At 41.9% G+C, this 66,874-nt stretch overlaps 1 protein-coding gene across 4 annotated transcripts; it reads left to right on the forward strand.

The window, feature by feature from the left end:
• Positions 1–32,863: 32,863 nt before the first annotated feature.
• Positions 32,864–60,253, forward strand: RGMB (repulsive guidance molecule BMP co-receptor b). 4 transcript variants are annotated; one of them, XM_005284059.4, is made up of 6 exons: positions 32,864–33,022; positions 33,447–33,485; positions 34,400–34,491; positions 38,081–38,295; positions 43,299–43,807; positions 56,959–60,253. In XM_005284059.4, exons 3-6 carry the CDS (start codon positions 34,487–34,489, stop codon positions 57,625–57,627), a joined length of 1,398 nt encoding a protein of 465 aa, XP_005284116.2. In that variant the 5' UTR covers positions 32,864–33,022; positions 33,447–33,485; positions 34,400–34,486; the 3' UTR covers positions 57,628–60,253. The 4 variants fall into 4 exon arrangements, with proteins under 4 accessions (XP_005284116.2, XP_008171388.2, XP_023965554.2 ...); XM_008173166.4 differs by lacking the exon at positions 32,864–33,022 and having other exon boundaries at positions 33,056–33,485; XM_024109786.3 differs by lacking the exon at positions 32,864–33,022 and having other exon boundaries at positions 33,056–33,485; positions 34,431–34,491.
• The last annotated feature ends 6,621 nt before the right edge of the window (positions 60,254–66,874 follow it).

A 66,874-nucleotide genomic window follows, 5' to 3' on the forward strand; every position in this document is an offset into this window, starting at 1 on the left:
CACAGTATGGTTTAGTGTCATGATATTATAAGAAAAAAACCTCAGCCTTACTAATTAATCTCTTGGATCTAGAATTCTTAGAAAATTACACTCAGTGATGGACTAATGAAAAAGTTTGTCCTTGCAACATTTTGGTTTTGAGACAGGTTGAAGTTTGCAAATCACTGTAATGGGTTAAAGTACAATTGAAAAGTGATATTTGCTGCCATCACACATTTGATAAAGAGCTCAAAAGACTGCCATGAGAATTCAGAAGTGTATTGTTTTTCCTCTGATGTTTTCAGATTAGGATTTTTTTAAAAATTTGAAACAGTTGTCTCTGCAGCAAGAAATACAATGCAAGCTATACTTCCTTTTCTATCAATCACTGCACCTCCAGGTGCATCTGATTTGAATCAAATTTATTGAGTAGGTTCTCAATAAATTTGATTCAAATCAGATTTCTCAATGATCAAAATAGCAATTTTTGGCTTTCTGGACAATAAAAGTGTCATCAGAAGCCTGTTGGAGTCAGTTGGAGTCTTTCCATTGATTGCAGTGGATTTTGAATCAGGCCCTAGTCTATATAAAATGAGGAATTACCTCTGCCCCACTCACAGCCTGGCACAACCAGCTAAGTACATTATAGAGAGGGAAATTATTTACATTTCTCTGAAGTATCAGGTGTTGACCATTATCAGAGGCAGATTTGACGGATTAGTTGTTGAATGCATTGTGTCAAATCCTATATTTCTAAGAAGAAGATCTTAAACTGTCTCAGATATTGATGGAATTATGGTGACTAATCTCCTTTCCCCTAAATGTTAACAAGATTTACATGCATACATTTTCAAGAGAAGATGGCTTTCATATTAGGGACTGTGATGGAGCATGTATCCCACACAAGCTCTGAAAGGAAATGAGGGCTTGAGAAGCCAGTTATGTTACTTGGCTGCACCTGAAGGGAGAAGCAAATGGAATTGAATATGAATCCCAGCTGGGGAGGGAAGGAAGGAGGGAGGTGGGTGGTTACTCTAAAGGAAGATCAGAGCAGAAGGGGGTTATTTAGGTAAAAACATGGCTAGAATGGTAATAGAGAGAGATTAGTACCACACCTAGAAAGAAAGAAATTCATAGATGGAATACAAAGTGGGTTCAGAAGAGATAGGAATGTGATTGACCATATTGTAAGGATAGAGACAGAAGCACACACACACAAAAATCATGAGAACCAAAGAATTCATGATAGTAACATTTCTGGACATAGAAAAAGTCTACAGTGTGTTATGCAGAGAGGCGCTACTTCATAAAATGGCCTTGTGGCAGGGCAGGGGTAAAGTCCCCTTTAAAGCCCTGCCAAAATGCTGACTACAGCCTGATCTCTGGCCAGGAGACCAGGTGTAGAGATGCAGGTACTCAGCAGGGAGCCCAGCGGCAAGCCCTAACGAGTGCTTGAGAACATGCTGAGCTAAGTAGTGACAGCTGGGCTGGAGCAGGAGAGGGCTATAAAAGCCCTAGGCAAACCTCACTGGGGAGGCTAGACTGGGAGGAGACAGGAAGGCAGGATCACTGTCTCTTTACCAAAGAGGGAAGCCTCAAAGGCAGGAGACCCTGGGAAGGGTCTGTGGGGCACTAGCTGTTGGGAGATTGGGGAACTGCATGAACACTGTAAATAAAGACACTTGGGTGATCTAGCAAAAGAAGGCGTAGAAGTCTCTTTATTATGCCAGCCTAAACACAGGGTGCAGGCACAAAAGTGGGCGAGCCTGCACCGACCCTGTGACAGGCCTCCATGGGTATTATAGGAAAAATGTACAGACGGATAAGAGAGTTCATAAGCTAAAGAACTATAAAAGTCTGAAGAGGGAAAGTTTTTTCCAGCATATATTCAATTGCAAATGGAACTGCACAGGGGAGTGTAATTAGCCCATCGCTCTTTAATATCATGATAAATGACTTCCCTACAGAAATGAGTACAGGAATAGGATTTCTGATGACTGTGCCATATGGACCAAAAGCCGAAACCTTGAAAGCACCACCAAAAGAATCAATGATGCACTTAAGGGCAGAATGGGGAAACAGGTGGAGCTTTAAATTCTCCATAGACAAAAGTAAGGGAATGATCTGCACATGGAGGAAAATCCAGAAAGTTGTAAAGTTATGTCTATATAACCAATAGATAAATATAGTAGAAAAAATACAAATTCTTACAAGTAATATTTGATTGCAAGATCACTTGAAACTATTAAAGTTAATGGCAAAGGTAAAATTAACTTACTTAAAAGTATTTCTGGAACATCCTGGGGAGTGGATAAGAAAATGGTGGTAATGCTAAACAGAGTACCAATTACACCAATTAGTGAGTATGTGTGCCAGGCCTTTAGCTTAGCAGTGATCACAAATCTGAGAAAACTAAACTATATCCAAGCACAGGCATTATGTATTACATATGATGCCTTCATTCGTATGTCTCTGTGTGTACTACAGATAACAGCTAGTGAAAGACCTATGACTCTTAATGAAGCTCCTAAATGCAACCTTTTGGGCCAAAGTACTAGGTAATAGCAAAAAGGACAACATGAAGCTAGTATATAATGATTGTTGGGAATTAAGTGGAAGCTGGATAGGACAAAAAAATCAAAATTCCCCATGTATGTTGGGTTCAGAGGTGGCTAAAGGATTTTAATTAAAAGAAAGGCTTGAAAGAGACCAAAATCTATAGCTATGGGAAAATATCACTGGAAACCATCCCCCCCGATATAGACATGGAATTATATAATGAAATAAATAAAAGGAGAAGACTGATAAATCTACAAGATATCACAAATCATTATATTTGTGAGAAGTGGGGAGACTATTGCCATATATGTACAGATGGCTCCAAAGAGGAAGGAACAGGAAGAGTGGGAACAGATTTCTAGGTGCCCTGGTTCAGACTCAAGAAAGCCATAACGCTACTAACTTTGTATCCATCTTTACAGCTAAGCTAACAATGATTATGCTATTGCTAAATTGAGCTTTGGTGTGGGGCCAGTTGCCGTGGCCATCCTCTCTGACTCCTTATCAGGGCTGCGGGGAATTTACAGTGGTAAGTCTGATAACAGAAATGAAATTCCTAATGAAATATTACTGCTAGCAACTGAACAGGTGCAATTGGATATAACCATAGTAATAGCATGGATTCTGGCCCATGTAGGGATAGCAGGCAACAAACTGGTGCACAAACAGGCAAAAAGTGCTATTAATCATGAACAAGTTGACCTAGGAATTTCCTTAGGTATTTAAATTCTAGTTTGCTTAATCAAAAATGAGCTCAGGAAGGAATGGCAAGAACTGTGGGGAAATGAAACAAAGAGGAAAAAATCTGAGAAGTATGCCCTACAGTTGATCATGTCAATATAATCCACGGCCCTGAGAGGAAGAGTGAAGTGGCTGTATTTAGAATTCTAATAGGACATTGTGGATTAAATAGCAATTTATTTCTAATTAACATGAACAAAGATGGATTATCTGTGTAACATATAAATTCCAGGAAATGATAGCTCATATCCTTTGAGATTGTAAAGACTCTATCAGCGAAAAGAGGTGTTTACATAGAAAATGTAGAGGCCTTAATGTAACAAATTTTCCTTGTAACATCTATCAAGAATACAAGGACAATGGGGCCCAATAAAAAGAGCTCTTTGGCAATTCTTTAAGAATACTAGGAAAGGTGAAAGACTCTAAGTCACGAACAAGATATAAAGTGATCATAAACTCAGGAAGCGATTGTGCTATGCTACAAAACCAAAGAAGAAGAAGGGGGCTACAGATAGAGACTGAAGAAATCTATATTCACTCTCTGGAACTAGAGGGGTTATGGGAAAAAAGCTCCGGGGGAAAGTTGGCCCTGGGATCCTCTCCTAATTAAGGAAGCCTGACAAGAGTCCAGGAGAGATGAGGCAGCCACTGGGAGTGGAGCGGGTTCTGGTGGTAAGCTCTGATAAATGGACAGGATCTGGAACATCGGGGGGAAAGAGCCCTGGGAGGTGCTCACTTGAGGAACAGAGCAGCAGAGAAGGATGAAAGGTCAAGCCTAAGTAGGGCAGAAATTGGTTTGAGTTTAGACTTTTAGCTTTGGATTTTTGTTAGGGACTCCAATGGAAAGCCCTGAGCATCCTGGCCCAGAGAGAAGGGTAAGCCTAAAGAGGCTGCTGGGGAGAGGGCATAAGAAGGGTCACAGTAGGAAGAAGTCCAGGGAAGCAGCAGCAAATCGAAGGACCTAACCTTGGCTGCTGGTTGTAGGGTCCCTATGCTGGAACCTGGTGTAGTGGGAGGGCCTGGGTTCCCCTTCCAAACATCAAAGAAGAGGCTAAAAGGCCTCTAAGAAGGAGTTATGCCAGCTGGAACACCTGAGGCAAGGGTGTGCAAGGACCATGAGGTCCAGAGTTGGGGCTGGACACCTGATATAAGGACATTGGACTTTTATCTGTGGAACTCTATTACCCTAGAAGAGGTGGATTTAAATCATGACCTGGCTGGAGGGCCAAGTCACAGATCGAGGCAAGCCATCAGGGGACAAGAGTGGCCATTGGCAAGGGACACCAGATGAGGAGAGAGCCGCTACACCATACCTGGCCACAAAGAGGTGTTTGAGCAGGGACCTGTCTATATACTATTTCTTGGAAACAAGGAAAAGTAAGAACTACTATATGTATCATTTTCCTTCATTTACTAATGAAAATGTTCTCATATTTAGTTCTAGTTGGTTTGAGATGTGATGAGCCATATGGCAAAAGACATATTGTGTATGCCAGTCAATAATTAGGTCAGAGGCTTTTTCATCGGTACAATATAGACTAAAGATGATTGTAACAACACAGCAATTGAGATAGTAAGCTAATATTCTCATATTTCTTCTACTGACCTGCCTTAGAATAATTGATGAGCATCTTGATTTATATTTGATTTCAATCTGAGCAATGCATTTTGAATCTCCCATTTTTAAAAGAATCTCTTCTTTCTCAGACAATGAGTTGCTAAAAAAAGTTTTTGAAGCAATTCTTCAGTACCCAAGGACCATTCCATTATGAATACTTACTTATTAAAAGCACAGTTTCACATTTGTAGAAGTTCTAACCTTTTAGCTATATCCACTCTGTATTGTAGGCAACAAAGAATGGCCTTTGTTTTTTTTTTTTCCCCCCAAGGATTGACCGGTGATGATCCTGCTGGTAATAGAAAATAAGCAGGATTTCACTGTGTCTGTTGTTGCTATGCAGCAGGCTACAGGCTTGTCACTGGTATGGCACTTCAATGTTTGTCTAACGAATATTCATAAGCAATTATGTCTTTGATATAATTCATTTATATTCACATCCTCTTGCAGATACAGCCAGAAAAGGCAGAGCATGCCCAGAATTTCCTGAATGAATATCATAGCTAGTGATTGGCAATATATTTTATTGTGGTTGAATTTCCACCATACACGCATACTGCTAGTATGATGGGAAAGCATAAGTAAGATGTCAATGGGAGCAAGGCTGAGAGTCAGAAGCAACTTGCATTCTAATCCCAGCTCTGATACTAACTCCCTCAGTAGCATTGGAAAAATCTATTAACTCTAAATTGGAAGACCACTCTTGTCTTCGGAAAGCCATGCAGTAGATAAGGTCGTAGCTGAGTCAGGAATAGAAATTCATCCTTAACTGTGGAAATGTTTGCCTTTGTCATTCTGCACTAATGTGTAATTCTAACTTTACATTAAACCACTGATATTATTAAATGGAGATGTTTGTACTTAATCATGTGCTAGTTGTACTAAGAAACACAAAGTTTCTTTTTTTTCCCATTCAAGAAAGTTGACACAAACAGCTGAGAACAGCAGGTCAGTCTCCTAAATGCAGTAAATCAAGTGTTCGCCAATATACTGATAAATCACTTATGACAGCTCTGGGTTTTGCTGAGCAGAACAGGGTGGAAGTATTAGGCTGATGGAGCAAACATAATCCAGTACCATGTGTAATCCCATCATCTCTGAGAAACTCAGTACAGACAACCAGATTCCTGCATTGTAATGGATAGTTATGGCATTGGAGAAGGCAACAGTCTGCTACCTCCAATGTATATTTTTTTCATAAGTTTGTTCTCATTATTTTTAGTAGTTCAAACTTGAAAATAAACTATATCAAAAGTTTTGGTCAATTATCTACACCAAACAAGACACTAGGGGCAGAAGTGCTGGAACTAGGGGTGCTGCCACACCCCCTGCCTTGAAGTGGGGTTTCCATCATATACAGGGTTTGGTTCAATGGCTCTCAGCACCTCCACTATAAAAATTGTTCCAGAACCACTGTTGGGGGCGGGGGGGTCGAGTAATATCTGAGATATGTATTTCATGACCTTAAGCAGCAGTTTGAAAACTTTTTCATACTTCATAAAATATTTTCCTCATGTATCAACTTCCCTTACAGACTCTCACATTAGGACATTTAAGGGAACATGGTGAATATAATCTCACTAATGCAATGGATGCAGTTGTTTGAAACATCCTCGACACCCGCCCTCCCCCATTCCCTACCCACACATTTTGTAACCACCATCATGCATTAGGGTGACATAAACTGGCCCTTTCATACTGATGGCAATTCTTGTAGAGTGAATCACTTTTCAGTATTAATAAGGGGAGTCCTTAGTACCCTGCTCCTTGAGTCCTCTCACTCACTTCATTGGGAAAACCCAGTAAAAGGGTAGCAGAAACAGCTCCTAAGAAAAAGGAGAGCTGCTATGCCCGCTTCAGCGAAATGGATAAATGATATTTATGGAGTAAACTGGTGAAAATATAAACTGAAGTCTGATCCTTTCTTATGGGTGGCACCCATATGTGGAACTTTCTAACAAAGTGGAGTTAATAAAGGTGAGAAGCACCACAGTTTTATTTATTATTAGTAGTCTCTAGTAGCACTCATAACATATTAGGAACTGTACAAACATAAATGAAGGCAAGAGCTGCCTTATAACAGAGAAATGCTTGAGGTGTTAATGCACTCTTTTTTAAGAGCACCAAAAGGCAAGGACCAGGATATGTTGTCAGGACTACAGAGTGCTGCCTCATGAAGAAAGCCAAATATTTTCTCTACTGTGTCATAACAATTTACTTTTATTCTAAATCATATTAAAGCTTGTTTTTGATTTTTGTGACACACAAGACAGTTTTGACAGTGTATGTAACACTTCCAGTAAATACTACTATAAAACAAGACACAGCAACAGGTTGATAAACAATGATCCTTTTTTCAATATAATATTTTTCTGTTTGGCTTTCCTGGCACAGGAGACAAGTCACTGGATTGTAGAGGAAAGGCAGCTGGATTAATGTTTCTTGCCACTCTGGAAGTTCATGAAGTTTTTCCCATGGACCCAAACATTCTCACAAATATCTCTATAGGATGAATCAAATATAGAATAAGCATTAAGGGTGTAATTTACCCCAGTGTGGCCCACACAAGCACTTAATCCTGATTTCAGAGCATAAATGGGGTTTAAATGATACATAGGGCTCTCTGCACTAACATGAGTCTTACCCTAAAAAAGTATGAGGTAGCTTCCCAGTCACTACTTGCAGTGAGTGATGCTCTCTGCTTTATGTCACACACAATCACTGCAAAAATGTAATCCATCAGATTTATTCCATTTGTGATTTAAATGAAATTTATAGAAATCCCAAATCAAGCAAGAGTCTCGGTATTTACTTTTCTTGTTATCTCTGATATTTGTTCTTTTCCACTAATATGATCATGTTATCAATAGTACTTTAACCTTTTAAATAGGAGTTTATTTTCAAAAGTTTTGGTCAATTACACATTACAAACAAAACATTGGTGGGAGGGTGGGTAGAGAGAGAGCTCAAAATGATGAGCGGATAGAATGATGAGCGGGCAGACTTCCAGGCATATCCATATATAAAGACAGAGTCAGAAAATTGCTAAGTTGATCTAATGGAAGGCAGCAAAGATAACACTCATGTCTGAACTGTCTGACAAGCTTGTCTGATCCAAGCAACATGAAGTATGTTTGCTAGTGCTTTTTCTTGGGGGGCAGGAGGGAGACCCATCAAAGTACACTAGTCTATATCAAATGAAAAGTTATTTTTAACCTTTTCACTAAGAGTTGCAATAGCAGTTGTCAAAGTCTCCCCCCAACCCCTGTCAAAATCTCTTACACTCACACAAACACAGAGAGAGAGAGAGAGAGAGAGCGAGTTCTGCCTCCACATCTTGGTAATAAAATAATTTTAATCCTACTTCATCGTTGTGTCAAGGTATAGGAAGGGCACACTGTAGTACTTTTCTGGCATGAAAGTATTATCCATCCATATTCATTATTTAGGCATTTTCAGTATAAATAGAAAATTGCGCCACATACACACTTCCCCCAAACAATTTTCAGTGGAGTAAATATATCTCTGAGGACAAAGTCAACAATGAAGAAGTCAATTCATTTGGAACAATGAGAGAAAGTAAACATATTGTAGCAAAATGCTAACTTCTATGCAAACTAATTTTACATATAAAGAGGCATGTGAAATTTGACAGTTTCACAATGTGGACAAAAGTTTTTACTTTTCACATGATACCAGCTGTTGATTTGAAAGAGCTTTTTTCTTTCTTTCTTTCTTTTTCCCCGTCAGGAGAACGAGAATTTACACAAATGTCTATTAGGTGAGCAACATGAGAAACAAGCAAGCTAGTCCAATACAGTATTTTTACCTAAATTTGAGATGGGCAGATGGGCTATGTATTCCTTCTGGAAGCATCTCAATGACAGATGGAGTCTTGGGAAAATTTGCCTTTGGAAATTCAACAAATTCCCTGACATGACAGAAGTGATCTTACCTTGCAGATAGTCTTCTTAATTCTATTCCTCCAGGGATGAGTTAAGCATAACCTCTGTTCCAGAAAGTTCTGAAATTTTCCAGATCACACAACATCCATGTGCTATCAAATCCCCATTAAACCAAATTATTCAAAATGGAAAATCCTCAAAGAGCCAGTTGTAAGTGTTTGCCAAAGGTAATTTCACGGGAAAATATAAAAGAAGATATTTTTCAGCATGCACACTCAACAAAAGTACAATAGGGCTTCAAATGTAAATATGACCTATTCAAAGAGGAGCATTTCAGTTTCCTCAATAATTTTCACTACACTGTTTTACTGAGCAGCGATGTTAATTGATCAGCTTAGACCATTTCAAAGTGTTATTTACTGACTGTTTTACGGAGAAAAAATTTTTTTCTTTCAAGTCAGGCTATGTTGCACAGAGATGTACAGTACTTTACAATTCCAGTGATCTCAGTTTTAAAATAAACAAAAAAAATTTCATTTGCATATTGTGCATTCATGTTGTACACATAAAAGAAGCTTCAGTATGTGGCAATAGCTCCTGTCAAACATTTAAAATCCTAAATATTATTCTGAAACTCTTTCATAATGAAAGCAGAACTTGTTCTGTTGCACATGTACATTTCTTGCAGATTAACTATTGAATAGCTGATATGTGCTACCATTAGTGAAACTTGATAAATCACAGTAAAAGAGAAAGAATGAATATAAAATACCATTAAATGCTATAAATTTACTAGCCAGAGACCAAATCTGGCTTGAAGTTACATGAGTGTAAATTCAGAGAGTGAAATTCTGGCTCCAGTTAAGTCCATGGCAAAATTCCCATTGACTTCAGTGGGATCAGGATTTCAGCCAAGATTTACTCCATTGACTTTATGGGAGTTACTGTGAGCTTACACAGATGTAACTGAAGAAAAAAATTGACCTTAAAGCGGGTTATTAGTCATATTGGTTGAGTAAGGTGAGGGCTTTCAGCAATTGAACCATATACATTGGTTTACCTCTTTAGCCCAGGGATTTCCTGACATCATCAACATTATTAGAGCAAGGTGAAAAACAGAATTTTATTTATTTTTGTTTTTCATTGAAATTCAATATTTTTATTTTGACATTTTTTTCAGCCAGTTCTGTTATTTATTTGTGTTACAGCAGTGCCTGGAAGTTGCCAATCAAGATTGGGATTCCACTATCCTGTTATACAAGTATACAAAAAGACAATCTGCCCAATTTTTTATTCAGTAGTTCTGACCTAAGGATGTGGTGGAGCCATTTTTTGTAGGACAGTGCTCACTGTTTGGCAGCTGTGAACCATGAGGAGTAAAACGCTTAAATGAGGTAGATTCCTAGATCTGTAGGAGTTAATATGAAGTAGTGATCAAAAAAATGAGGTGTGATCAACTAACCTATAGTAACACAAGCAGTAGCTACTATCCACAACAGTATAGCATTTGACTGCATGGCTATAGGTTAAGATAATAAGTATTACCTGGCCTGCTAAATTTTCCATTATATTGTCTTTGCCAGACAATTATGCTGTAGCACATTTAGACCCTGATTCAGCAAGTTACTTAAGCCTGTGCCTAACCAAGTATGTGAGTAGTCCCAGTGGCTTCCAGGAACCTACTCACCCTCCTTTAACCATGTATGTGCTTAAATACTCTCCTGAACTGGGTGCCTTATATATTAAAGCCCCTAGCCTGGGGGAGGGATAGCTCAGTGGTTTGAGCATTGGCCTGCTAAACCCAGGGTTGTAAGTTCAATCCTTGAGGGGGCCACTTGGGGATCTGGGGCAAATTAAGTACTTGGTCCTGCTAGTGAAGGCAGGGGGCTGGACTCGATGACTTTTCAAGGTCCCTTCCAGTTCTAGGAGATGGGATATCTCCGTTAATGACTTATGCGTGTGCTTTGATTTTGATACATGTTGATTTCAATGGGACTACTCACAAGTGCATAAAGTTAAGCTTGTGCCTATGGGCCCATGACTACATTCCTTATTCCAGAAAATCTCCCATTGACTTCAGTGGGAATTTTGTCATGGTAGGGACTGCAGACTTGGGCCCATCATGGAGGATGTAAATCAATACATGTTTTTATTGACAGTTAGGTGACCATTAAAATGAAAGAAATGGGATATGGAGAGGCTCTGAAGGCCTCACATACCCTAGTGCAGCATGGATCACTGTTCTAGGAGAGCTCCCTGCATGCTGTTACATATGGGACATTGGCTGAAGGTCAAGGGTTGGCAGAGAGTTAGAGTCACGATTACATGGCTCCACTGGGTGTGGCCTCCAAGGAGCAGAAGTGCAGTGACCTTAGAAATTATTGCAACCTCAGGACTGCAGTGAACTGTGGAGGGCTCCAGAAACGCTCCACTACTAGGGAAAGGAGATTGTTTTATCTCCCCCCCCCCCGTCCGAGAGGAGAATCTTGCCTGTGCACTGCTTTCCAAAATGCTTGTGTGAGGTTTCCCTACAGGGGAAGAGGAAGAGGGAGGGAATTGAAAAGCTTCTCCTCATTATTAGATGGATGAATATCACATAGACTTCAGGCATATGTGCATTCAAGCTGCGCAGATAGGAGGAAAGATTGTTGAATGGTTAGGGAACTAGCCTTGGACTTGGGAGACCTGGGTTTAATTCCTTGTTCTGCCACAGACTTCCTGAACATGACATTGGGAAAGTCACTTTAGTCTCTCTGTTCTTAAGTTTCCCAAATGGGGATGATAGGAGTGTTGTGAGGCAAAATATACTAAACCTATTGTGAGATGCTCAGATACAACAGTGAAGAGGAACCTAAGATAGACAGGTGTAAGTGAAGATGGAATTTTGGCTTCCTGATATCAAAAGGAAGGCTAAGCTGACTGCTTAAAAGTAAACCTGGGTTGGGATCAGTGGCATTACACCAAAACTGAATTTGCCCTCAGATTCCATCACAAACTGGTGTGCTCGCTCTCTGTTTGCTCCCCTGTGGTCTTTAAATGGTCAGCCAGACTTGATCTTTTTAACACTTTTTTTTTTTAAAGGACATTTTTAAAATATTTTTTAGTGTTGCAATTTTCAGTGTCTCCCAAATAGCTGAGCTAGATCGCTGTTTGATTTAGTTGCAAACTGACATTTAGGTCTGAAAAAAATAGGACACTCCAGTGACTTGAAATATCTCTCTGCTATGCTTAGTGATTACTGGAGTTCTTCAGATGCTTGTAAGTGCTTGACTCTGAAAAGCATAGGAGTTCTGGGGATGTACCATAGGTCAAGTTAAATGTACTGAGCTACTGCTTCAACTTTTTATCAGTTCTTTAGTTAAGTGATGAGGATCCTCTGGGCTTGACCATGGCAGAATGATCTAAAATTATGTGAGAGAGAGGATAATTTAAAATCCAAGGAGTTTCTCATTCCCAAAAATGTGGTTACAGTTACAGCGCCGCAGTATTTAAAAAGTCTGGGAACGATTAGAACTCAGATGGAATTTTATTTTCTTTACTTAAAACTGTTTTATCCCTACATCTATAATAATGATAAACAAACAGCGTTTGCTGTCTACTGTTTGCACTGTAGATACTGGAAGAATAAACATTACAATAGTAACACGCACCAATGCAGTTTATTAATAAACCAATGAGGAGACTAACACTTAAGGCCACAGGAAAAAATGTAAAGGAATGAGCAAATACAGATTCTGGGTTTTTTTTTTTTAAAGGAAGTACTGTGTAACTATCTGTTCATGTTTGGAACTAATACTGAATTATGCATGAATACCATATGCTATCTTAGCTATCCAACTTTATTTAGGTGTAGGACCTACAGTAAGTGTCATATTTGGTTTTTCTTTGTTAATATTATCTCAATTTTAAAATTAAAACACTGAAAGATAAGCTCATTGAGCTTAAATGACACAGCAAAATGACACAGCTCTACTGAAGTCAAGGCAGCTATGTTGATTTACACTACTGAGGGCCTGCCTGGACCACTTTTTCTTATTTTAATATAAATGAATACCTGTGGGGCTATCTTTAATAAATTGTAGTGTTGTGACATCAGTGATGCACACGTGAGGCACACCAAACCAAGCGGAGTTCTTCCAGCAGCCACACCTATAAAGGGAAGGCAATTTTAGGCCAGACCCTCAGCTCATGTAAATTATTATACCACTGAGGATGTGGCTCTTTAAGAAATAACTCCTAGCAGTGAGTATTAACTTATTACAAACCATCCAGTTCTTTTATGAGTTAATGTATATTACACCAGAAGACAAACTGCTTTCCTCTTCATTAGTCAGCCACAGTTGCCCATCGTTCCGAGATCTGCGCAAGATGACTCTGTTTTCTCTTCCAAGCACAGGAGGAAAACACTTGCATCAGATTCTCTGTAGAACTTGGAGAGCTGCATTTCCAACACAGCATTCCCATTCCTGAGTGGGTTTGGCAGTGACAGAATGTACGCAGGGTTGAGTCAGGGCCTCCTTCACTAGTGTAGGCCAAAAATTTGTAGGGGAGTGGATGAGACCAAATGTGACCCTAGCACTGTGAATCTGCAGGCCAAGGGGCAAAGATAGTCACTGGTTCTGGACTGCCCTTTGACCTTGCTCCTTCTTCCACTCCACCATGGCAATGCACTTAGCACACTGCTGGAACTCCTCAAAGGTTGACTCCAATGGGAACAGAGTTAGGCTCATTCTGAATGAATGGTCTTGAAAATCCCACCTGAAGAGATTAGCTAATTCTGCTGCAAGCACCATTGACAAATCCCTTTTAGGACTGCAGATGTGAGGCCACAGAGGAAGGGGATCATTCCAAGGAAAGTGGCTCTTACTCACCTCCTCCCCCAACCTAGCCACTACTTCATTTCCTCTGGTCGGTGAGCCATGTGAATATTTGCTGAGAGGCTTCCATAAAAGCAGAAGTGTGAGGCTCCCACCGGGGTTATGTAAGATTTGCAGATTCATTATTTAAGGTTTAAATGCAAGGGACCGCAAGGATGATTAAGGTCTCATTTAAAAATTCCCTGTGTGCCAACCCCTGTCTCCTTTGCCTGTCTTGTCTATTTAGATTGAAGATCTTTGGGGCAGCATCTGTCTCTTAGTATGGGTTTGTAAAATGCTTAGCACAGTGGGGCTCCAATCTTGATTGGGGCCTCTCATCACGCCTGTAACAGAAACTAATAATGATTGTCATATCCTTGCACATATTCATGTGTGACCCTTTTGCCAACATGAGCTGCAAGTGGCCAAAGGAAGGGAGCATATAGTTCACTCTTAGAAAAATAAGAATGCGTCAGAACATTAGGGATCCTGAACCCTGACTGGCTGCTGGGGGAGTAATGACTTCTAACACACTAGAAAGCAGACTAGGAAAAAAACGTAGTGCCCAGCGCACAGAGACAAATAAAACTGCTCTGGGTCAGTGGTAAAATGCATGAGGAAGGGGCAACTGGTATGCTGTGTGCGTGACAGCTGCACATACCTCATCAGATGCACCTGGCATCCCAGTTTCCAGTCACAGCAGCATCACAGCTGAAGGAATTTGAAACTGAGAAGATTCCAAGCAGCCGCTGCTGCTCTGAGATCATAGTGTAGAGGCTTGTCAATTTCCAGCCAGTTCAGCAATTGTGCTGTGATCGGGTACATCTGGTTTATGTGTGGGATGACACAAGTGGGAAAGGGAGGCCACAGAGACAGAGGAGTAGTTCAGAGGAAAAGAGAGAGAGAACTGCTGAAAGGAAGAGAGTAGGAAATAGACAGAGAAATCAAAGGACACTTGAGAAAGAAAGGCAAAAGGAGTCTGCAAGGAATGGAGAAAAGAAAAGAGAGAGGATAACAGAAAATGGGGTGAAATGGACACAATGAGAGAGAGACAGACAGGGACAGAAATGGAAGAAACGGTAAAGAAATGCAAAGCAAAAATTGAATGGAGACCATAACAAAAGAGAGGGGAAATATTTGGGAAAACAAGAATAAAATAGGGCCACTTCAATACTTTTTGAAATTTTGAAGAAAATAAAAATAAAAAATGAAATAATTCCCACAGAATTTTGATACTGTTTTTTTTCCAACCAGCTTTACTGCTTACATAATGTTTACAACAACAATGTGTCAAGTCTTATGAGTCTGTTTTCTTACCTACATATAGAACCACACCTGGTTACTTACCTGGAACTTTACCTATTAACCATAAAAAAAAAAAAAAAAACACAACCACAAAAACCCAAACGCCCTGATGTTGACATGAAAATAATGAGGCACGGGCACCATAACATGGTTAAATGCAGAAGCTACAACTTAATTTAAAACTTTAGCTGGTGTAGCCATCCCAAACTATCCAGCAGGGTTGTTCCAGTGCAGTTCTCAGTGTTCACTAATAGCCTCAGTGGACTACAAACCTGAGGAGGGATATGAAAGTCATGCCCCCTCTACACCCTCAGGACTGGCCAAGGAACCCTGACTGGAAGCCAGATTCCTACCCAACTCCCCTCTTTCATGCCAGAGGTAGGAGAGTTAAGGGATGCTACAAGTTGCATGAGATGCAGAGATGTTCCCCACCCTCATCATGCAGGGTCATGCCCAGGGCCAGTTTCCAGGCAGCCCATTGGGTTCAGGGACCTCAGTCAGACACTTTCTAATGCCCTAACCACAATGGAACCCACCACATTTGTGACCATTGTAATCCTCTAAAATCAGACCTCCTTGATTCCAGTTGGGAGGTGAAAAAAATCCAGGTGGGGGAAGGGTAAAGAGAAGACTAGCCCCTGTACACAGAAAGGAAAGAGGGCATATTGAACACTGCATCAATTGTTCCCCATCAAGATCACTTTCCACCAGCCCTGTCCAAAAGGGTAGTTCCACTACCTGCAGTGTGACCAAAGCCCCACCCGTTTAGCATAATAAAGCATTATTTTTAGGAAAAAAAATTGTATTTTACAGTTAAATTGTGCCTTTTTGCATTCTCCCCATCATTGTGTACTTATGAACAGTAAATTAAGCCTTGTAGTAAAGAAATGAGGCCACTGTATTTTGCTAAACTTTTTTTGGTTTTCATGTTGTAAAGAAACACTAGCAGATGAAGAGTCCAGTTTTATTTCTCTCTCTGAAGACGGCTAGTTTTCATGAGCCGTATGAGAGCAGAAATAATTAATGTACCTTTTATTCCTGACTTAAAAAAAAAAATCAAGTAAGAATTCAAGCTTCACACCCAATTAGTATAGCAGCTGGTGTTTTGCTCTGTAGGACACAGACAGGTGTATGTGTGAAAGTTTGGGGCTAGAGGTGTGTGACGCTGGCAGATACCAGCCGAGCACTGACAAATTCATTGCTGAAAACCAGTCTGTTTCACCTGTGTGTTAATATGGTTATAACAATGAAATGCTTGTAAGTTTGCATTAAGCTCCCTTATAGTATCTTTATCACATGCTATAAGGTAATTTTTAAGTTTTTGCTTTATGACTGTAAAAAATGTTTGCTCTGAAATTGTGAACCAGACAGGAGGGATGGACTTCTAATCATCAAGAAGGCCCATCAAAACTAAATAGGCCCATCAAAACTAAATGGGCAATGGTAGGCCATCACAATACTTGTTAATTTCCCCTTCACATCCAGAGGAGGCTATGTGCAAAAAGGCTTGTACAGTCAGCTTGAATTCTGGAAGAAGGAAATAAAAACAGCTGACAAGAAAATTTTTCTTCTCTCACTTTTGCTATTTGGACTCCCATGAGGCTGGAGCAGGGCTGCCCGGGGGGAGGGAGGGGTGCAAGTGGGGCAATTTGCCCCAGGCCCCACAGGGGCCCTGCGAGCCCTGGCCAAGAATCCCTTTCCTCACCCAATGGCGGTCCGGGTCTTCGATGGCACTTCGGCGGCAGGGGGGCCCTTCAGTCGCTCCGGGTCTTCAGCGGCATTTCAACAGCAAGTCCTTTAGTGCTGCTGAAGACACGACACGACTGAAGGACCCACCGAAGACAACTCAGAGTGCTGCCCGGTGAGTACAAGCACTCCCCCACTTTGCCCCAGACCCCTGAATCCTCTGGGCGGCCCTGGGCGGGAGCTATGAAACAGAAGCAGAGATCCCCAGGGTTTTCCTGAGTTAGCCCTAAAAGCCATTCAGAGCTGAGATTATTACAACTCTATTATCCCTAGAACCATAGACTGCAAGTCATTTGTGTGTATACGTTTTCTTGCTTTAACCTTGTAATAACTCATTTAGTTTTCCTAGTTAATAAATCTTTAGTTAGTTTATTACAGGATTGGCTACAGCATTGTCTCTGGTGAGAGATCTAAGGTACATATTGACCTAAGATAAGTCCCTTGGGACTGGAAGCAACCTGAATCTGTTTGTGATCTGTGATGTATAGCAACAAGCTATCACTAAGTCCAGCTTGCCTGGGTGGCAAGATAGACTGGAATGCCCAAGAGGACTGTCTGTGACTCCATGGTAAGACTGTTACAGTGCTTTAGGAGTTCACACTTATTACTGGGTTGGAGAAATCTAATTATAGAACATACAGTCAGTTTGGGGTCTCTGCCCTTCTTCTTGACAGTCTGCCCTGAGGTTGCCACTCACGGTGGTGAACCACTTCAGACAGCTTGACAGGGTGCATCTAGCACATCTGTGTGTGCACTGAATAGCATCAGAGAACATACATTATTTGCTCATAAATTACCAATGGAAGTTTTTCTTGATAAGTGTTTATCAAAAGTAGGGCTCAGATGTTAAAGACCATCTCTGCAAAAACCTCACAAGTTTGGCAACATATGTGACATATTCATGGTCAGTCTACTTAAGGGTAACAGTTTTAGGGAAAGCATCTTAATTTGCTTGAAAAGTGAGGCCAATTTGAGGCTTAAAGGTGGCCTGTAAAAGGAAAAAAATGGGTTTGTGCCACCTTTTGTGCTTCTTTATGTGATATAAATTGTAATGGGTTTTTTGTGTGTGTGTTTATTTTTTACATTAGAAACTCAGGGTTTGGCTAGCCTGGGAGACCGTCTCATGCTGAAATGCTGACATCACAAGAATCAAGAGATTGAAAGTTGACTGTTTAAAACTCATTGGTTTTTGTGTGGTAACTTCAGCGACTAATGAACATTTTGGAGAAAAGATATTTTCACTAAAGACACAGCACCCTCACACCTGCAATTAAGATGCAATTAATCAAAACACATACCTGAGATATCCAGCAAAATCAAAGATCAGACTTCACATTCCTGATATTACCAAGGCATTAAGCAAGAAGGAAAAAAGCAAACAAATAACACAACTTCTCAGGCCTTCTCTGTACTTTACAAAGAGGGTGTGGGGAGAACAAAGATTTTAATCCTTTTCTGGTCACTATTTAGGCCTCAGTCCAGCAAGATACTTAAGCAACTTTAAACATTAGTAGTCCCACTGACCACAATGGTACTGCTCACATGCTTAACTGTACACATGTGCTTAAGTGCTTTATTGGATCTGAGCCAGAGTGTTCAGCACCTTGCAGGGCTGAGGGTTTAGACCAGTATCCACTGATTCTATCTCAAAATTCAAAATGGTGCTGATCACCCCCAGACACTTATTTTACTGTTTGCTTGTCATCCATAGGCTCAACACGCACAGTGAATCAATCTAACTAGAATACTTAATTTAAAATAACCATAGAAGTCAAAATTCTCTGTAGATCCCATGGGATTTATGCAGATCTCATGTGATCCATTGACTGCAGGAGCTGAAACTCCTACTTTTCCCCCAGGAGAAGCAAACCCTTACTCAAAGGGAAAACACGAAGGAGACAAATCAAGACTGGGTGCCTTCCTGAAAGAAGATACACTTTAGTCAAACACAAGTTACTGGGGGTCAGACTCACTACAGAGTAACTGGGTGAAATTTAATGGTCTGTATTATGCAGGAGCTCAGACTGTTTGGTCTAATGGTCCCCTTAAAATATCTGCAAAACACCAGAAAGGGAACTTCATGGCATAGTCACATAGGGGATGATGTGATTCAGAGTGACTGTGAAGAAAGCATCTGAGTTTGGAGAGGGCACCCAGTTCTCGGCAGCCTAGCTTTCAGAGTGGGAGGTTAATCTCTCCAGGGGAGATTTTCAACGGCAGTGGCAGTTATTATTTGTATTACCATAGCACCTAGGAGCCCTAGTTGTGGACCAGGATCCCATTGTGTTAGGGGTTGTATAAATCCACAACAAAAAAGACAATTCCTGCCCCAAAGAGCTTATAGTCTAAGTATAAGATGAGAATGGATGTTGGCAGATTGGGGAGTACAAGTAAAAACTGAGACAACATTGTATAAATAGATAAAACAGAAACAAGGTGGTGGAAAGGCTATATAACACACCAGTAGAGTGAATAGTGGGAAACGCCATGGTAGTGCCATTTTTTTTTAATTTATTTAGGGCGGATTTACTTAGATGATCAGCTACATAGGAAGGGATGTGGGGCAGGAGAGGAGTGGGTAAGAGGAGCAGGTGTGGCAAGAAGCTGGTGTGAAGAGCTTGAGGGAGAAGGGGGGTTGCAGCAAACAGCCAGTCCTCACAGGGCAGAGAAAGTCAAGAGAACATTCTAGTTTTGACTGGAGTTTCTAAAGGTGCCTAACTCCCATTGAAAGTTAATGGAAGTTAGACACTTACCTGCTATGTGTGCCTTAGAAAATTTCTCTCTCTCTCAAAGACAAAGAATTGACTTTAGCTATAAAAACATTTTTTTTAAATAAAATCATCCTTCAGAAATAATGAAAATATGGCTTTATATGACAGGTGAACCACGCTCAAAAACAATAACCTAAGGTTCAAAACACCCCCAAAACAGCTAGAAAATCTTGAGGTTCACCCATCTCCTGCAGCCTGGAACTCTTAGATGGAAAAGTTCACCCATCCGTGCTCCTGAAAAATGTTTCTACAACAATGCTGATTAGCATGTCAGTCCTTCATATGCCATTCACTTGCTCTACATAGCTGCTGTAATATTACACAACTTTCTTCCATCATAGCCTGAAAAGGAAGTTAATAAAGTAGATTTATTAATAACTGTTTGTTTTAGAATAATAGGCTAGGAACTATATTTTCTTTTTTTTTTTTAATTTTTAAATGAATGTTTCTTGGCAGCACAGCAGTGCAAAGCAATCAAAGGTAAAGTGTCTGCTAAAGCTCAGGTATGCACACTAGCACTGAGCACAGTGTGTCGCTATATGAAACAATAATTCATAATGTTATGGTATAATCAAAAGCCTTTTTATGTATCTCATAACAATTATGGCATAATTCAGCTAAAAAATAGACCGGAAATTCTGTGACACTAAATTACAATATAGAGATAAAAATGGAACACTCATCAAGCTAATAACAGGAGGATGATTGGAAGCTCCAAGCATTTTATCAGCTGCCTGCTGTTCTTGGAACAAAGGCCAATAATAAAAGGAACGTGACTGCAACACAGAAGCCGTCTTTCCCCTTGCATTCTAAGTGTAAGATTGCTTAGGCTTTTAATTTACCTGATCAAAAACAATTTTTTTGTTTCATTTTCCGCTGAAAATGTTTTTACTTTCATATTTTTAAAAAAACATAAGTGTTTTCAAAAATGTTATATAGAAGGCAATCTTAAACACCATTCTCTTAATTTCCTAGCATCTACATTTAGCTAGTCTTGGAACAGAGCATTCAGATAATAGTGATGGGTGTGGTATAAGAACTTAGATATACAGATTATTTGACTAAACTAAGATTTTTATAAATAGTTGGATTTAAAAATATAAAGAAGAATTGCAGTTTTGTTGTTTTTAAGTATCATTGTCATCCTTTTCCTCATGCAAATAGCCCAGAAATTATCACTGATGACTCAGTTTACAAGTTTGGTACTGATTTTTCTTAAAAATCACAGATTATTTGGTGTTCCATTCAGCCATGTATGACTGGCCTTTGAGGCTTGTGAAAATCCTGACCACACAGGTTCCTTGATTTCTGGAAGCACCATAGATCAGTTTGTGGGTGGGGCAGGGAGGGGAATGGCTGTGCTGCTCAGACTGCTTGTGATGGCCCTGGGGCTGACACATATTCCTTCCTAATCAGTTGCCTGCAGCTCAGCCACTCTGCTGGGCAGTCAGCACAACCTCTGCTCACAGGAGGGACAGTTCAGTAGCATGAGAAGGAAATACTAGGAACACAGCTATGTGACTGAATGCAAAGGGTTCCTGCATTCTAAATCCAGTGCTGACACTGATTCCCTCTGTGCCCTTGATCAAATCAATGAACCTTTCTGCTTCAGATTCTCCAGCCGCAATTAAGAAGTTAGTTTCCTAATACCTTTTGAGGATCTGGGCCTAACTCCCATTTAAATGAATGAGAGTTAAGCATCTGAATACCTTTGAGTATCTGGGACTTAATGTTGATAAAGTAATGTATGTGCTAAATTTTACTAGAATGCCACACAAAATCCTCCAGTGGAGGGAGTGAGGAGCGAGCTGTGGAGAACAGAATGGGGACTAAAGCCATCCAAGTCCCACTTTATTTAGATAATTAACCCTAGCAAAATATTTTTAAAATTTGGCTGGCACCTATGCACAGGCCCCAGTTCTGCAGCAAAAGGCTGTGTGAATACAAGGACAAACTTGAAGATGTAAGACACTCAGCTATATTTGGAATATGTCCCAAAGAATACTTCTCATCCACAGCCTGGTCCTCTGCCTAATGATGTGATGATCATTGTGAGCAGAAGTCACTCACAGAAGCTGGCTCTACCAACAGACCTATATAAGTATCATGATACCTTTTGAGGATCTGGGCCTAACTCCCATTTAAATGAATGAGAGTTAAGCATCTGAATACCTTTGAGTATCTGGGACTTAATGTTGATAAAGTAATGTATGTGCTAAATTTTACTAGAATGCCACACAAAATCCTCCAGTGGAACAAACCCAGTTCTTTCAGCCTTCCTTCATAGGTCATGTTCTCAAGACCTTTAAGCAACAAGAATGATTAAAGGTCTTGAGAACATGACCTATGAAGGAAGGCTGAAAGAACTGGGTTTGTTTAGTTTGGAGAAGAGAAGACTGAGAGGGGACATGATAGCAGTTTACAGGTATCTAAAAGGGTGTCATGAGGAGGAGGGAGAGAACTTGTTCACCTTAGCCTCTAAGGATAGAACCAGAAACAATGGGTTTAAACTGCAGCAAGGGAGGTCTAGGTTGGACATTAGGAAAAAGTTCCTAACTGTCAGGGTGGTTAAACACTGGAATAAATTGCCTAGGGAGGTTGTGGAATCTCCGTCTCTGGAGATATTTAAGAGTAGGTTAGATAAATGTCTATCAGGGATGGTCTAGACAGTATTTGGTCCTGCCATGCGGGCAGGGGACTGGACTCGATGACCTCTCGAGGTCCCTTCCAGTCCTATAATCTATGATTCTATGACACAACACACCCACTAACAAGATAACACAATGTACCTCCAGTCCAAGTTTTAGCTTTCATTTACTCAGTATGAAATTTGTTTATAAGGTAAATTGCTCACAAACCATATTAATGTAATGTTGTATTTAAAACTTTTACCTATGAAATAATTAACATTGCTGTAATTACTATTCACTGCAGCACAAAACAATGGAAAGGAAAAAAAAACCTCACAATCCTTACACTGCCCTTTTGTATAATGGAAAAGTAAGATTGACAATATTAACATTTATAAACAATGTCACATTAGTTTGCACATTTGTCAGACACTCATTTACTGTTCAAATTATCAAATAGGACACGTAGTGTTGCTGTTTGTCAACACAATACAATGATAAAATGTTTAAAAATGTATGCAAAGTTACAGATCAGTTATTGGTCAGTCAGAGGTAGATTTACAATGAAACACACAGTTCCCTGGCACGGGGCCCCCCAACTGCTGCAGGGTCAGAAGCTATGGGGGAGAGCAGGGAGGGAGCCATTTAAGAGCCATGCTGGAGGCACAGCGTGCAGTGCGCTCTCCCAGCCGGTGAGCCAGGCTCCTGCTGCTGGTTGGTGCTGGCAGCCAGGTGAGGCAGGCTGGTGAGGGCCTGGCTGGGGGCGCGCTCCCCTGGTGGGGCGTTTGTCCGCGCCTGTCCTGCTGCCCTGCTCCTCTAGACGCCAGGCAGCACAGGTGCAATCCCTGGTGTGTACTGCTGCTGGCGGACCTTGGATAAAGGCCAGGGGGGCTCAGCTCTCACGTGCTGCTGCTGCCACAGCTCCCTTTGGCAGCGAACAGGAGCAGTGGCGGCGGGGAAGGGACATGTCCACCAGCCAAGAAGGTAAGGGAACCCAGCGGCTGCGACTGGGAGTGCCCCAGCCCCGAGCCCCCCGTCACTGCCCCCTACACACACACCAGCCCCTCCCCTCGCTCCTGCACCCCCCCCCACACACACACAACCCCACCCACACCTCCGCTCTGAGCACCAAACGGGAGCTCCTATACCACCCCCTCATCCCCACCTGCACCCCTCACACCAAACAGAAGTTGCCCCAGGTAAGTGCTCCACACCCCAACTCTCTGCTCCAGCCCTGAGCCCCCTTCCACATCCTAACTCCTGGCCAGACCCTGGACCCCAATGTTTTTTTACTTTTTTTTTTTTTTTTATATAAAGCGCTCTTATCCAAAGAACTTTACAATAGTTAGCTAACAGTACAAACAATATTTGGAAAGATCATTATGTGATCCGCTAAGACTCTTAGCAATTTTCAAGTGGGGGGGGGGGGGAGTTAAACTACAAAAACAATCAAGGTACCTCACTTTATTTTCATTTACTTCCTATTACTTATAATACAGTAGGAGGATGAAGAAAAAGTGAATGAAAAACAGGGATGGGGGAGATAAGAGAAAAAGTTCTTTTTCTTAGCTGGGTCCCGAGAGGGGGCCCAAAAAAATGAAGCTGAGCACAGGGCTCCACTAATTCTAAATCTGCCACTGTGGACAGTGGAGGGACAGAGTAGAAATATCCATACATCTGAGCAGTGTACTGACTAATAATTACAACTGCTTGGTTAATTTACTTTCAAGCAATAATTCAGTGAGTTTAGTCCTTTGTGCAGAGGCTGATATTTTTTATTTTTTTTTTACACCACAAATGTATTTGTTGTTTGATGGACAGTTCATGCAGTAGTAGCTTTGGAGAGGCTCATACATTGCACTGTAATTTCAATGATAATTTCATCCCTTCCACGCCATATAGCTCTTTCCCCCCAGTAGTCAGGTTTTGGCACTAAAGCTGCCCCTCAGCCCTGCAAACTGATCCACACAGGTAGACCCTTGTGCTCACACACAGCCCCATTAAAGTCAGAGACATGGATCAACCCCTGTTGAAGTAGCTTGCAGGATCAGGGCCTTACTGAATGAAAATCAGTGTAGCAGATTTAGTGTGTCTTAATGATAGCAAGACACTTAATATGGTTCCACTGCACAGTCTCTCAGGAAAACAGCAAAAAGAATCTACTATGAAAGGAGAATACAATTAGCTACTGAAAACCAAACACTGAGAATAATTATTAATGGCAATGTGGTCTGGGGTTAAGGGCATTAGAGGGAAGTTAGGAGATCTGCCTTCTGTTCCTGGCTCTACCAGTGTCCTGCTTTGCAACCTTAAGTAGATCACTTCACTTGTCTGTGCGCCTGTCTCCCCTCTCACCCTTTGTCATGTCTATTTAGATTGTAAGCTCTGGGGCAGGGATGTTTTCTTGCTATGTGTTTGTACAGTGTCTGTCACAATGAAGCCCTGATCTTGGGGGCTCTGAGCACTACTGCAATACAAATGGTTCACTGTCAGATTAGAGAGGTAATTATTCTGGACCCAGATACTTAAACAACTTAAAGGGGAGAATGCGCTAATCAAATTTAGGGCTGTTATGAAGCCAGGAAGGGTTACAATTCAATTAATACAATATAGTCTTGAGAAACCAGAGACAAGATTTAAATCGATAAAGTCAAGGTAAGCAGGAGATTTCCTCAGCTTTGTTATAGAGGAGATTATTCTGCCTAGAAGCAAGAACCTGGATGATATTCTCCTCCTGGGAACTTCTACAAAATTTCAGACCTTAGCCTAAAAATCTCATCTGCTGAAGACCATCTATATCATTTCTCCCGGGATGGCCATGCTCTACCCTTCCACTCTTTTTTCCTACTCCCACTCCTTCTTCCAAGCCTCCCCTCTCTTTCTTCTTGCTACTCTTTTACTTAACCTAAAGCACAAAGGGGCCCATAGGTGCCACAGCAATATAAATAAATAAATTAAATAAAGCATTCACTTCAATAACCTCACTGAACTGAAAAATGAACACATCCAAACTGTGGTTACGTTCCATTGCATCAATGTAACTCCAATGAAGCCAATTAAATTATACTAGGATAAAACTGGTGTAATAGAGAGGATGATCTGATCCATGGTGCCAGATCTCTTATCCACAGGTTTAACACCATTATGACCTTGTGCAAGTGAGATCAGAATCAGGTGTGATATGTAATCACCTTGTCTATTTTGTATTAATGGCTTTATTAATGGCCTTGGTGGAAGTAGTTCAAATAGTGGCCGTACTGGCTAGGAAATACCAAAGAAGGATCTGAGTTTTGTATGGATGATAAATAAACATGAGTCAACAATATGATTTGGTCATAAAAGAAAGCAATAGAACCCAATATGACATTTAACAGGAGAATCAGGAGTAGACAAGAGTAATTATTTTGCTTTACTTGTTACTACATAGAGCTCACTTGAAGCAGAACAATTAGTTTTGGGTACCTCATTTTTAAAAACACAGACAAATTGGAAAGAATTCAGAGAGCAACAAAACTGATCAAAGCTTTGGAAAATAAAAGTTATGAGGAAAGGTTATTCTGGGCACTGGGCATCACCAATCCAAAGAAAAGATGAGGAATGAGGTAATATACGTTAATAATCAACCTATCCATCAAAAGATGCTAATAAGAAATTAGGGATTAGTTATTCCTTCAGTCAATGAGGACAGAAGTTATGGGATTACGGTAAATATTGAGAGAGAAACAATGAAAATAGGAACAGTTTTTCAATGGAGCCAGCTGCCAAAGGAGGCTGTGGAATTGCTGTCAGTGCACATATTCAAGGTTAGTCCTGACACTCATTAATTAAAAAAGGTTTAAGAACAATTAAATTAATCCTGCCACAGAGAGATGGACTAGATGTCTGTTCCTTACCAAAAGGATTCTGTGAACTATTTGAGCCAAAATTAATGACATGCTAACATTGTTGCACAGAAAGTATTAATATTCATTGCTTATCTGACATTCACAAACTAGAGAGAAAGAGAGAGAGAGACTCTCCTTTCAAGCAGACAATCAATCTGCTCAGGTGTCTGAAGTACAAAGAACATCTGCAATATAATTTGGATAAGAAAAAGAAAGTAAACATGGAAAGTGCTAAATGGAAGTTGCACAGTATGTGATTCATCCTGCCAGGTCAGCTGTCACCAAGCAGCTTGAGACACAAGAATTATGTCTCCCAAAAAGAGACCGTTATTTCCATCCTATTGGAAATACCTCATTTGGCAAAATAGAAGAAGCCAGAATTGTTTATCCTCCGGTTGTGCAACTCCTGTACCTTTTTGGGCTGCCTTAGAGTTTTCTGCACTGCCATGTACCCAAGCTGTGATTCAAAAGAGTGTTATCCCTTTTGGCCTGAGCAATTAGCCAGTATCCAAGGTCTCGTGGGTTGTTTTCATTAGGAGGAGAAATTGATGATACCGGTAGATATTTTTCTGATGCAATTCTGTTGATTTCCAAAGAATATACATAAAGTCCTGTTTCTCTGAACACAGTAGGATCAAACAAAAGGAGGCAGGTTGCTCACAATTCTACACTTGCCTTTCAAGCCAGAACTCTGCCCAAAATGCTCTCTCCTGGTTTTCTCTCAAGGCCACACTACAAATGCTTCTCTTGCTGTCTCCTGGTTTCTGCTTGCCTCTTTTTTACCAACACACAGAAAGACGGTTACAAGCAAGACAATCCCCAGTCCCTGCATTTGTAATCAATCTAGTCTTTGGGTGGTGGACTCCATTGTTTCAGCCACAAAGGGTCATTGTTCTCTCATTTGACCTGAATGGAAGGTGCTAACATGCCCATCAGCTGAATGAGTTCTGTGACAGCCCATATAGATCAAAGAAAGCCACCCAGCTTTTAGCATAACAACAGCATGTGGAAAAGGCTAATGCTTCAACTGCCTTCTTCCTTTTTTGACAGCCAAGGCATGAAAAACAAGTTACCCACAAACAAACAAAACTGATATAAACGTGGCTCAAGCAGCGGCTTCTTCCACATCCTGATTTGTAAATCTTTGGCACAACAGTGTAGTAATCTATATGCTTGGCTTGGCTGGTAAAATGTATAAACAAACTTGTCCACTGATGTGCTCAGTACCCACAGCTTGAATGACTCCACAATAGCTGTATCCTGCAGGAGGCACTCAACCCCTTGTAAGTGTCATTTACTTGGGGACTTTTCCCTGGACTAGAATGTGTATTCAAACTAACAACAACAAAAACTCTGTACAAATTGTATAGCTACATGTAATGCAATGGATTGCGAATGTGTTATAATATATAGCTGCTAAGTGGTAAAAATGTCTGTCATCTCATGATAAATATACTGTCATATGACACAGGAAATACTTTGTAGCAAATAGCAGGCCAGGTTCTCAGCTGCTGTACATTGGCATAGTTCCATTGACCTCAGTGGAATTACACTGATTTCCACCAGCTGAGAATGTTTCATTCTGTGAGGTAGTGAGTAATTATCCATGTACGCCTCATACTGCTTTCTCTCCTCAAGCCAGAAAAGTCTCTTTTCCTCCCAAAGCCTAGTTAGAGTCTGTAGTTTTGAAGTTTACTAGTCTAGTATCCTAATGTTTTTATTAAAAAGCATGTGAAATCTACAGCTTTGACATTCTAGGATGTGGGTGGATGTAGTATATTTGTTTTGACTGGATGGATATAATTTTTAAAGGCAGAGGCAATTCTAAGACAAACAGAAGGTCTGTTTCTTACCTTACACCAGTGTAAATCAGAAAGTAACTCAGCTGAAGTAAATAGAGTTACACCAATGCAAAATCAATCGAAAAAGAAATTAGAATCAAACTCAGAGGGGAGTCTGAGCCTTCACCCTATCTGGAAAGACTGACTTTAAGGGTCCGATTCTGATTTCACTTTATATTGGTTTTACACCAGTGTAACTGCTTTTCTGACTATAGTAATTCCTGATTTACATCATTATGAGATCAGGCTCAGAGGACATAACAGAAAGTTTAGGGCCTGATTCTCCTGTTACTTACAGCAGCATACATCAGGAGTAACGCCAATGAAGAGATTTGCAGAAATGGATGGATTCTAAGTCCATGTGTAGGCCTCTAAACAAATGGCATGTTGACTACCTAAGAGCCACCCGTTTCTGAAAATCTGAGCTCACAGCAGCTCCCACTGAAATCATTGAACACCAGTAGTCTGGTAAATTACAGTGTAGGTAAAGCAGTAACTGCGGTTATGTTGATAACTCTAACTGTGTGTGGATGAAGGATGCCTATCCTCCTCCTTTCTTTTGTCATCCTCCATCACCTCCTTTTGAATTTAAACAAAAATAGTATTTTCCTAAAATCAATATTTGTAAAAGATTTTAGAAATGTATTGCATTTTATTGGGAGTATATATGTAATTAGAGGTGTCACCCTTACTGTAGTAATGATTCATATTTGCTTGTGAAGATGAACTAAATGGAGTAATAACAAAACACTATATAATATGGATAGCATGTCAGTTAATAGTGAATGCCCTTCCTCTTGAAGTCACAAATGCTCTTCTGCATATCAAAAGGGAGCTTAATGTGTCACAATACAGAGTAGGTTATATAAAAAAAGCCATTAAGCATTTTTTTCTGTATAAAATCCTTGGAAGTCTGGCAGGAAAAAAGTGAAAACATTTTATGAATGGGTTATCTTGCTTGAAATATTGATTATCTGGTTTTAGATGAGACACAGACCAGCTCTATTTAGAGCAATTTCCATAATCAAATATGGACACAGTGTTTTCTATCAGGCTAGGTATTTATACTCTACCTTTCACTGCAGTATGTGAGGCCTTGTCTACAGTAAGGAAATTTACATTGGTGTAACTGATGTAGTCTATGGTGGTGGCATGGACGTCACCCCAGCCCTGCTTCAGTTTCCCTTCACTCAGGTTATAAACAAGTCTAGACAGACTTTTCCATCAAAGGCCACCCATTAACAACAATCATAAGCATAAGTAGGACCTTACTCAGATACACCCAGGGATATTCATCATCTCAGGCTCAGTCCAACTAGCAGTCTCAGGATACTCTTCTTTTCTGCACCTGGAAAGAGTCTTTCCTTCTGGGACCCTTTCCAGTTCCTTCTCTGGGTTACTCCTTTTCAGTCCTTCCTTAACCAGGAATCTCCAGCTCTTGCCTTTGGAATGGGACTATATTAGTTTGTCCCACACTCTCTTTTTAACCAGGAGTCACCCCCTTCAAAGTGGGTTTCTGGTTCTTTTTAAGTAGGAGCCCTCAGTTCTCCTTTCTGGAGCTGAGTTGTGGGTTATCCAGCTGAGGGGTCTTTGCCATGCCAGCAGGGCCGGCTCTGGCTTTTTGGCTGCCCCAGGCAAAAAAAAAAAAAACAGGGCGTCCAGAGCGCGGGTGCAGGGGGACCAGCTGGGGGGGAAGGGGGAGGGAGCGGGCAGGAGAGAGAGAGAAAAGGGGGCAGCCAGGGCTACATCAGAGGCGCTGCCACGCGGCCCCTCCCGCTGCGCTGCCTCCTGCCGCCAGGGCTCCGCTCCGGTCGGTGGGGAGGGAAGGAAGAGGACTGCCCTGCAGGGCGCTCTGGTTCTCTGTGCCACCACCCCCTACAGGGCGGCCAGAGCGGAACAAGAACAAAACAAAAAAAAGCGGCCGTGCCACCCTAGGATTGGGCGGAATGCCGCCTAGAACAGTCTGCCGCCCCAAGCACCAGCTTGCTCAGCTGGTGCCTGGAGCCGGCCCTGATGCCAGGTTCTCCCTCAGTCAGCCTTTTCCTTTATTAGCCATCAGGCTTCAGCATGCAAGCCAGCCTTTCCCCGCTGTTATCTTCTAGGTCTACCCAGCTCTGAGGAAGGAAGGAAGCTTTATACTGGTCCTCTTCTCCAAGTTCATTCCCAGTTGGTTGTGTGAGCGGGGATCCTGGCCCTCTGTAATGCTACTGGCCCCAGGCCCTTAAAGATATAGCAACAGGATTTCCTTCCAAGCAGTACTCATTCGCAGGACTGCTTCCTCTCTATCTATAGCCCTTAGGTCCTTACAGTTATATTGATCTATATCTATGTAGATATATGGGACCTTTCAAACCCTTAGGAGGCCATGCCACATAGCTGGCTAGGCTGATCACTAGGAACTATTGCCCCTAAGGGCCAGACTGTCCCATCACATTTCCCCTAAGTAGATGTGAGGCACTGGCACAAATTGGGGTTTACAGTTGTGCAGTTTACGCTGGTAACATGGCAAAGAAAGCTGCACTGATTAAACTTTGCTTTGTACCAGTGCAGCACATCAACTGCGGGGTCTGTGCAAATTCCCTAAATATAGGTCAGGCCTGGGGCTCTTGCAAAATACATTCTTTCCATGTGAGTAGCCAACACCTAGGCTTGAGCATGTCTGGGTCTCCTGTTGTATGCAAGGGAAGATAGTCTTTTCTATCAGGGCAGAGGGTGGGGAGACAAGACAAGAGCTGGTTGGAATTTTTCATCTGAAACTGTTTTTAAAGTGAAAGGTGGCCTTTTTCAGAAAACTTTTTTCCACATTTTTAACTTTTTAATCAGAACAATGAAAACCCCAAAATCCCATGTTCTATTTTTCAGTATTGTTTCCCCTTTCCTCTCCACGTGTCCTCCTTTCCCCTTTTTTCCCTGGTCAAAGGGAAAGGGTGGAGGAGGGCATAAGAAAAGAGGAAAGAACAAGTTCTGAGAAACTGGAAAAAAAAACCTTTGGTATTGTTTTGATTTTTGTTTTTGTCAAAAATTCAGAAAATTTTCAAAATTTTCATGAAAATTTTGGAGAAAATTTTAAAAGAACAAACAAAAAAGCAAACCATTTTTGACAAGGACATGCCATTCTTCCTTCAGTGCTCCTACCTATAAAATGGGTAATGTTTACTAGGTCAGCTGGGAGTGGGAATGCCTACTGAATGTGGACCTTATGCTTTCCAGCATCTAATGATCTCTCTTCAGTCTTGTGTTTTGCAATACTGTGGGTGCTGCAGTGCTTTTACCACATGAAAATGTGTAGGAGAAAATATACTTGTCTGACTCCTATGGGTGCTGTGAGGCTTAATTAGTGTTTGGAAAGTAGCACATGGATGGAAGTTGTGATATAAATGTAAAATATTAACTACCTTAATGTTGGATCACAGTGTTAACAGCAAACTTCAATTTGTGACTAATAAAGAGCACTGTGAATGTACAGAACATTTCAGGTGCCTGTTTATTAACAGTGCAAATGTAATTGGGGGGTGTATGCCTTTTCTGGTTCCCCAGAGCCTAAGGAAACTCCCATGTGAATAATTCACCTAGGTCGGTGTCAGAAGTGCTGTAAATCAGACAAAAATTGTAGGAGGGGCAGCTGCCCTAACCAAGTTGGGTTGGCAATGAGCTAAAGGGATCTATTCTAGACCAGATTTTAAAAGTATTTATTTAATTGTATTTATTTAAGTCCTGACTTCTAAGGTAATTGCTAAGACATATTGACTAATGTTTCTGGAGAGAAGAAAAGAAGCATGCCTTGCTCGATTATCTTTGTTGTGTTGCACTGGCAAAAGCCCACGAAAGAGAGAGAATAGTTAAGGGCTGGGATTGCATTAGAAAATATCCTCTCAAAACTGCTTTCTGGGATTGCTTTGAACTCTCACTCATCATTATTTCATGCGCCGAATCTTCTTTGTGCTTGTGGAAGGGGGAAAAGAAAAACACACGAGATTTGCCTTTAGGATTTTTAATCAAAGCTACTGCTCTCCTGATTGCTGCAGTAGATTTTCAAACGCCAAAGCAAGTGGGTAAATTAAAATCCCATGTTCCTGTGGGCTAGGAACAGAGCTGTTTGAAATGTTCTTTACGAGAAGAGCATGTTCCTATTGTTTCTCTTGCCCTAGCCGAGAAGTTCCAAAGAGATCCTATATCCAAGGACACCTCGCAAACGGAGACAGAGAAAGTGAAATTAACTAAGGGGAGAAAAGGGCTAGGCTAGGGTTGGTTGCTCTTTCTTATCAAGCTGTTTTAGGACCTGATCCAAAGCCCACCGAAATCCATTAGGAGTTTCCATGGATTTCAATGGGATTTTAATCAGTCCCTCAATCGCTAGGCTGAGCAAATGAGGGGCCGGGAATTCACACAGGAAAAGGGGGGAAAGCTGTTAGCTTTATCGGTGCATCTTGTTGTGCATCTGCTCAGTGTTTGCAAGCAACGCACAGTCCAGAAAACAAGAGAGCCACATCCACCTCCTCCGACCCATTCTGTGGCACGTAAAAAGCGACATTCTGGTTGAAAAAGAGAGGAGTCTAGACTCCGAAGGAGACTTGCAGGACTAGATCCTGAGACTACACAGTAGCGTTTATAATCCGCCCCAACCCCAATAATTTTGGGAATTCAAAACAATGAGCATAAAGCGAAATTTTCCTCCTGTTAAATGTAGCCACTTATTTGCTAGGTCAGATTTTCAGCCAAAAGTTCTGTGCCGATTCTTTGTTGTTGTTATTTAAATTCAATGTTAGCCCAAGAACTGGACAACAATGTAAATAATAAAACGCCATCAGGAGAGGGAAGGAAAACAGATTGTCCGCTGGCAGCAAAACATCTGGAGAAACCTGGCAGAGGCCGGGGGGTTGGGGGGGGGGGGGACGACGACACCCGTTGAAACTGCTTTGCGTGCTCAGGTTATAAAAGGGCTGCGGATACCTAAATAAATAAGGGGGTTGTTGTAGGCTCGGTCGGGGGGCTTTGATATTGTAACACGCTGCCTGCTTTTGCTGAGGAAGTCTGATACTATGTCGTGAACAAGTGTGAGGGGGTTGTAAAAGGCAGGCAGAGTACATTGAGGCAGTGCTACGTAGGCCAGTAAAAGGCTCCTTTGTGCAAAGCCTCGAATGGGAAGGGCTGGCGCGGCGATGCCCAGCTGATCATCCAGATGTGCAGGTACATTCCAGCGGTTGCAGGAGCCACTGGCAGGAGTCTGCGGACTTGAGGAGGTGGAGAAACTGTGCTGCTGCTCCAGTGTCTCTTGGAGGGGGAGCAGTTTCCCAGGAGGGAGAAGGGAATTATTGTGCTCGCTCGCTTCCCCCTCCGCCCCCATTTGTTTTCTATAGGTAGCGGAAAGATCACGCTGTCATTAAAGGCACATCCCCTCCCTTTGTGCCGGTGCCAGGAAGGGAGAGACAGATAAACAGTCACTCCGAGGTGGTGGGGGAGTCCATTGGCGCCCCAGATGAAGCCGATCGCTCGCGGAGGTGTCATTATGAGTCCCACCTTCCAAGGGGAAAGGGGCTGCTCCGTTGTCCCTGCCCTCTCGCTCTGCGAAAGAGCTGAATGACGCGGTGTGCTCTTGCTGTTATTGTTCCAGCTGGCAAGCGTCAGGGATGAAGACACGGGGATGTTTGTGGTGAGTTGTTTGTTTTGTTTTGTTGGAGTCGGAGCTCGGGGTTTTGTGTGTCGTCAATCCACCTGTCTTTAGTTTTCGAAGGAGCCATATGTGGCAAGGAAGGAAAACATGCTAAACAATCCAGCCGGACATCTGAAATCACTTACATGTTTGCAAATTACAAATTGCATCTGATAAAATAAACACCTCTTGCTCTACATTGTTTTCAACTGATGTAACCCTGGAGTGTTTCAAGAATACTATATAGGTCTGCAGCATTGGTCTACGTAGTTTTCACTTTTTAGCTGACAACAAGAACAACGAAGGGTCAGTTATTAGCATTTAGAGGAAGAAAGGGCACAGGGTCCAGGGGGCATTGATAGGAACTTGCTCCAAAGGATCCAAAAGCTAGTACGTGTGTGAGAGAGTATTTCTGTATTCCAGACAGTGCTGGGCTTCATCTCAGGAAGCCCTAGAGGAGCCCTAAAGAAGGAAGAAGTGGCTGGTGTGCTTCCTTTTTTGCATTGACAGTTTGATGGCAGCTAAATGCAAACTCAGGCTGCGTTAGGAAAACCGAAGTGTAACCGATGGCAGTAATTGCATTGCCTGGAAGGGGGGCGGGGGAGTCCTAAGCATTTTAGATAGAGATTGCAAAGGTTTTAAAGCTTTCTTGAGAGTTTCTGGCTAATGAGAGGTTAATTTTGTTTCGAAGGGAAGCTTGTGCCGGTTTCCTGAGATAAATGGGCAGGAAGAGCATTACCTCCTCGGTTCTGGCAGGCGGTTTCCAAATGCTTTCTGCACCTGCTACTTTCAGGCTTCTTAGTCAGTATTTGCAAAGTCCAGGACCACGTCAATATAGTGTCTAGGTCCAAGCAATGAACGCTTCCTAGGCCTTCCGAAGATGGACATAACGTTTTTAATTATCTAATATACAGGTCCTAATTTGCAAAGTATCCCATCTTCTAGGAGAACAGGATGCAGCGTTGACTCCAGCGATCCGCGCAACACCCTAAAAATTAAATATGATGTAAGTACAAAAATATTTAGAAGTCGATTTATTAAGTACTGATTGCTGATGCTTCTACCTTAGTTACACAGGCAAAGAAAAAATAGTGGGGAATATAATGACGTGTTTTGCAAATTGAAACCCCAGGTTTGATTCCCAGCTATTCTTCCTCCACATACACCAATGTAATAAGCAGACCAAGAGGATATTCGTGTTGTATTTCTGGAAACGGAGATTATATCAACAGGGGAACAGTTAAGGCATCACACATACCCTTTTGGAAAATAAACCACAGCTTGTTTAAAATGCAGTAATGCTTCTTGCATGTGGTTGACTTTTACCCAGTTACACGTTCATTTAATTTCTCTTTTTTTGCTGGGTCACTGCTTGTTTTGCTATTGTATCCTTTTTTTCCTCGGGGTAAAAGAAAGCGAGAAAGAAACTTCCGAGCCTTTAAAAAATATGGACTTATTTTCTTGTTTTACATTTTCAACTCACAGCTGGGACCCTCGTTTTGGTGATCTGTACTTTCATAGGTTATAACATTAAATGTAAACCTAAAAAATCCATGCAGATAAATCTGATACTGTTTATAAAAATAAAAAGTTTGGGTGGATTTAAATTAATTAGTAATTAACTTTCATTCTGAAGCCTAGCGCACACTAACGATGACCTTTCCACGCCAATATCACAGCTAATTTAATATCCTGACACTTCAGACTGGGAACTATCTCGCAGTGTAACTGTAAAAAGTAACATCATCTTCCGCTGGAGGACTGTAGATTTTTATAATACTAAACATGCAAATACTAGGCATCTGAATCTCAGGCTTGACAAAATTTACAATTGAACAATAAAGCACCTCAGATCAAAAATGTAATTTCTCCTTTCAATGAACGTAGTTACATTTCATGACCCAAATATTTGGAGTAACTCAAGAGCGCCCTCTATTGTCAAAGAGCCGCTCATTGAACAGACCATACGAGCTCAGCGAAAGAATTGGAACAAAACCAGAAGTCCTCATAGGCAAAGCCCCCCACTGACTTTAATGAGAATGTTGCTTCAGCAGGGATTTCAGAATCTGGTTTTAGCCCGATAAATAACTTAAGAAAAAACCTACATTAAAACGGTAACTTAAAGTCAACACAAGCAAGAAAACCAAGTCACTATGAGTTTTCTTGGCGCAGAACTCTGCAGAACTAGCCTTCAATGTTTCTTTAATGGGTCACCAAATGGGAGAAGTTAAGGATGGAGTGAAAGATCTATCTTCGAAATTGGTGATTTTTGTCCACTTAAGTCGCATGTTTTGTTGATTTTTTTAACTAAAAAGAAAATCGCAAAGCATAATTGTATATAACATCTGATATCACAATTGCTCCAAAGGCAATGGTTAATGTCCGACTTGTGTATAGAACAAATCATTCCTATGTGCAATACTGGTGCCACTATGATGAAGATGTGGATGTAAAATGCAAGATTTGAATTGTGCCTTAGGGGTAATCAGATCTTTGTCATGGGCACAACTACAGGATATAGCCGTGAGAAAGGACACTGTAAACACATTTAGTTTAATATATAAGGCTCGCTTGGTAAAAGTTAACTATGGCAGTCTTCCTAATTCATAGCAAATAAACATGGAAAAGTTACTATACTTACACGGTAGTTTGTACAGACATAGCTTTATATATATATATATAGAGAGAGAGAGAGAAATTGATTAGTCCAAGAAATGACTCAACTTTTTTGTTAATTTCTTTTTTCGTGCTTCCTAATGCCTGTTGTTGGGGTGGAGATATGGGGGGGGGGGGAAGTGTATCACCGTGGCCAAACAAATTTCAGTACAACTTAAAGAAAAGGAGGTGAGGGAATTGCTGTAGAGCTGATCACTGCAAACTTCAATCAAACACCCAGGGGTGCTGGATCAATTTTTATAGTGTGGGTGCTGAGAGCTACTGAAATAAACTAAAAACCCTGTATATAGTGGAAACCACTTCAAGTCAGGGGATGCAGCAGAACCCCTAGTTCGAGCACCTATGCAAACATCCTTCATTATATGAGGCCTATTGGATAGACCTGCCAGTTTTTAAAATCATAATTATCATCATTAAAAGCACGAACAATAATTACAAAACTCCCATTTTGCTCGGTATGCTAACTCCTCAACACAGAGCAGTTCTGGGAGGAAGAGAAAGTGGATTCAAGTGGTAAAGCAATTCATGAAGATTAGATTTCACTTCACACCCCTACCGATAACAAAATTGGACGCTATCAGTCACAACAATTCCCCCCTGTAGTTTGTGTGTATTTCCTCTTCTTCGGTCTCCTTGTCTGAGTTTCCTCTACATAATGAGGGGGCCTACTTGAGCGCATAGGAGCCAGTCAGCAGTTCGCCTACAGACTACAGCAACTGCACGCAAATTAGCAGCGTTACAACTGTGAGATTCCTTATACTTAGTTCTTAGCGATGTCGCTAAAATCTTAAATTCTCCTAAAATAATCAAGATGTTAAAATTCGCCCAGTCTAGAGTAAACTCAAAGTTCACGAATTCGACCTGCTTGTTTAACCACAGCGTGCGGATGCAAGATGTTTGTCCCCCTCAGGCCCATAAAGTGTTTCGATATTAACTTAAGGATAGAAAGTCACCGGAAACTAGCTACAGCCACGGGCAAGAAGGTGAAGTCATTCCCTCGGGCGGAGTCCTCCAAGGCTCCATTGATACCCTCCGCAGCCAATCACAACCCCGGCACCGCTACGCCTGCATTCCGATTAGGAACGCTGGCAAACCCAACGTTCCAAATCGGAATGCTTGGCGCAGTGGTCCCAGGGATGTGATTAGCTGCTGCGAAGATCAATACATCTGAATCACATGATTTTGGAAGGCATTTCTTAGATGATACAAAGCAGGGCCGGCGAAATTCCTCATTTACAGACTGGACTGAATTTGTATCCGTTGGAAAGCAGCATTTTTCGAGGCAGGGCTCCCAGCAAGAAAGGGTTTTGGGGGCAGAGCACTAGAATGGCTAAGGGACCAGGTCTCTCATCGGGAAGAAAGACAGTTGAGAAGCGAAGGGAGGTGCCTCAGTACAAGAAAGCGACCCAGGCAAGGCGAGAGATCCCAGCACCCGAGCGGGAAACAGGCAGAAAAAAAGCGCTCTTCGCACTTTTCGCTCCCACGGGGGCTGCCGTGTGCTTCTTGAAGCCACAGCACGAAAACAATAAGCCCAGGAGGCGGAGAAAGCAGGGCGGGGACCCGCCAGCAAATCACCTCAGCCTCCTCCGCAGTCCGCCCAGCTCCCTTCGGGGAGGAGGGAGCTTGGCGGAGGTGGGGTGGGAGGGAAGTGCGGGGCTCCTATGAGGCTCGCGTCGGGCTTGTTGGACGGGCTCGGCCAGCCAATGGGAGCCTGGAGGGCGGGGTCGGCGAGTGCGGAGCTGAGATTGATTGGCTGGCCGGGGGAGCCGTGCGGGAGAGGCGCAGGCCGAGAGCTCCGCGCGGCCCGGGGGGCGAGCCTCACTCTTTGTGTTTGTGTCTCTCCCCGCAATGCTGCGCTGCCCGGCTGCGCTCGCTCCCGCTCGGCCTGCTGACGGCCTCTCCCCGCCGTGGGGCTGAAGGAGGAAGAGGAGGAAGCGAGGAGGCCGGCTCGCCTGCTCATGCAGCAGTCCCGTCCCGCCGCCGCCGGAGTCCCACAGACCTGCATGGACGGGCATGGGGAGAGCAGCACCTTCCTACGCCGCCGGGGCTGAGCAACGCCGCCGCCGCCGGCTGCACCCGCCGCCGCCGGCCGCCCTGTTTCTCCTCTTCAACGTCGGGTTGCTGCTGCGCACAGGTACCGCCGCCGCTGCTTTCCCTGGGCAGCAACGCTCCCTCCCCGCCTGGCCGGGCTGGCAGCCGGGCACGCCCCGTGCCTCGCCAGAGCTCCTGGCCGGGGCGGAGTTCGGATCGGGGGCCCGTTGTCTGGCTGGCACCTTACCTGTGCCCCCGGGACCAGCCGTTACTGGGCTAGGGTGGGAAGTCTCTTTGTTTGGGGGACGGGAGTAGCCTTAAACGGGGAGCGAAGCCCCTGCTTGATCGGCTTGTGGAGGAGTCTGACTGCTTCCCCCCAGGACATAAACCTTCGGGAAACCCCCGCTCCCCAACCTGCTTAGTAATCGTTAGGGGGAGGGGAGCTGTCTCCGTTTGGGGAAGGGGGTGTTGTGTGAGCTTTAGACCCACGGGGCTTTATTGCTCACTGCGGTGATGTTTACTGAAAGTCAGGGCTGAGATCAGGTTTCTCTTTCCACCACCGCCTCCTCCGTGGGGGGAGAGAGGGAACCTTGTGCTTTTCTTCTGTTCCCTGCAGCTGGAGTTGGGGGATGGTGGGAGGGGGAAACAAGCTCTTAATGAAATGGGTTTAATTTTCTCTGCCGGTCTAGATTGATTTTTTTAAAGTTTCTAAAATCGCCCCTTAATACTGATGGTAGTTTCATGGTGTTTTGCCGTTCTCTAGTAAAACTTGATCAGACTGGTTAGTTTATTTGGGTCTGTAGGGTTAATGTCCATCAGCTGTGCGCCATCCATCACATTTGTGATGTACAGCTTCCTTCAGGGTTTATGTTTCTTCTAAAATATTTCTTAGGGGAGTTACATTCCTCTGCTGAGAAATGTTCTGATGTGTGGAGTAAGGGAAGAGGAAAAGTAAAGTTCTTCAGGATGGAGGTGGAGTAAAGTTTAAAATGAGTTTTTAACAGGATTATATCCTAAATGTGAAATTGATGATTAAGATATAAAAATGAGATTTTTAGTTGTTAATGGGAAGAAATATGATTTAAAGCTATACATTGATTATAGGTAAGAGACTAACTGCAGCCCATTGCAAGAAGGTGTCATGGAAAAATGCACATTGTGTAAGAGATTCAGAAAAGTAAATGTCACTGAATCTGTCTTTGTTCCCTAAAATACACACTCATATTAATGAATTGAATTCATAGAATTATTTTATTACTGTATTAGGGTTAACAAAACAAAGAAATTAAAGATCAGTCCTAGAGTGACAATCCTTAAGAAGCAGAAATCTGTATTTGAAATCTTCTTCTTTAGATTGAATTCTAAAAACGTTTTATATGTAGAAGAGAACTTGATCTTTCCCCCCTGTGTATGTGGAGAAGCTGCTTTAATGATAATATTCAGAAAAAAAAAATTAGAAAGAAAGCCATGTATGGTGGCTTTTAAATTGTTCCAGCATTATTTTTTTAAATCATTTTAGAAAACGAGGTATACTCTTATCAGATCTCTTCAGGAATGTCTCCTAGAACTATCTTAGTTGGTCTTTGACCACTTGTGTATCTCATTATTTGTGATAAAATTATATTACCTATTTTTAGGTACCTAAATATTTCTGTGCTAGAGTGATGGGCAAAAGTTATATGCCATGTTCATTTGAACTGCCCCTTAGGTGATGCAGAGTGAAAAGCCAGCCATATTCTACTAATAATATTTTAGCAAAAGTCCCAGTCAAATAACTGGAGGCTATGTAGAAGACAGTGATAAAATTCATCTATTTACTAGTCCACCAGTGATTAACTGGTGAAATTTAGCTGAGAAGTTAGTTCTATTTTGTTAAAAGAACTACTTGCTTATCTTAAGAAAAGTTGGAAAATGTAACATTCCAAAAAGCATCTTCATTAAAGTCCATATCGTTTTCAACAAGAAATTTGCTAGAGTGATAGTTTTTCTGTGAAAGAATGTTCTCTTTATCTAGTAATTCTTCCAAAATATCTATAATTTTAGTTGAATTATTCACATGCACAAGTGTTTGCAGGACAGCAGCCTTCAGATTTAATAAAATCACTTGCTTACTGTACCTACTGGCAATGATGATCCTCTCCGATCAGTGCGTTTGGAATGAAATGGTTTCTGCATATTTCACGGTGCTTAGCCAAGTGTAGTTTGGGCAGACATATGCTTTTATTACTGCTCCCATGTCACTTGCCTCATCACCATTATAGTTTACCTTACATTGATAACACTTCTGTGATGCATGTTCTTATAACAATAAGAATGTATAAAATGTGTATATTGATACTTTTTTTAATCTGCATTGTCTTGGCATTATGACGAGGTTCACCAGTAACAGGCGAAGTGTGCACTGTCATTATAAATTCATGAAGACTGGATATTTCTGGGTGTACGAGAGTTAGTCATTATAAAGGAGGGTCATTATAGGTTAGGAGATGAAACTAATAATCCCATTTTCTCTCCCCTCTCTCTTTTGAATATCAGGTAACAAATAGGGCTTGCTTTCTCCCCCACCACCTTGTGTCTGTATGTGGTTTAAGAACACTTTTTAATCAGAATTTTGAAGACCACTAATCCCCGCTCACTCTGAAGCCAAGGGAAACAAGGAAAAAGTGAGAATAGGTATAAAGAAGGTTCGATGGGTGGGGAAAGGCTATTTAAAATGGTATCGTATTTTTGCCTTTTCTCCCCCACTCCCCTGAGCATGCACATATTTTCATAATTTATGAAATTATGCTCATATTTTATGATTTTGTAATTTCAAACAAATTTATACACAGCTGAATTTTATAGCTCATAAAAAAAACAAATAGCCAGAACATATTTTTAATGGAAGCTGTTGGTGCTTGGACAGCTAGCTATTGTGTGAAGTCCTAAACTATACATTACTAAGTTCCTTTAACCATAATGGTTGTCTTCAGTTCTTTGCCTCCTTTCCAGTATAAATATGATTTTTAAAACTCTTGTTCCCTGGAGTAGATTTAAAGTAGTGCATGGGTAGTAGTGGGACAACTCAGGTATTTTCTAGTTTGAATTAGAAGAAACATATCTTTTATTTTTATTTTAACTGTTTAAAACTCTTAATACTATAGGGTTAATATAACTGGAGTGTAGGGTATTTAAACTAACATTGTCAGTTTTTTAATAGGAAATGTATCCAGCTCCACACTCCAGAGTGGGAAGGAAATTTATTTTTTGGTGTAAGGAAGGTGGAATAATATTTCAGATGTTTCTTCTTAAGTTTCCCAAGACAGGAATGTTAGCTTATGGAAACCTTGAGTGTTCATTAAAAGCATTTTCATCTTGAAAGCACTTATACCTTCCTGCTAAAATTTGGTGGTAGGTAGGAGTATCTAAATACTGGATATAAGCCTATAGCTCTTGGTTTTTTAACAAGATGCATAACACAGTATTCAGTAAAAGATTACCAAAAACTGGGTAACCTATAGGATATCAATAAGTATTAATCTAACTTTTCCCCTTCCTTACACCCTTCCCTCCTCCAGGATGTTAGGTGAATAAACAGACACTTTTCACTTGTTTTTTCTAAATCATAGTGTGTTGATTCTTCCTAGATTGTAAATTCTTTAGAGCAGAGATTATGGTCACCGCACTTTAGTATGCTATAGATGACACCAGAATATAAAAATAAAATAGTATGTAGATTACTAAAGTAAAGCACCTAATGTAACATTTTTTTAGATAGATGTATGTGTAGCCCAGTAAGTGTTGCACCAAAGATGTCTCTCTTGAAAGTTGGTTTCCAATTAGTGGACACAAGGCATTCAGATGGAATACCTATTTGCTTTTCTTGTCCAAGTCCTCTTCACCTGGCATTGAATAGCTGATTAAGTCCCCCACTCAGTGCAATTTTAAAAATAGGTATTATAAGAATGTTCGTTTATTGCATCAAATAAATGTGGTTTGATGTTTTCTGCAGTACAATATGGTGTATATTATATACAGAACCAGGTCTTCTGCTTCTAATTGCAATGAAATCTGTCTGCATTCATACCTCCTTCAGTACTACATGCAGTTCTTTGTCTTGTTTTCCCCTCCCCCGTGAGTTGTTCTGTGGTAAGTGTTGTGTGCAGAGTAAGGTTGTTAGAATATTTGAAAGCATGACATTAAGGGCTGAGTGGGCAGGGAAAGAGAGGGCTAGGGGAAGCAGTTACTTGCCAGGATTGTAGTTATACTTCCTCTCCAGAAGCCAAGTGACCATGGCACTGTGTGAAACTAGTCTGTTATTTATAAGAACTGAAATGTAAGTCTGCCACCTGCATTTCATGATCTGCTTCTGTTTCTCTCCCCATACATGCCCTCCGTATCCCAGGTAATAAGGTGCTATTGCAATGCTTGGTTTCCACAGTTGACAGACCCTTACCTGTAGTTTCAAAATATAGTGTAAAGGGTTTTTCATTTGTATAAAGAAAATGACTGATGAAGCACTAGCTGTGGCAATGCCCAAGAATGAAAGTAAATTGAGTTTTATGGCCTGCATTTTTCCCCTTCTTGAAGAGGGTGTAAATGTGATCTCTGCACCATGTGGGTCACTTCCTGCAGTAGAAGGCTTAATCCGTACGTTTAACTTTATGGCAAAATCTCCTCTCGTCTCAGGAATATGATTTACCAAAAAACTAAAACCTTTAACTAACTTGTGATGAAAAACATTAGAAGACTGATGGAGATATAGTTATGGACTAAGTGATTAATTTAAGCATGGGTTTGCAATATCATCTTGATATAATATGGAGACGAAACACTGGGTTTGTATTTGGCAGGATATGTTGTTGTTTTTAAATCAACTACCTGCCATTGTTTTCATGGAAACTAAGTCTTCTGTGGGTCACTTCAGCCTTTTGGGAGAAGCAATCTATAGTGCTACTTAGTTTTCTAAACTGTTTTCTTTTAAGCAATATGGCAGGAAATTTCCCAGTGAGAGAAATTATCTGCTGAGTAACCTTCAGGTTACTGTCTGTAGTGTTCAGGGGGGAAAAAATAAATTGTGCTCTAAAATGTTTGATATCTCTCTCTCCCTTTTATTCTTGTACTTAGGTGACTGCCAGCTGCAAACACCATGTCGAATCCAGAAGTGCACCACAGACTTTGTGTCATTAACTTCGCATCTAAACTCTGCTCTTGATGGCTTTGATTTGGAGTTCTGCAAAGCCCTGCGGGCATATTCTGCCTGCACCTATCGCAATTCCAAAGTCTGTCGTGGAAACCTAGTTTACCATTCCGCTGTGCTAGGGATCAGCGACCTCATGAGTCAGAGAAACTGCTCCAAGGATGGGCCAACATCTTCTACTAACCCTGAAGTTACCCACGACCCCTGTAATTACAGTGGCCGCATAGGAGCCAGAGAACTTCGGGGAGGGGAGCAAACCCCTCCTACTTACCTCTTTTGTGGTTTGTTTGGTGATCCTCACCTTAGGACTTTTAAGGATCACTTTCAGACATGCAAAGTGGAAGGTGCCTGGCCTCTCATAGACAATAACTACTTATCAGTGCAAGTGACGAATGTGCCTCTGGTGCCAGGATCCAGTGCTACTGCTACAAATAAGGTATGGATTGTTCTCTCTTTTCTCTCTTGCCCACCACTCCCCTCAGTGTTAAGTGGAATTTGAAGATCAAAAGTACAACACAGACTAAACCATTTAATACTCCTACTTTTAGACTTATGGGGTCGAGGTGTTTTGTGCAGTAGCTTCTTGATGCATGGATGACCGGGCTTTGCTTCAGAAAGCCCCTCTAAGCAAAAGGGCCATTTATTTAGTTTTTTAGTGGAGGAACCACTCACCTCATCAAAAATGTTTGAGATCCGAGATTAACACTTAAAGTAGCCATGGGTGAAACTGGATGTAAATTGCAATTCTTTGAGGTGTAGGCAGGGGGTGACTGTACTAGCTGCTTTGTGTTAATCTACAAAACTGCCAGGTATGAAAGAGTCGTGGGACAGTACTGTCCCACCCCCCCTAGACTGGTGCAAATGGAAAGGTACATAGGAATAGAGAGCTCTGAGCTGAGACGGAGGAGGAAAAGGGGCTATAGAGTACATTTGAAAGGAGGAAGATGCGCAAAATGCAGTGGTCTTAAGAGAGACCAAATGGTAACTGAAATGGCCCAATGAATTCCATGAAAATGCAAGGAGCAGCACTTTGAAAATCTCACTTATCGGAACTTTATTACAAGGGACCCTTAAGATTGCTGTTGCTAAAAGTGGTGGAGTGGTATGGGGAAATGTCAGTTTCATATTTGTTGATGGTGCATGCCCTGACCCCCACCCCAAAAAGGGTGCTTACCAGTAACAAGAACAGAAAACTGAAAGGGAAACCAAGTGAAAAGGCAGCAAGCAGGTGTGTGTCCAGGGAGGGATTGGCATGGGCATGTTCGATGTTGTTCTTAAATCATTCAAGGCAGCATAGGAGCAAAAATATCCTTGTGTATCTTTTTAACTACAGAGTAAACTGTTTAAAGGGGGTGGTAGCTTTTTTTCTGATATCTTTAGAAATTAATAATGGGGGGGAAAAAAGCAAGCTGACTGTGTGCCTTTAATAGCACAGTGGTTCCTAATGGAAATGACATACAATGGTGGTATGATAACCATTTAAGGCACAAACTGGGGGAAAGTACCTTAATGTTTAAGCTCTGCTTATCCTGCCCAGATACCACCACCCATAGTCTAGTCTTGGGGTGTTCTCTTTGCAGTTGCTAGGTATAGAACTAGATCAGGATCTGCAAATTTAACCCCAAGGCAGCTATGCCGTAATTATAATAGATGAAGAGCAGCCTTGCTGTTCAGTTCTGTGATGGCATCCAATGTTGACACTAATACAGGTGAGATGAAATCTCTGGGTTGGACAGTAGTGGAGTTATGTAAGAGGAACCAGTACTGGACTGACAAAGTATCCCAGGTTCTGAATTTTTAGTGATGAACCCTCATGTAGAAGCACAATCTGCATGCCAAAATAAACCTTGAAAGATGCATACTTTCCATAATCTGCTTCTCAAAATAGACTTGCAACTTTTTTTTAAAGAAAATGCTTACTGAAGCGGATTCCTTCAAGACACTTTAACATAGGAATACAAGAAGGGAAAATATTCAATAGAATACAAAATACCTTTTCATGCTAAGTTTTGCTAGGCAGCTGTAGAAAACATCCTTGCAACAGGGAGGTTCTCTCGGTAGGGATGGAAGAAGGCGAGAACACCTAGGTGTGTATACAGCTGTGTGTATAGCCCAGGTGAAGTTCTGTGTTAAGATAACAAATATGGAAGTAATGTGAGAGGGTAAATCTCAGTAACATGCTGGGGTAGAGGAACTTGTTCATTTCTAAGCATATGGTTCTTGTATTACTTCCAGTGTAAAGCTATATAAGCAGTATTCTCCTCCTGCCCCCTAAGTCCTTTGGAGGAGTGCTGTTTGACGCTTTCTCTTTATAATAAGTATGTTAATGTTAAAATCTGACCTAAGAATTCACCTCAGCACCCACAGGGATGTTAAATATGCAGAAGCAGTTAATAAGGGGGCTGCAAGAAGGTGTTCATTTTAAAATGTTTGAAAGTGGTTTATTGGCACCAGTGATAGATGCTGTGCAATACTTGAGGTTTTTCTTTCTTTGCCAGGCAATCAAATTTTTATCAGAACACCTCTTTTTGTGGGAGTTGAAGGCTGTTACCTACTGCATTGGAAGCATTGCAAGATGTATGTTGTGAACTAATGCATCTTTCTGAGCCCTAGATTTCTTTACGAAGCACAGACTCCTATAAGTGAGAGAAAAGGCCTCTTAAGTTATCTTGTCAGTGCAGGATTGATCCCTACAATATATTTTCTATTAGCTTGTTCCATCTAGTTTCCAGTTTCCCTTTGGGGGGAGGGATAGCTCAGTGGTTTGAGCATTGGCCTGCTAAACCCAGGCTTGTGAGTTCAATCCTTGAGGGGGTCATTTAGGAAACTGAGGTAAAAATCTGTCTGGGGATTGGTCCTGCTTTGAGCAGGGGGTTGGACTAGATGACCTCCTGAGGTCCCTTCCAATCCTGATATTCTATGATATTCTCTATGAAGGAGCTTCTTCCATTTTGTGGCAGAATTTACTCTCATCATAGTGGATATTACTTAGTTTAATTTTAAAACTAATTACTGGTGTTGCTGATTACTTAGATTTCAAAAATTCACTTTGAATCTAACTTTTCACTACTTAGACTGTTTGTTTGCTGCATTTCTTTCAGCTTAGAGCATTAAAATAAGCTAGTCAGTTTCTCATCAGCCTTACTTTCAAGACCGCATATGCTAGCAGTCATGCAGTGTTTTGGATTGCAAACAGTCCAGAGGAATGTTGTGGGTTTTTAATAAGGAGAGATTCTTTTTCTCTATTGGCTTTCAGTTTTGCAAAAGCTTGTTTTCAACAACATTCTGAATTTTGGATCAAATGCCAGCTGATAATGAACTGCTTGACCCATTCCAGGGGGAAACCAATGAAAAGGGGAAATGGATGCTCACCTTGCAGTTTCCTCTGCATGCTTTTCTCGAGAGGGGAGGGGTTTGAGGCATTACATAGGATTAGGATGGATCTAGGGCGATGATTGGTCTATTTGATAGATTCTACCTGTACTACTCCCCCTTGGTAGCATGGCTCCCTCAAGAGCCATACAGTTACTGGTTGTGTCCACTTACCCTACTTTCCCGCCACCTTGACAGGCAGGTAGAGGGACGTGTGGCTTGATGAGCCAGCGCTAGCTTACAGATTTATTTTGGGAAATCTCCCTGCAGTTTAGGTGATCATGGCATGTATAACGCTTTGCCTCCTCTTTTCCCTTCCCCCAAACCCTAACTGCAACAGAGGGAGAAAGAACCTGCTGGGGTGGCATCCTTTTGCCACTTTTAATTTGGGGGGACTCCCCCTGCTTTTCTCGCCCCTCACTTCTCCTCTGTGGTATGAATAAAAGCAAGTAAGGGGGTTCCCTGTTCCTGTCATTCCTTACATGAAGGCTATTTCCCAAGGGTGGAAGGAGTGTGCTTATACACTTAGTGCTGTTGGCAGTTTCAGTTTTGTAGGTGTCTTACATATTATTGCTTTTCATGATGCAGACAGCAAGGAAACCTTTTTCTTCAGAATTAACTAAATTAAAGGCATTGCATAGTCTGTAGCCAAGATGGGAATAGCTGGGACTTGTAACTTTGCTTTCTTTCATACCTAGTCTTTATTTATACTGTGACCATCAGTGTGGGAACCCAGTGCCTTTCAGATGGAGGAGGGAGGATAGTCCCGTGGGCTAGGGCACTAGCCTAGGACTCAAAGACTTGGACTCAAGACCCTTTTTCACTATGGACTTCCTGTGTGACCTTGGGCACATCACTTAGCCTCTCTGTAGCTTTGTTCCCCGTTGGTAAAATGTGTATAAATAGTACTTCCCTCCCTCAGAAAGGGCAGGGAGCATAAATATATTAAAGATTGCGGGAGCCTTATAAGTACCTTGAAGGAAGACTCTACTCTTTTATAGTGATTTTTTTTTATTCTATGGGAGGAAATGTTTACTTACCACATCCTTTCAGTGAGTGGTCTAGATGCCAGTAATGCATTTACTCTCTTCTCACCAATACTTTGTCTCCAAGCCCCTCTGATTAGCAGAAGAGAATGATGTAGTGTAGAAGCACAGTTCCATCTGTGCTCCTACATGGGAAACTTTTTTCTGATGTAGCAGTGATTAGGAACTGACAAGGACTGTTCTCTATAGTTTGGATGGGTGGGGAGGGGAAGGCTAGTGGTAGAGAAGGGGAGGAGAATTGGTAGTGGGAGAACACAGAGCTTTTACTACAGTAGGCACAGTTAAAAGCCTTAGGTGATTGCAAATACAAAGAATCTCGATCAGTTGCATTAGAAGTGTAGTGAAACATTGATAAGTTAAGTGGTCTGTCTTCTTGCTAAAATCCTTTCATATATTTTGCAGTCTGGCTTCTGTTTTGCAGGAAGAGCTTTCGTTGTACTGAACTTGCTCTGCTACTCCCTTTGAATAATTAACTGGAATGAGAACATTCTATTGTCATTCTAAGGACCATGAGATTGTCAGCCATGTAAAATAATATTGACCTTTATATGCTTTTTGCAGTGGTGCTAGTGTCTGAAGTCAGGACTAACTCAGTTTTAATTTTCAGAAAGGGCAAAACTTCACTCTGTAGAGTGAAATATCTAGAAGGAGTAAAGTGTGTTGGAGCTGATAACTCCAGCTTGATCTTGTGTAATTGCCAACAAAGCAAATCCCTTTAAGAGGGAAAATAGTGTGCAAACTAAGGGTTAAAAATGAAGGGTCTGAGACATCCTGCCTGTGCAAGTAATTAGAGCAGTCAGGCATGCAAACTGGGTAGTAACCTGGGCAAATGGCTTGTTAGGCACCAAACATTCATTTGTGTGTGCCCTTAGCTAACTCTCACAGGCAGTCACCAGAGCAACTTTCATACAGACCTGGGCCTCAGACTTTTGGAAAGGTTTTTGTTAATTTACTTAAGATCAAGAGCTCCATCCTGAATGAAAAGAAGTTCCCATGTATGTTTATGCTAAAATGAGCATGCTGGCTCTTTAAAATCTAACTGAATCCTTGTTTGTGAAGGGTCAGACTGGCAGCTCTGCTTGAGACTGAAGTCATCTGTTTACCTTCAAACAGGTAAAGCACAGGCTTTGGCAGTGAAAGGTTCTTTCTTTCTAGTACCCTCTCACATGTGCTTCAACCTAAACCTAGAAGAGCCACCTCTAGTGTTGAATGAGCAGAGATTATTCGGTCTTTTTTTTTCTTTTTGGTTATTTGTCTTTGCGGGCGGGGAGGGAGGGATATCTAGGGAGAAAATGTATTGGTGAGTTCCCAGCTCCCACACTGTCACTTCCTTAGGAGTGGAAGGGTATTGTCCTGGATCCCTGTTTGAGGGACCCCGGTCTTTCCTTTCAGCTATGGTAACTAAGCCACTGCTAGCTCACAGCATGGAGTGTGAGCAAGAAAGCCATTAAAAATGAATGTCTAACTTCTTGAAGGCCCCATAGAAGTCCATATTAAGGATCAGTTTGAGAAGGTGTGTGGCAAAAGCACGAAGTTATGGGAGAAGCAGGCAGATATGGTATTGAGGCTGACTTTGTAAGCAGGAGCAGAAGCAAAAGTGAATCTTTCATTGTGCTAAGAGCAGTTGCAAAATTCTCAGTGTTGCATGTTTCCTTGCCAATTATTGTATATAGCATAGAAAAATGGAATTTCACAAGGAAGGAACATCTCATACTTAGTTAGCAGTGAGGTCAAGAGATCTCGTCACCAAACTTACTGAGTACTTCTGTCAACATTATCAGCCTTCAGGGTTTCCCTTACTAAATGGTGTTTCTTGTCTTTTCCCTCACTGAGCTCTGCTTTATTACTGTTCATGAATATTGTGCTCCTTGCATCATTTCTATTTCTGAGGGGATAAAACGGAAGCATTTGTTGTTGAGGATGTGTGGAAAGTGCACAAAGAACAGTGTTTTTTTCAAAAAGACATGGGTGGGGGGTAGAAAAGGTAGGTCAGTCTAACTTGGAGTCTTCTAACCTTGACCATGTTACTTGATTTTGCTTAATAATGCTTTAGAACATAAAACTGATGTACTGGGTTACATCAGTGGTTCGTCTAGCTCAGTGTCCTGTCTCGACATTGGCCGTTACCAGAGCTTCAGGGGGAGTGTACCGAGCAGGGCAGCTTTCTTGGCCTCCTGTCTTCTGGTAGTGAGAACTCCCTGGACATGGAAGCTATAAAAACCTTTGAATCTGTTAACCCAAGTTATCTAGTTTCATGAGGTCCTTCGCTGAAATTCTAGTTCTGTAACTTCTTAAACCAGTGTTTGGTGAATTACCCCAGTGCATTAATAGGACTACATTTCTCTTCACACATTGCTCCTACCCCCCATGTCTCTTTTCATGGGCTGGAAAAGCAGCATACTAAATCAAGATACTGCATTTCCTTCCAAAGATGCCAATAGATCACACACTTCAAACTGCAGATTTAAACACTAATGATAAATCCTAATTCCAAGATGCAAGAAGCACAGATAGTGTTTTCTGCTGATTCAAACTGCATACTCAGCAGTCTGTCTGACTACAGAGCCTTTGCTAAGATATATAGATACCTCAGGTAGATAGAACTGTTTCTGGATCACATTTATTTGTATGCCATCACTTGCCAAAGGGAACTCTCTAGTAAAGTGTACAGTATTCCTTATGGCACAAGGGTGATGCTGCTTTCATGTTTTAAATATAAATTTAAAATGCCTGCACCTTATGCAATTATTCTAAGTTTCTTATTGCTGTAGCCTTTGTTCTTCCACATGTGTAACTTCTTGTTACATATCTGAAATCCACTTGTAAGCCCTTCAAGGCAAGGGATCCCGTGGCTTCATTTGTGATGGCAGGCATCTGTTAATTCTTGTATTACAGTAGCATCTGCAGGCCTCAGTTGAATTTCGAGCCAGTAGTAGTAGGCTACATGCAAAGGTGTACAATCCCTGCCTCCAAGAGCTAATGGTTTAAATTGGCAAAGGGTGGGATGGGAACAGGCACAGAAAGATTAAGTGACTTGTCCAAGTCACAGGAGGTCCATGGCAAAACTGGCAATAGAGCTTGGTCTCATGGCTCCCTCTGTGATTTTTAATTCTGTAAAATAATACTTAGTTTGGACTATTCTGTAGCAATATCTACATTCAAAATGAAGGGGGTTTGGCCTGATCCCATACAGCCTGTACAGGCAAAAACTTTGACTTCTGTAGGGGTTTTGCCTGCAGTAGCCATAGAAGATTGGGCCCTTAATGTTGCATTCTGATATGGGAGCTGGGTTGTACTTAATCTGTCTTCCTTGTTCTTGTGGGTGGGGACGATCACAGGGGATGAAATATTGAAAGTGAATGAGCAGAGCCAGAGAGTTGGAGGTGGGGGGAGGGAGAAATGTTTAACAAAGGCATTGATGTTTTAAATGCACAGCAATACAATCCATCAATAATAAATGGTGTGGTATAGTGCAAATGTGCCAAATTGAGTTATTGCAGCATATGGATTAGTTTATAGAAACAAGTAAGCAATACAGATGGTGTGTTGAGGGTTCACTCTTTCAGAGACTAAAAAGTTTCAAAGGACACCAGGTAGAAGAGTGTGCGTGGTTTTGTGTATACGAAATGTGCTGTTTCTATAACTCCTAAAGAGGAGAGGTGAAGGGGAGATCTGATGTTCTCAATGATGAGATAACAGATATGTAACATATTAGTCACATTGTGTAATGCACTCCTGGAAGGTGTTGTGATATTTTGGTAATGAGAGAGGTATAAGAATCTATATACAATAGAAAACCAGATATTAGGGGGAGAGAGGAAATGACTAGGAATTTCATGGAGGTGGCAAACAGACATAGTAAAGGAAGGAGGTGGGTGTTTAAATGTTGGTACTTGCAGTCTTGATAGTGTTCTCTTTTTAAGAGGAAAAATTAATTAATATAAGCCTGTGAATACTACCTGTTAGTAAAAAAAGTCTTTCTTAACACTTGTTTGGGCTAATAGTTTGCATGTCTCTTATGCACAATGGAGGAGATGATACAATACAAGCTGCAAAACCTCATGTATAAAGTAACATTTTTGCATTTGGTAATGCAAGCTGAGGAGCTAACTGCACTAAAGTTAAGATATTAAAAAAAAGCCAAGGTTCCAGCAGCAATGCTAGCTCACTCATGTTGCACATACTATTTGTTTTACAATCTGCTATGAACATTTCCCCCCTCACACCCACACAAATTGGCTAAATTCTGCTCCCCCCATGTGCATAACTCCCTTTTCAAATTAATGTGACTTTAATTTATGAATCTGAGAAGAGAATTTAGTATGTTTAACGTGGCTGAGTCTGGGTTCTTAAGGAAGGGGAGCTCTTCAGTTATCTTTTGGGTTGAAAATGTAACTACAAAATGAGTTACTGCATTGAATTTCCCTGGTAGTTGTCATATGAGTGAAACAGTCTCTTTGCTTCCCTGTGGTGTTGCAGTTACTAGTACTTAAGAACATTTGAAGGCTGAATGCAAGAGAGTTAAAGTAAAGCCTAATAAGGAGCTGCAGTACTGGTAATCTTATTAAAATCTCTCCCTCTTGAAGGGGGAAGATGAAAATGTTAGCTCCTTGTTCCAGTTGTGGAAAATTCAAGTGTGCACAGCTGTGGAACTCTGCAATGAAATAGCAGCACCAAACCACTCCAACTAAACTCTGATTCTAGTACCGTAGTTGCATAATGGAGCTCATCTGGACTAGGATTAAAAGTATTTTTAAAACGTGTTGGCTGAAATGTTTTAGCTAACATGGATAAAAAAGTATATACTTTTATAAATAAGCCCATGGAGAAGCAGTAGCTGCTCTGTATTTGAGAACCCATAGAATCTTCCTGTATTTACTAGCAGCTTGGGAAAGTTCCACCTTCAAAAACTCAGCTCTTTGTGAGGTTTTTATGCAGAAGAATTTGTTTTTAAAATAATTTTTTTTGTGTTCAGCAAACTGAAAGTGGAGAGGATTTTGCTCATTCCAGAAACACATTTGTCTTTCATATGAGATCAAGCAGTGGAAAGTTTCGGCCCAAAACATTGAGTAGAAGTTTACAATTTTTGTACATAGCCTTTATGTAACTGAGGCTGGTTTAGAGTGTGAATAGGAAGTGTTATTTTTGGGGTGGTTCATCCTAATAATTGCAGTAACTTTTGAGAGCGCCACACATGCCCAGAGCACTTGGTTGGCAGACTGACTTTGCTTTATGAAAGTAAAAAGAACAGGAGTACTTGTGGCACCTTAGAGACTAACAAATTTATTAGAGCATAAGCTTTCGTGGACTACAGCGTATGCATCCGAAGAAGTGGGCTGTAGTCCACGAAAGCTTATGCTCTAATAAATTTGTTAGTCTCTAAGGTGCCACAAGTACTCCTGTTCTTTTTACGGATACAGACTAACACGGCTGCTACTCTGAAACCTGTCTTTATGAAAGTGTTTCCTTCATACAGATGCAAATGCATTAAGGTACTTCCGGCAGTTGGAATTCCTTTTTGGCTTTTTATTTTTCCTGGTTTTTGAACGCTGTTATAGATCAACAGCTGTGTGTGGGAGTTACTTGTGTTGAATCAAGTGTTATATGTGCACACAGTAACAAATGGCAAACTTAGATGCAAAAATTTTGAAATGATAAATATCCAACTGTTTTTTAAATACAGTTTGATGCAGCAGAGGTGCGGAAGGGAGGGATTTAGGGTGAAATTCACCTCTTCCCACCCCACCCCCCCAAAAATGGCCAGGAATGGAGTAGTCTACAGGTGAGGGTTACAGAGAGAATCAAGAGAGAGGAAGTTGGGTAAGGAGTATTAAATCCACCACAACCCTACAGACCTCCCTTTTCACTATTGGACTTTGTGGACTGGACTGGATGTTGCAGCCTCTCCTTGCCACCACAAGTGGGTATTCTAGCCAGTGCTTAATTTGTAAAGAGAGGTCTGGGGCGCAAGCCATTTTTTTCATTCATAACTAATGCAGGAAGCTCAGGGGTGCTGGGGCTATGGACTGCCAAGCCTAGAGATGCCGGAGCTTAGCCGTGGCAAGCGCTGGCACAAATTAAACACTGCTTCTAGCCCACTGTATCCCTAAGTGTGAAGCCTGGCACATTCCAGTGGTCTTCTCTTTGCTAGCCAATTTGGGGACATTGTGGAGACCTCACAGAGTACATACCCTGCCCTTTCATAGCTTTTCAGCTTGTGCTCCTTGGGCAAAACCATTGCAGGGCTGCAATGGGGTGGAGGCCTTTCTCTCCCTATGCATGAGATTTACCCCGATGAAGAAAGCAGAGTCCTAGTGAGAGCAGTTGGTGACTGTTTCTTATTTCTGTTGTAGCTTGCCAGAAGCAGAGTAAAAATGTTTGTTTCCTTCTGTCATATCCAGATTTCCTCATGGTCTTCAAGCAGTGAAAGTGTCCCTCTGCACAAGCAGGACCAACTGATTGAAATTTCGGTTTGAGAAACTAGAGACAAATTACTCAGCGCTTAGAGAAGCATTAAGTCAGTCATGGAGCCTATTGATTGGGAATTAGTGTGGGTGGTTATATGGAAAAGCAGGTTCTGTGTGGTGTCATTAAAGCCATCTGATCTGTTAACCTCAGACTCAGGTGCTGAGCAGTCTTGCACAGAATTTTCCTTCAGCTGGGAGATAAATCATTCTTTTCTTGCAGAGTGTCACGAATGGGCCTAAAGAACACTACCATTGCTGTGCCATTTGTGTCCAGCGCCATTAATTAATCTGTTTTGCAGTCCTGTGTTAAAGCAGCTTCGTGGAAGCTTCATTTATTGAGGCACAGGGATCAGAGGCACTGCAAATTACTCATGAGACAATGTGCAGGATAGCTTCCTTCTGGGCTGCTGGACTGAACTAAACATAAAAGATTGGAAGTAAAGTGGAATGGTGGGCTCACTACACTAGACAAAAGCAGTGACTGTCTAAGGGGGGTAAGTAATTGGTATATTGTCTGGATTTTGAACAAAATCCTTATATCTCAGCTGTGGCTCAGGCATATGAATTTCACAGATTGCTTGACTACAGCTGGTCCCAAGCTTGCTGTATAACTTGATTAAAGCAAAGAAAAATCGTTGGAAAATTCCAATCAGACCGTACCAGTGGGAACATGTGGAACTAAAATAGTGAGTGCTCTGTCTGTATGTGTGAGAATGTAATGCTAACTAACTGGGGCAGATGAAACATTAAAACTAAGTATTGTGTGTTTGAAGAAACAACAAGGAGTCTGGTGGCACCTTAAAGACAAACAGATTTATTTGGGCATAAGCTTTCGTGGGTAAAAACCTCACTTCTTTGGATGTGTTTGAAGAGGGTTTGGACAGAGGAGAGGAGGTGATAGTAAGGGAAATCATCACTTTCATTTACTAATAGCAAGAAGGGCGCAAAGTTAATGTTTAATCTTCCTCCTCCTAGAAGGGAGAGATGGTGTTCCGATTCCCTGTAATCCAGCTGTTTGAGCCTTAACTCTTGTATTTCAAAGCTGAGAGGTAAGAAACAAAAGCTGCTGTGCCCTAGTGTGGTGGCTAACTGAAACTAAAACATTCAAGGGCTGCTAGAAACTGAAGACATTCATAGGGCTGGAAATGTTCACGAACACATTTTGGAGTACTTTAAATCTCTTGGCAATGTACTTAAAATTGCTTTGCAGTTTGTCATTTTTCTCTTGTTTTATGATGTGTATATAGTTTGTCAAGTGTGAACATACAGATACAGAAATAAGCAGTATTTTAATATTTTTTAAAAACCCTAGCTTGTTCAAGTCAGTATTTCCTCTCCTCTTCACTGTTGGAAGGAAGCTGCAGACATGCCATTTGTTTAAATAAAAATAAGATACCTCTACAGAGCTCTAGGAACCCTAACAAATAATGTAACAATATAACCTGCCTGCTTCCCCTGTGAAGACTGGAGAATCTGATTTCTATTGCATGTGGACTTTAAATAACAAACATTTAAGATTTAAGAGGCCATTCGTTAGCATCATAAAAAGGTACAAACTTCCAGTGCAAGCCACCTCTTAAAGCAGGGATCGGCAACCTTTGGCCCGCGTCCCACCAGGGTAAGCCCCGGGCGGCTGGTCCGGTTTGTTTACCTGCCGCATCCGCAGGTTCAGCCAATTGCAGTTCGCTGTCCCAGGCCAATGGGGGCTGCGGGAAGTGGTGCGGGCCGAGGGATGTGCTGGCCGCCGCTTCCTGCAGCCCCCATTGGCCTGGAGCGGTGAACTGCGGCCAGTGAGAGCCGTGATCAACCGAACCTGTGGATGCGGCAGGTAAACAAACCGGCCCGGCCTGCCAGGGGGCTTACCCTGGCAGGCCACGGGCCAAAGGTTGCCGATCCCTCTCTTAAAGCAAAGTTTGCTCTGCACTTTTATTATCTTGTTCAGAGTAGTGCATTTTCTTATAAGCCACCTGTTTTATTCCCCTTCTGCCTGTAATACATATGTTCTGTAGCTGCTAGTGGACTGGAGGTGTCAAATCTCTCAGTTTATAAAGGCCAAGTCCAAACACTGAATAACAAAATGCAGATTGTCAAATAATTACAGAAGAGAGCAGGCGCAGCTAGTCACTGATTGCGTATTGAATTGATGGCTGAAATAATAGTGTGCTTTTTCTACAGCATTTTCAGGTTGTTCAAGGATTAGCTATATATTAGAGGGGGTACAATGAATATTTTCTCCATGTTCATGTAGTCAGTGGCACCCCTTGCACTCTGGTTGCTGATTGCATTAGAGCACACTGCTCTCTCCATGGAGAGAAACTGGTTGTGCCACAGAAGATAGTGGCATGGGAATTATTTGGCACATACAGCTCCATGAGATTGCATTCCAAAGTGTTAAGGGAGCATTAGGAGAGGGAGTTGTGGCTCTGTTATATATACAGCCTGTTCCCTTTTTGGCCTCTTTTTCCAGTTGCTGTCTTCCACTATTGTGGGTTTCCCGCTAATGTAAGAACTCCATTTAAGTCGCCCTCTGCTAGACTATGTATTAGAGTTTTGGGAATAGGTGCACGGTTAGAGATAATTTTCTGTAGGAATGAACGATGGGCTTGGTGGGCAGCTATTCAGCCCTTGATCATTCTCAATCTACAGTGGTGATAATGATTTTGAGATGAATTTCCCCTCTAATTTCCCTTGTTTTCTTCCAGATAACTATTATCTTTAAATCATACCAAGACTGCACAGAGCAGAAGGTGTACCAGGCAGTGACTGATGACCTACCGGCGGCTTTTGTAGATGGCACAACAAGTGGAGGTGACAGTGACACCAAGAGCTTGCGCATAGTGGAGAGAGTCAGTGGCAGATACGTGGAGATGCACGCCAGGTACATCGGGGCCACTGTGTTTGTGCGCCAAGTCGGACATTACCTAACGCTGGCCATTCGCATGCCAGAAGAGCTGGCCATGGCTTATGAAGAAAGCCAGGACCTCCAGCTGTGTGTGAATGGCTGCCCCTCGAGTGAACGCATTGATGATAGTGGTCACTTACCTTTGCCCGTTATGGGGCAGCTTCTTCCACATGCTGCCTCTACTCAGCCCCGGTCTGTGTACACACTGGAGAGTGCCACTACCAAATGCCATGAGAAGATGCTGGTGAAGGACATCTATTTTTACTCTTGTGTGTTTGATCTGCTCACCACTGGTGATGCTAACTTCACGGCAGCAGCTCATAGTGCCTTGCAGGACGTAGAGGCACTGCACCCCAGGAAAGAGCGCTGGCACATCTTCCCCAACAGTGGAAATGGTGATATGGGCAAAAATAGCAAATTGTCCGTTAGTCTTGGACTTGTGTGCTTAATCCTTGTTGCGTTTTTGTAGGGTTTTTTGTCTATAACAAAGTTTTAAAATATATATTGTCATAATATATTGAGTAAAGCTAAGAGTATATATGTATATACCATGTATATGAAGGGATGTTTGTCTTGGGACACCCGCCAGATTGTACATATTGTGTTTGTTTTACATGTATGTCGGATGTAGTATTCTTTGATTGTATCAATTTGTTTTGCAGTTGGTGAAATGTTTTATAATGTCCCTGCATTGGGACCTCATAGAAAGCACTTTATTTTTTATATATGAAATATTTATGTGTGTAGCTGGGTAATATGTATAATACACATGTACATACACCACCCCCAGTGCTCCCTCTAAGTATTACATAGTTTAAAAAAACTTTTATATGTAAGTACTTTTTCTGTGTTCCTCTTCTTTCGATCCTTAATTTCCTCCCAAGAGCACCAGGCATTCTACTGTGAATACAGCACTAACTTGCTATTCTCTCTAAGTGAATCATTCAGACTGAGTCTGCTTATGATTTATACAGCAACGTGCTGTATGTAGAACAGTCTTGGGTGTTTCTCTAGCTCACTTGACATGTTTTAATTGCATAGCATGACATTGAATATTGCCTTTCCCTCAAGACTGCTAGTTTTATTCTGTGAATGAGTTGAAATTGAGGGATCATTTGGTTGCCTAGGCTCAAGGAGAGCACCTGAGATTTTTTTTAATTGCCTAGGTTGTATCACTAGGATATCAAGGGGCATGCTGGGAGATTTTCCCTACGCGTGCACCCTACATAAACACACTTTTCCTTAACAGTCCCTGTCACAGCTGTCCATCTTCTTTTGGGACTGATAGCTGGAGGGGTGCTAAGTGACCTAAGAAATTCCCTTCCATAAGCAGTGCTTCTACCAAATGTGTTAGAATATAGGGAGAGGGTTATTTCAACAGAGTCCTCATGCATGGTAGGGATAAAGTTCAACCACTGGGTCACTGAATCAATCTAGTGCCTTAAATTATTGCAAGAAAGAGGTAACATCTTACATAGTAAAGATTTTCAACAGTACAAATACCCACATGTGCCACACACACAGCCCCTGCCCCCCACTGTCATGATTGCTAATTGGTCTAAGTGTGTGTTTGTATTCTGTTTTTCTCTTGGAAACAGTTTAGTGTAGATTAGTGAGTCTCTAACATTCCAAGGGTATGTCTACACTGCATTTTAAAGCCTGTGGCAATGAGTCTCAGAGCCCAGGTCTACGGGCTTGGGGGCTCACTCTGTGGCGCTTAAAACCGTAGTGTTCTGAAACCCACTCACCTCCAGGCTTCAGAGCCTGAGCTCCAGACCTAAGCCTGAATGTTTGTGGCTATTTTTAGATCCGTAAGTGAGCCCCGGTCTATAGACCTAGGCACTGAAACTTGCTGCTGCAGGTTGGTGGGGGGTGATTGGGGTTTTCGGAGGGTGCTGTGTATACAAGAATAACAGACTGGAATAGTCTTGCTTTCATTACTCTAAAGTTCAGTAAGTAAATTTTACTCAATGCTTGTTGGGTAGTGTGAGAGGTGATACGTGAAAGTTAAATCTCTCCTCTTTTTGCATGGAATGATGAAGGGCTAGACAGATTAGGGATGGTCTCCTTTTAGCAATTGCTGGGACTCTCTGTTGGCAGAGAGACTTAACTTGACACTGGAATGGGTGGAAGATTTACATGCCACTTACATTGGGCTGGGAATGCTGTTTTGAAAACCAATTAAGCTAGCTTGGTTTGGCTAGCCAGTGTGGAAGGCAGAACGATGTACTAGACAAGAACACATTCTAATGTGTTCAGATAGTTTGCCCCATCCCTTCTGCCTGGCCACACTGTTTAAACTGAGTTAGCTGGAAATGGTTTTCCAAATGCTCTAGGTAATGTGGTTTCTGGCCTACTGTCAAATGGGGTAGAGGAAGGGAGCTTTCCTGTTTTGCTGCTCTAACGTGGGGGGGGGGGAACCCTTGTATTTTGGGTGGCTGAATTTCCCCATTAGTGCACTGAGTTTAAAAGTATTGTGAAAGAATTGTAGTGGCTGAGCCTAGAGTTGCTGCCCCAGTACAAGTACATAGTAAATGATGCAGATCTAGTAGCTAGTTTCCTGTCCCCCAGTCCCACAAATACGTGTGTGTGTGTGTGTGTGTGTGTGTGTGTATATACACACACACACACACACGTGTATATATACTAGTAGCGAATTGTGAGCCCCATAGACAAGTAAAATTTCAGAAATGTTGTGCTTCCTTCAAAGCGTTTTCTTGTTCCTGCTGTGGGATTTCTTGAGAAAATGTTATTTGCACATGTTGGTTCTTGAAGTCCACACTAGCCAAAAGAGTTTTATTTAATGCCAAACATCTGGATATTTTGAAGCTTAGTGAATGGTCTCTGGGGAGAGCTTACGCTTAGAGGGAACACTGGTTTTCACAGACACTCCAAATGGCTGTCTCTTTTAGAAGGCTTCAAATTTTATTTTTATGCTTGGAAACCCCACAATGTGTCAGTCTTTGCAAAACCTTCTTGATGTGGTTCATGGATATACCAGTAAGTATATGTTTGTGTAAAAGAGTGACTGTGCAGTGTGTAAATACTTTAAATTATTATGATAGAAGAATAAAGTTACATACCATGCTGTGGAATGTTTGTAATGTGGTATTAGTGACCCCTGGTGGCTTGACAGAAAAACTTGTGCACATGCAGTTATAGTCATTGGTAACCCTTAACCAAAGCCCTGTGTTTTTCTGCTCGTCATTTGCTGTACAAGACTGTGCTGTACACAACCTCCATGCTCACTTACACAGTTAATTTATAAGAGGCAAATAAATTAGCAAGTGTAGTGAAATTTATAACCAGTAATGGCAAAACAGGCCAATTTAAATGAGTGGATAGTGTGTGGCAGCGGATCTCCGGAAACATCCACTTAGCATCTCACTTATGTACTCTTCCCCTGCACTGTGTGGAGACATTTGGCAAATTGTAAATCCAGTGGTCTCCTTTTGCTGCTTCTGTTTTGAGAAAGATTTATCAATTCCATCAGTGTTTCCTATCCTGCAGCTATGCAATGTCTCCCAAATCAGGAGAACCTTTGAAAGATGTAGAAAATCCACGACTAACTGTATATGGATGTTGACATTTACAAAATGTACTACTCTAACTTTTACATAAGTTCATGGTATTCTGTGAAACTGATTTACTAAACAGTCATGAAAACATAATATATTAGATGCAAGGCTAAAAATATGTTGCACCAAGCCCCCACCCCCACCAAGCTTGGTTATATTTGATGCATTTAAAAAAAGTGAATATCCATCTTCTGGTACTACTCACTAGGCTGAAAAGTAACATTTAATAGGTGGCAGATGCCCCATTTAGAAGAGCTATAGATGGAGGAGACTTTAAATGTACATGTGTCACTACTGTGTACAGCAGGACAACAGGTGCATCACTAGAGTATAGTTGCAAATGTGCATGATTTACCACTGCTAGATTTGTAGAGGGTCATAAATAAGACATCAGCAGTTTAACTTGTACCAAAGCTTAATTCAACTGAAAATAGCCACTGTTTTTTCCTTTGCACTTACTTGGATTTTTCAAAATGTGTGGTGTCTTGGATGCTATTGTTTATTCATAGGATTAAATATTAAGCATGGGCTTTTTTGTAGCACTTGTCACCATGAGATCTCCCAAACCTATGCTGATTTATCTTCATAACATTGAGAGAAACATTATCTCCACTGTGCCTTAGTTTCTCTATTTGTAAAATGACTTTCCATAGGCCCCACAGGCAGAGAACCCAAGATTTAGTCCTATTCCAGTGTCTTAACTGTACATTCAGCACCTGATGCAATAGTTTCTGAGTGGAGGCCTTTGGGTGCTTCTGTAATAAGAATATCTTCCCTGTCCCACTTCCCAAAAAGCTTGGTAAGATAAATTAAGCCTTGCACTGTGTAGACTCTCAACAGATTGTGGTTCTTGTGGAGCAAGAGAGAAAGTAAGTTCCAAGAACAAGGCCATGTCCCTGAAAACACACTGGCTATGGCCCCTTTTTAGCTTGAGCACCTTAGTTCATCTCATTGTACAAGAGAGCAATGATCTTTTTGGTAAATAGAGCCCGTTATTTAAATGGGCGTATGTTGTTGATTGTGTATTGCATATTTATTCATGGCTTCTGAGGCCTGGAAATGTTGTAACCTTCCTGCTGAGTTTTTTTTTTTTTTTAAAAAGCCACTTTCAAACTACCAGACTAATCATTGAGATTTGCAACAGTGGGAGTTCTATCAGTAGACAGGCTTATAGAAATCTTTTGCCACAACTCCTGGATACTCACCAGTTTCCAATCGTGTGATCCAGCCTGCTACTCGTCTGTCTTCATAAATGCATTTTGTAACTGTTTTCCTGTGTCGGGATGATTTTGGTAGGTATTCATGTCTCAACTCAGAAATAGCACTTCCTTCCCTTTCACCAGACTTCTGACTATTAAAAAATGGCATCTATGTAATGAGACAAGGTGGGTGAGGCAATATCTTCTATTGCAGTAGTTCCCAACCAGGCGTGTACACAGAGGTCTTCTGGGGGTACATCAACTCATCTAGATATTTGCTTAGTTTTACAACAGGCTCCATAAAGAGCACTAGTGAAGTCAGTACAAACTGAAATTTCATACAGACAAAATGAGACCGTAAGCAATTCTTCAGTAACAGTGTGCTATGTCACTTTTGTATTATGTCTGGTTTTGTAAGCATGTAGTTTAAGTGAGTTGAAAGTTGGGGTATGCAAGACTAATCTGATTCCTGAAAGGGGTACAGTAGTCTGGAAAGGTTGAGAACTACTATATCAGCACAACTTCTGTTGGTGAGCCAGATGAGCTCTTGAAGAGCTCTGAGTAGCCTGAAATCTTCTTTCACCAACCAAAGTTGAAGATATTACCTCACTGATCTTGTCTCTCTAATATCTTGGGACTAAGATGGCTACAACAATGCTGCAACTAATCTAGGGGCAGGTCTTCACTACGGGGGGGGGGGGGGGGAGGTTGATTTAATATACGCAAATTCAGCTACGCGAATAGCGTAGCTGAATTCGACCTATCGGAGCAGACTTACCCCGCTGTGAGGACGGCAGCAAAATTGACTTCCGCGGCTCCCCGTCGATGGCGCTTACTCCCACCTCCGCTGGTGGAGTAAGAGCATCGATTTGGGGATCGATTGTCACGTCCCAACGAGACGTGATAATTCGATCCCTGAGAGATCGATTTCTACCAGACGATTCAGGCGGGTAGTGTAGACCTAGCCTGTGTAATGCTCAGAGATGCATGTTGATTACTTGATTTTAGCTATTCAGTGTTTTGATCCGTTTTCTTAATGTGCTGCTAGGTTCCCTCCATCTCAAAAATAAGGATAATTTGTGTTAGTACCAGACACACAATCAGCTAAAATTATGCAGACATTTATTATAATACTGGCAGAAACTAATCACATCTGATCTGATTCAATTCATTTGTAAATTACTTTATTGAGTCTAAATTCTGCTAATTAGAGAATCAATAGGGAACAGGTAAAATGGATTACAGCCCTTGAATATACAGAGCCATTAACCACGTATTAAAAAACCCCTTCACTATATGCAATTTTAAGTGTTAGTCTCAGGGATTGTTTTTAATCACCGATGCTACTTTTATGACAATTTGTGTGTACAAACTATGTAAAGAACTCAAAAGGAACAATGATACCTACGCTCACATTTCTGGGTTTTTGTATGGGATATGCCATTTTTCAGTATGGATCAAGAACTGCCTCTGAACAGCACTAGCTTTGCAGAATGAACCGGTAGACAAGGCATCAGCCCTGGATTGTAGGTAATAATGGGTGTTCACTTTACATTGTATGGGGGCGGGGTGGTCCGTACCTTAACACCCTGGAGGTTTCTCAATGGAGGACAAAAGGCAGTGGCTTGGGAATGTGTGTGCATTAGGGCCTCCTTTCCCCAGATAGATATGAAGAAACCAAAAACAATGGGAGGATATTGTGTATTTCCATGTACATACAGGAGAAAGCCCTTGGCCCAAGCTGAGGCCTGTGAGAGTAAGGCAAACTAGATAGTGGGGCAAGAGGTGGAAAATAAGAGATGGGGCAGTAATGTTGGTTGTATGGGAAGTGAGACTGAGAGGGATGGAGGAGGTAAGGATTAAGACACACAAGATAGGTATAAATTGCAACATAGTATTAAATCTAAATATCCCAGCACTTTACAATTAGCTTTGTCTAATGTGCCTCACTGTTTTGTGTTACCCATCATGCTGCCGTTGAAGCAAATACCCATCCCTCCAAACCAAGCTGCTGTATCCATCCCTGCTCCCTTCTTTCCAATGTTAATTCCTACAACCTCTTGCATCAGATTTAGATTATAAAGTGTTAGGAGATGGCAATATCCAGGGTTTCTAGGTTTGTATTGAGAGCTGCCTGAGTGCAGGGACTGGCCTAGCCAGTTCTCAGCATAGGTTTAGGGGCAGGTCTCCATTACAACTTATGTTGATATAACTTACATTGCTTAGGGTGTGAAAAAGTCAATCCCCCTCCCCACCAAGCAATACAAGTTGCACCAATTTATGCCCGGCTGTGGACGGCGCTATGTCCTCAGGAGACGCTCTCCTACGGACGTGAAATAATTATGCTGAAGGAGAGCTCTCGCCTGTCTGCATGGAGTGTCTTCACCAGCCATGCTACAGCAACGTAGCTGCATCAGTGCACTTATGTTGCTCTTCTAGTGGAGATTAGCCCTAGGTTTGTAAAGCACCATGTTAATCTGTGACCTGGAAGCATGGAGTCATAGGCATTGCAATGCCTAACTATTAGACACTGAGAAAAATCAGTGGAATAACACTGGGCTCCACAAAGGTGCCTAGGCTCCCTGTACAATGCACGGGGAGAGACAGGTGGCCTAGGAATGGGATCCCTGCAAAAAAAAAAAAAAAAAAAAAGCCAGTTTGCTAGGTGGGGAGCCACCTAAGCTAGCCAATACAAGATGCTGATAAATGAGGTATATCCTAACCCTTATCCCTCTCATGCAGTTAACCACCTAAAATCTGAGCTGCAGGGAAGGCACCTGGCTCTGCTTGTGAGCCACATCCAGGAACTGTCTTCTGGAGTCAAGTGGTTTAGGCATCTAAGCCATTCCTGCAAGAAATGCCAGAAGAGGTGGTACTACCTCCCTTATAGCTTTTAATCCATGGGTAAGAACATTCACCCAGGATGTGGGAGACCCAGGTTCAAGTCCCCCATCTGCAAGGGAACTGGGCCCTACCTCCCAGCCTGTAGAGGCTTTCTCATGCTCAGTTTTAAATGACTATTTAAGTATTTATCCAATGTGAAACAGTAGCGAGTGAGGGAGCCCCAGAGTACACTATCCCATAGTCCTGTGGTTAGGCAGGCAAGTGCCCTCTGTTCAACTCCTTTTGCCCCCCTTAGACAGAGGTGGGAATTGAAGATGGCTCTCCTATGTTTCTACGCTAAAAGTTATAAAAGGGGTGGCATCACCTCCTGAGCCTGTTTTTTTAATGGGGACTGAGCCAGGAGGCGTGCTCTGACCCCAACCTACCAGATATAGGGCTGCAGGCAAGATAGGCAGAGGAACTCCTAGCTTCCCCATTTGTGGATTGTCCTACATTTTAGGCATGAGCTATTCGTACAGATGCCTAAAGTGAGGAAGCAGTGCACATGCTCAGAGACAGACATAAGCATCTAGGAGACTTTTACAGTAAAACTTTAGGTGCCAAGCAAATTTAGGCACCTACAGGGTTAACCGACAGTGACACAGGGGTTGTGTGGATCACAATGGTACCAAAAACCTGGGGCTTGGACACCTAAAACTCCCTTTGTGGAGGAGAGGGCCCCATGCTTTTGTATACATTTTGAGGGGTTCCTACCAGTTTCCCCCATACTTAGGCTGTCTCGCACCTTCCATTATAAAAGATGTGACACCCTTTTTTTCAAAAGTGCTTATCTCCACTTTTTGCAACAGGCCTTTGAAAATTCAACAGGTAGCAAGCCTGTGGGCTAGCAAAGTGCCTCATCTTTGTCTCATTAAGTGCCGTTTTATTCTTGGGAACAAACGTTTGAAAACTGCCCTTTCCCTTCTGTTGCTTGTCTGCCTCAGGAAAGCTTTGGCAGCATGCCAAAATCACAACTGAGCGTGAGTATTCTCAAAGAACCAGGCCCAGACTCCAGCACACACTGTACTGGGAATGCCAGGCACCTGCAGCAATGGAAGACGGGAGAGAACTGGGCTACATTCGCAAGGACCAGCTCATGGACCCAGCAGCCCAGCCCCCACTTTAGGAACACCAGGAATCAGATGAGGTGGGGAAGGGGCTGGTACTCTTCTAAGTTCTGTCCCCAAAATAAGGTCTGCCCATATGTGCCAAAACCACAACTGAGCCCAATCACCTTAGAGTGTACAGCTTGATGAGCTCCGCTGGGCTCCCCATCAGTGCATTTTGCAAATACCCATGGGCTCTGCTGAGATCCCTGGACTTGGGTTCATTGGGGGGGGGGGTGTGGGAAACGTGGCAGTACCGCCCAACCACCACCCTGTGGTAGCACCAGATGAGCTGTCACTACAGTACATTGTGCCGATCTGTGACCAGCCCACCCTCTCTCACCCTTCTCACATGAGGAAAGCGCTAGTTAACAATGCTGCCATCTAAATCATCATCATTAGTCCTCAACGTTGATATCTCACTGAGATGAGCTGGACAGTTCATAGCTTGCTGTGCTATTGTTCCAGGCTCGTTGCAGACTCACATTGACACCACTTGATTAGATCATTTTTGTTCACATTTTTGAAGTTTTCTTCATAACCATAACAGCTAGACCCTTAATTTAAAAAAAAAAAGAAAGGCGAGAGTCTATAGAACAAAAGAGCAGATTCAGAGAGGTACTGGTAGAGCGCATAGGTGCTGAATTTTATTTTTCCCCCTCTCAACCCTGAGGCACCGCCCCTTCCCTTGAGGCCCCACCCTTGCTCTGCCTCTTCCCGCCCCCCTGGCTCCAACCCCTCCCCCGAGCCCTCACCCGCCCACTGCTTTCCACCCTCTCCCAGCTGCCACACAGTGGCTTGAGCCCCAGAGCACCCACGGAGTACAGAATATAGCTGTTCCCAAGCACTGGTAGCTACCTCATTGGCAGAAGCTCTCCTAAATTACCAGGGAACTGGTTGGGGTGGGGTGGGTGAACTCAGACAGGAAAATGATAAAAGACAAAAACACC

Source organism: Chrysemys picta, chromosome 6 (assembly GCF_011386835.1).
Source record: "Chrysemys picta bellii isolate R12L10 chromosome 6, ASM1138683v2, whole genome shotgun sequence".
In the NCBI taxonomy this organism is placed as follows: domain Eukaryota; kingdom Metazoa; phylum Chordata; order Testudines; family Emydidae; genus Chrysemys; species Chrysemys picta.

Bases quoted from the DNA above. Each gene is read 5' to 3' on its own strand.
- RGMB (XM_005284059.4), top strand. The intron at 38,296-43,298 runs GTACCGCCGCCG...TCTTGTACTTAG, and splicing joins CGGGTTGCTGCTGCGCACAG to GTGACTGCCAGCTGCAAACA. The intron at 43,808-56,958 runs GTATGGATTGTT...GTTTTCTTCCAG, and splicing joins GTGCTACTGCTACAAATAAG to ATAACTATTATCTTTAAATC.